Genomic DNA, 59,919 nt, shown 5'->3' with positions numbered 1-59,919 from the left:
TCAATTCAAGGGGGTGTCGTGGGATGTTGCATTGGTTCTAGTCTAGATTTGTTTTCAATCAAAACGTTTATTAATAACATGTTTAGGGTTTTAGGTCAGGAACAGAAACATTCCGTTTTTGGGTTTTTTTTGCCAGTGTATTTGTTAATTTTTAGGCCAAGTCTTTTCCCCAAGCTCCATATGTGTTCTACTTTAACTTGGAGCAAGAAAGCGGACAATGGAAAATCCTCATTTTGATTAAATATTTGCAATATGCTCATATCATGAAAATCTGGTTGTTTTCTTTTGAGGATCACAAAAACAAGGCATCCAGTAAATCTTGAAATGTTTTTTTTCTACAGAGTTATATATGTGATGAAATCCCTGCCATGGTGCTCCCTGTATGCTGTAGATAACTAGCTACTATATTGGAATGCTGCGGTCATCTAACTGAGAACAGCCAGAGTACATATGAAGCTTTTTCTTACTCATGCCACTCACTGAACTCCTCCACTCTTTTTGCATAACGTAATTGCTGTCAGGGAGTTTGCACTGCAGAGAGTTGCTCGGGCTCCACAAGCCACTGAGGGTGAGATTAGAGAATAAAAGAGCTAAGTCAGTGGTACTTAGGCACCCCCAGATCCTGCATCTGTCATTGTGCTGCAGTGGATGAGGGTTGACAGTGATGAATATTGGCCAAAAGTTAGTATTCCACATGATGATTTTCCCTAATGAGAATTGATGAATGCGGGAGGGAGGGACTCTGGATTGTGTGATGAGAGGAGGGACCACTCATTAGAAGCCAGTCATGCTAAGTTGAGCGGCTTTGAGGTGAGCAGGACTGCAGGGCTGAGCTATGCCAATTCAGCAGTTCTTCAAAAAACATCAGCTGAAATCATTGATCAATACTGCCTCACACAAAGCAGTGTCAAATGAGATATATCCATAAGAGTGGGAAAAAATCAATAACTAAACTCCTCCCTGTGCAAAAATAGCATTTAGTAATACTGTCCACATAGCAGAGCATTTATTAGTTGTATGTCAGGCGTGTTATCAAAGATCTATAGCAATCTCTGAATCCATATGCATGAAGCTGTGATAAACACCTGGTGCAGGACAGTTGCGGGCCCCTGCCCCAGTTGTAGCCACAACAGTCCTGGGAGGGGACCAGGGAACTGGTCTAGCAGATGGTGGTGCTGGTTTTGAAAGGCCATGGCGTGAAGGAGCCCCAGGCAACCCCAGAGGCCAGCACTCAGCCATAGCGCCACGTGGGGCGAGCCAGGAAGGACATTAAGTGGATAATAGTTAATAGTGAACCAGGTCATTTACTATCATGTGCGTACTTTATGGAGCAAAACCACAAGTGTGTACAGAAAGGGCTGTGGCTGAGAGAAGTTTTAACTTTTAGATGCAGATAAAAGCGCTAACGGATTACACAGGGACATTAACACACTGTCACATTCTTGGATAAACATTGTGAAATACCTCAGGTGCTTTAATATCTTGTTGTTGGTTTTACTGAGTAAGCATATTAGTGTAAATGTTATTCTTTCTGTCATATGACTGACCACAGGATATGGTCTTGCTTATTTCAACATTTTCCACCAGAGATTTTATTACCCATTCACAGGCTCCAGGACCATGTGATGTGTCATTCCACTGTGGTTAGGTATAGATGTAGAGATAGCCTCTCTAATATCCAGGAGCTCATTTCAAAGTGGTTGGCAGGTCACAGGACGATGCCAACTAAACTAGCCAGGGTACAGGAGGGAAAATAAGCTTTACAGAACCGGTGGGCAGAGAATATATTCTTATTAAGACAGTCAGTGGTGGGTACTGCAATTTTCTATGGTAAACATGGCTGAATGAAGATGTATTAAATTGCTAAAAATGTGGTTTCTGAAGTGCAAATGCAGACTATCAGGAAGTTGGCTTTGAGTTTCTCCATGTATAACTTGAGCGTGCGTCCTTAGTCACAGTGATAGACTTTGGCAGATGCAAAGCAGGAATATCCAGGGACACATAATAGGATTGCCTTGTCTACATTGTATTTTCTCTCACAAGTGAATTAGGATATCTCTTTTCATCACACAGTGAAATAATGTATCCAAACTGTGCATTCAAAACCATTTAACCAATTTGTGCTGTATTCATAATTGGATCACGAGTACTGGTTCCTTCAAACGTCTAGCCGTCACCGTCTCCAATATTGGATTTTTCAAATTCTTCCATTCATGAGGCCCTCTTCTTATTCCCTTCCTGTTGAAACGATATGGTTTTTAATCAGCCAATGCACAAAATGTCTGACTGTGCTGGAGTTATTAAACCTGCCTCTACACAGACATACACACACATCCCACTGACTGCATAGCCCATTAGAGAGATGGAAGATTATGGCCTAAATGAATCCATTAGTTACGCAAACCTAATGATCATCTTATTTGTATGTATAACTCTCATCCATTTCCCTCGATCATGTCAAATATTTCTTCCCTCAAACGATTTTGGAGGAATTGAGTAAAAACAACATCAACAACAAAAACAACATCAAGGATCCATAATGAAAGGAAGGGAGGCAAAGTCACTCAGGTGATTGCATCTATTACCCCTCTCCACTATATGGACCCCTTCATAGGGATTACCCCTGGTTCCAGCGATGTTGATTATTAAATGCTTGCAAAGGTTTCTTTTGAATCGCCCCAGTTAAACGAGAAATTGCAGCTGAGGAGAGAGGCTAATAACAGTTATTAACCCCGTGCGGGCGACGGTGTAAAAGAGCGCCACAATAACGAGGTGCACCACCAAGGTTTGAGGCGCAGTGCAGCTAGCGCACCCCCGAGGAGAAGCTAACTTATTAAAATAATGAATTAGCTGAGCAGATTACTGCAGCCTGCGGCAAAGGCAATTATCCCCCGCCAAATCCCTGGACAGGGCTCCCTAGCGCCACCATAAAACAAGTGCTCAGAAAGCAGGAGCCCTCAGCTCCACACAAATGAATAGGCTGTTAATTAGGATCTCTCCCGCTGCGGGTAGCCTTCCCACTGCCATAACAGAAACCGCTTCCGTGGCAGGGAGAGGAGGAGGGGAAACAGTAATGTGAGGATAGTCTACGAGCATGACTGCAAAAGATACGCAAAGAATGACAGTGTGTAAAAGTGAGACTGGGGTGTGTCAAATAAAGAGAATGAGAGTGACAGTCGGAAAAGCTGATGGCACCAGTTCTCTATTCAGAACTCGATGGCTTTATTGGACAAGGTAACATCCAGTGACCAGGTGTGAAGCCTGATTGTGTCTGCATTGTCATGTTTTACACAAGAGCAAGGCCAAACCTCTTATATATTGGCTGTTTCTAAGTCCCACACATTTTTAAATAAGTGTAAACCTTAAGGAGATAACCTACAGCAGCTAGAATTCCATTAAAGTGAAAGTTAAATTGTCCCTTCTGAAGTAGAGGTTATCAGTCCAGGGATGAAGAAACACGAGGACAAGGTTAGGAGTGAAGTAGGACAGTGGCCACCCTGAAAAAAAGGAGCCTGCTGCACTTCACAATTTTTTACAGCCCCTAATGGTTATAAATACTTAAGTATCACATGGTTGACATCATGAACCAAATATGGCCACCTTCTTTTATCACCTTCCAACTGCAAATCAGTAGAAATCACAAAGTTTTGAAGGCTGGACTCACCTTGTCCTACAGTAGCTGCTCACAACAGAGTCAGGAGATAGCTGTCAAAGGAGAATCTGTGCCAAAGGGATAACAGCTACACACACTGTAGTATAAATAACTTTAACTGTTGATGTTCAACTCAGCAAGTCAGTGACAAAGTTTGTGTTGAAGACAAATTAATAATAATTGATCTGCATGGAAGAAAACTTTCCTAGTAGCCCTTATTATTCCAATCCAACTTTATTTTCAAAGATAATGCATTGTGCATAAAAAAAGTGGATATATTTGGTCTCGTAAGCATATTGTTCCACTTTTAATTAGAAAAGATTGCTATATTTACATTATATTGAAGCCAGTTATATTCCCATGACCCTTTACGGCATTTGAAAAATTAATCATTACGTATTAATGGTTTGTAACGCACAATCTTTATATTGTGATTTGCTCCCAAGAGGACTATTATATAGTCACACCGACATACAGGGTTAGAAACAAGACATTATGCCAGTGTACTGTATGAATATGCCTGCAAGGCTCGACATGAATGCAATTTCATGTAATTTGAATGTCTTTCATGAGGCAAGGACTCTTTTGAACTGTCTTAAAAAGCTCATCCACCCTGGTAGCTGCCAGTGGCCGTGGGTACAGAGGAGCCATGTCGACAGGCCCAATTAATGATGGGGCGTCTGAGAGTGAATGAATGAGGAGCTTTGAGAGGATTCCTCCACCTTAAATCCCCCTGTGCTGCCGCTCCCAGACTGCCTGTGAAGAACAATCAAACGGCAGCAACCCCCTCCTATTTATCACTTTAAGACATTAGCCAGACATGGGCCTGAATATTAACCAGCTCCTTTTCCAGGAGAGTTCCACACCAAAGGCTGCGTGTGGCAACATACATTTTTAATCACAGGGGGAAACAAGACCTCTCAATCGCTCTCATCTATTACTGTGTGTTTAACCTGCCACATTTTTTCTCCAGGCCTCTCAGAAAAGAAAAGAAGCCATCATTGTTTGCTGCTACTTCTCCTGTGGTTTTTGGTTAAATTCTCTCATGGTTAAACAACATTTTATCAAAACTGTTACAATCACAATACAGTAGTATACTCAGTTTCATCCTGTGGTTTTGAATGGATCCTGGTGAGTGCTTATTGCCGACAAATTGCGTATGAAGCAGAATCTAACTCTCTGTGACTATCTTGACTATGCTGACCAAATTCATTTCCCTGAGTTGACTGCATGTCTTCCTGCATGGGACAACTGGGCCGAGGCGCTGGAGCGTGAGCCGGGTCTCCACAGCTTAATTGGAGTCATGTTCTCCAGAGCCTAGAGCTGCTGCTTTCTCTGCACCAGCCTCTCTTTTGCTGGGCCTGTGGCGGAAACAAATAGGGTTGGGCATGAATACCAGGCATGCAGGGAGATGATCTGTTCACCTTATTCTCACCCTCTGGGTCCCCCTACTGTGACACATGGCACCCTGGTGACAGGGTCACTCCACTGTTTCGCCACCACAGGGGGAGCTGGCCTTATTATCAGGAGAGAAGACATTCCTAAGAAGGAGAATCTGATCTTAAATTGCAGTTATTCACAAAAGACACTTTTTTTTTAAATTTCCAGGACCAGGAGGTTTCTTTCGAAGTTTTTCAAGGGTAGAAACTCACTTATGTCTAAGTTACCATACAGTTCAATGCGTAATACATTAGATAACATATGTACTGTATAATTATTTTTTAAAGTGAGATGTTTGGGACAAATTTGCAGTTGTCAATTTAAAAAGCTGTATTTGCAACATTTGGTGAAGAAATTAGATAAATAGGTTAAATGGGGTCCACCATGCATGAACTGGCAGTGCACTGCTGCTATCTCAATTGCTCTCATGGTAAAAGAAAATGAAAACTACCGAAAGTCATTTTGTGCCCATTTTTTGCCTTCCATCAAGAATTAGATGGAATTAAATTAAACACTGGATCAGTGCTTTCTGGCCACGCTCTCAAAATACACACACTGGAGTGCTTCTAATTTGTGATTTATTGTGTTCTGTATCTGTTGGAAGCTTTGGTTGGCTGTTGTGCAAGAGGTGGTTTGCAGAGCAGTGTGTGCAGCCATCATTCACTGCTGTGGGTCAGCCCTCACATGTGACAGCAGGTGACCAGTGTCAGACAGGAAAGGTCAAATGCAATCTGCACTCTGGTTTACAGACTTTACAAAATTCTGCAGCCAATTCTGTAGAAATGTTATCTGACATTTGGGCCATATTCACCGACTGGAGCTACAAAGTATACAAGCTCACTTAGGAGGATACCAGTCTGTCCGATGCATTCTCTTTGTCCATCTCTCCTTTCTCATTATTCTCTCAGAAACGAGACACCAGATAGCATTTCTTATAGACTTGTCTGTCTGCATGGATTGATTACAGTGAAGTCTGAAGGCAGCGTTTTTGAACATCTTTTAGCCTGACTTCTCTTTGTGGGAATCTTCTGACTTGAAGATACCTTATTTGTGTAATGTGTGATGCATATTTGGCATCACCTGTGTCTATTATGTGTGTTCACCTGGACCTTTTCTTTGTGTTCCTTAATTGGATTAAAATACATTTTCCCTCTTTCATCCCTGATTGCCTGAGGGGTGTTTTTCCTTGATTGTAATACAATCACAGTATTCATTAGTAACCAGGTTTTTTTTCTGTTTTTTTTTTTGTTTGGTTTTTTTTAAATACAGGGAATTAACAAAAACTTCTGTTCTGAATGCATGCAACAAGATTTCCCTGGGTAAAAATCATCGACATGAAGATTAGCAATGAAGTTTTACGTGGAAAACCTTTGTACTTCCCATCCATTGTGTGAAAAGGGCATTGATAGGAAAGCAGATAGAGCTGATCAATAGGTAGTGCAGTTTTCTCCCCAGGCCTTCTTTCATATCTCTCTCTTGTTTGTGTTTTGAAGGGGTCGGGGTTGGGTCTGTTAAAGTGGTGGCGTGGGCGGGCTTCTGCCCCTTTATCAATCAGGATTTTAATTACACACGTCTAGGGCGACAGCTAGATTAGAAACCAATCGACGCTATCGGCCACAAAATCTAATTACTGTTTATTGACAGATAAGGGCAGGGCCCCTTCACTTTTCCAAATAAGATAAACCTCCCCCCTCATACACAATGAAGAGCAGCACATACTGTCCATAAAAGACTCTATGATAAGCAAACCCCCACCACCAAATTCCTCCACATTTATGGAGAGACATTACCTCTATGGACCTCTCTGTTATAGATGACACAAGATCAGTGTTACAGAGCCAAATTACATCTCTCCTTTCAGCTGCATAAGCCATGTAATAGCAGGAGCCTTTTGACCGTACAGTACAATACCATGGATTTGTTTCTCCAGTCATGTTCAGGGACATTTTAGAGCTTATCTCTGCAACATTTAACCTCTTGTTTTTTAAACTCTGGTTGCTCTCTTCTTTTAGGTCACCCATGAATCACCACGTTCTTAATGATGAGTAATGAGTGACCCTTAACCCTGAAGAGCATACACAGGGTGAAACATCCTGTCTTCTGTAGACACATATCTCCCTAGAGGACAGTCCATCCTCACCCCTTTTGATGATCTCTCCACAGCCTTACCAGTATCAGCCATCCTTTTACAGCCTCTGTCGCTGCTCAAAGCACTTTGCCTTTAAAGCTGAGAATCTGCCTCAGGTAAATATGGAGTAAATGATTGGATTATTGTTCTTTCATTTGGCTGTATAGTAATGGCTGGATTATAAACATTGCAGAGTATAGATTTCCTGTCAGATCCTATGAATCAGACATCCTTATCTCATTTCCAGACTGCCGCTACAGCGTGCGATGCCATCTCCCAGCTAGGGAGTCTGCGCGAGAGCGCGGAAGCCATAGACATGTGCACATACACACACGACATAAACATAAAGAGACAAAAAGTCAAGCACACACAGTTGCACACATATGGGTGAGAGACAGACACGCACAGAGAGAGAGAGAGAGAGAGAGAGAGAGAGAGAGAATTTGATTTTTAACATCACGTTTATTCATAAAAGTCAAATTACAAAATAATCACATTGACACTAAATCCAAAGGAAATTCACGTAAAGCAAATTGTCCAATTTCTGAACAAAGAAACATCTAACCTTTAAAAATGTATCAAACTAAAAAAATCCAGATAAAATTATTTTTTTTAAAAACACTTATCCGTTCTCCACAATCATCTCTTCTACAATCATGTCTTTTACTTTTTTACTTAGGTTTTTCAATCTATAAAGGAGAGAGAGGGAGAGAGAGAGAGAGAGAGAGAGAGAGAGAGAGAGAGAGAGAGCGAGAGAGAGAGAGAGAGAGAGAGAGAGAGAGCGAGAGAGAGAGAGAGAGAGAGAGAGAGAGAGAGAGAGAGAGAGAGAGAGAGAGAGAGAGAGAAAACTGTTGTTGCACAGCACAGCACAGGCACTTGAAAGTCCATTCAAAGATTTCAAAAACCACTTAGGGCTTCTGTCCATATTTGTTAAGCAAGTAAATTTAAGGGCTACAGTGGTTTTAATTCAAAGAGAAAAAAGAGACAGTGATGCAGAGGGCATGAGGGAGAGGGGGAACGGGACAAAGATATCTCCTAAATGAAATTTAGGCGGACAGTGGCTGACATCAGGTGGATGGAGAGAAGCTTCGGACCCTCTGATTTAGTTTGAATCAAGCAAAGAAAAATGTTAGAGTTTGAATTACGCTGCCTTTTTGACCAGGACTGGAGATTGATGCCCGATTCATCTGATACTTGGACATCATATCAGTATTTGTGTCTGATATGTTGCATGTTTTTCTCTCTCTGCCAGCCTCTTTGCTGAATTTCTTTTCACTAGATTACCAACAGTGTAATTAGGTTAGAGAGCTGTGCCGACCAGAAACTGCTGCACAAGCACGCTTTTGTTGAAATCCATCAAAAATCACGGCACAACTACAGAAAGTCAACAAAACCACACACATAAAAGCTGGTATTACAAAAATGCAGAGTACATCTACGCCTTTATTTAAGAGGTGTATATGTACTCAGGGCTAAGCCATCAGCTAAAGCTAATGCTATCTAGTTGTTTACTTATTAGTTAGCAGGTGCCTCTGAATGCCATGTGCTGTTGGGACGGAGGTTGTTTCAGTTGTTCCTAATGTTTTTGCTTTTGAGAATGATGAACGTCAGCCAAAAGTATGCACTATATCTGATTTCCTTCTCAATGCTATCTGTGTAGGTAGTTTTGCAGGTGTCGCTTGCAGTCAAATCAGACCAACCTCTTGGTATTGTAAGCATTATCATGAATAGAGTAAGGCCTGTATTTGTTTCTTTTTTCACTTCCTCACATGATTTCCCCACGCAACTTTTTCTTACGGGTGGCCCAGTGGGTAGCGCTGTCGCCGCACAGCAAGGCGGTTCCGGGTGCGAGTCTAACTGTGCGGAGTTTGCATGTTCTCCCCATGTCTGCGTGGGTTCTCTCCGGGTTCTCTGGCTTCCTCCCACCTCAAAAAACATGTGCTTCACGTTTTGGATGTGGACTTCCTGTGCAGCGACAGCGCTACTCATTGCACTACTGTGCCGCCAACTGAATGAACTTTTTCTTACTTTAATTTGTTTTAATTGTTGACTTTAGTTAATTTCAACCCAAAATGTTTCCTTGGTCTTTTCCCTTGGCTATTTATCTGCCTGTGACAACTTTGCATATGGTTGGTTAATGTTTGGAGGGTTCCATTTAACTTTACATGCCTTTTTTACCTTGCAATATGGGAATAAGCAAGCACATGTTTTTATTTCTGTTAATGGTAGTGACAACGATGCACAACTGGACCCAGTGTCACTAGTAAAAATATATTTTAAATGCATTTAAAGAAATGTAAAATAGTTTTTAAATAAGTATTTTCAACATGGTCACGATTACAGGTACACAAATAAAATTGATTGTGTTTTGGAACATATCTGGTATATGTGGTCTTTTCTTAATTCAATTAGTTAATTAATTCTTTTTGGGGGGGGGGGGCACAGTGATGCTGTGAGTAGCGCTGTCGCTGCACAGCAAGGCGGCTCCCGGTTCAAGTCCTGTCCTGTGCAGAGCCTGCATGTTCTCCTGGTGTCTGCTTGGGTTCTCTCTCTGTGCTCCCCAGCTTCCTCCCCCCCAAAAAAAACATGCACTTCAAGCAAATTGGCTGGCTTCAAATTGTCCATAGGTGTGTGTGCATCCTTGTTTGTCTATATGTGGCTCTGCGGTGCACTTTCGTCGCGCCCGGAGTGTCCCCTGCCCCACGCCCCCAGTTGGCTGGCATAGAATCCAGCACCAGCAACCAGAGACAGTGGATGAAGCGGGTATCAACAATTCATTCATTCATGCATTCGTTTATTTTCCTGACCACTTCATCCGCTTGCGTGGGTCATGGGGCGCTGGAAGCTATCTCAGCTGGCATAGGGCGTGAGGCAGGGCAAACTCCGGTTCCGACGCCAGTGTACCACGGGGTATTGACAATCCATTAATCAAATTAACTTTGATATGAATGGAGATGCTAGTTTTGACCAGACTAAAACAAATTGTAGGTTCCTTCCTAAAAACAACGAGCATGTGATTCCTTACGCCTGATTCAGAACATCATTCTGCAAAGAATTCTAACTTGCAAACCTTTGTAATGCATTACTCTACAATGAGTTGATAGCATGCGAGTTTATGTCAATACTACATCAGGCAAGATGGTGTTGCTTGTCGCAGTTTAGAATATAAATAATCAGAATGATCGTGAGTTATTTGAATTTCAAGCTATAACCAGAATTTCAACTCTCAGCTGACAAGGCTCTCGCGTGCATTGGCGATTGTTTACAGCGTGATTAACATCTCAAAAAAGCCTATCTCTAGAGTCATCGTAGCATCACGACACTCCTATTGCATGACGCGTGCTCAAGAGTCAACAACCTTAAGGCCCCGTCCACACGATGACGGACTTTTTTGAAAACTCAACTTTATAAAAACGCATCAAAAACGATTCGTGTCCACATGACAGCGTTTTCAAAAAAATCTCCGTCCACACGTAAACGCACTAGTGCGTCTTCGAAGACGGCTATAAGCATGCCAAACCATGTGGTGGCAGTATTGAGTCAAATTTTATCCAATAGGAATCCTCCGTGTTTTGTTGTCACAACACACGGGCCCATAAATATGACGTCACAGAGGTTTTCGTCGCAGGCAAGACGTCAGTGTTTTAAAAAAAATCCACCTAGGCCAGCGTTTTCAAAATGTTGCGTTTTCATTCCGGATATCTGCGTTGTCGTGTGGATGGAAGGCGTAAACGCAACAAAAAAGTTGCGTGGACAGGGCCCAAGATGGTTTCAAGAAAGGAAAACAATTGCTCAGTCCACTGTGAATTTAAATGTGAATTTAAATAACTACATAAACATGAAGAACTGAGTGGGACAACTCAGCACTGAATCTGTTTCAGAAACATCTGATGCGTGTATATTAATAATAATAGAGATAAATTTAGTAAAGCTACAGCATCATCAGACCCTTTCTGAAGTTTCCACATGGAGTGTTTATTTGTATGCCTGTAAAGATTCCTCAAACATGACTGGTCAATACTATTCAAACTACAAATGCGAACACAAAAGTGTACCTACATATTACGTCACATTCAAAAATCTGTTTAAGCAGATTAAGGAGCGAGCCACAAAGAGTGATGGCTTAATTTCAGTGGAGTGGAAGGAAAAGGTTAGCAGTTAAGCCGTCAGTTTTGCAGTAAAATATAAGACGCGTCTCATGCAATTGTTCCTCAAACTAATTGATTATGCTACCTTTCCTCCATCCAAAACTATCGATCAGCCAACAGTTTGCAATTGACCCGACCAATTGATGTGTTTCATTTAAGTGCCTTTATTCTGAAAAGCAACCTCTGCCTCTTACACCTGAGCAACTTTTCACTGCAGCAATCTAATACTATTTTGTCTAATCTGTGGTTTGCTTATAGAGTTTTTTCTTTGCACTGCAATTTCAACAAGATACTTTTATAGCTCATTGTGATGACACATTGTCAGTTCATCAAATAAAAACAATCATTCGAAGACAAAACACATTCAGAAGTAGTTCTCAGCTATTTGAAAGTTCACATGGGTACACATAGTCATGTCCTGATTGGCTGGTGGTTATGGTGGTGACCCACTGGAATCACAATAATAACTTTCTTTTACTGTAATCAATCACAAGTTTGCCATTCCCTAAAGTATTCTCACCTGCTTCTTTACTGTTTATTTTACTATAAATAGGACCATCATTTATGAAATGAACCGCATGCTTTAATAAGAGTTGAAACTAACAATGGTGACCATAATCATAAATGCAAATTGTTTATTGGTGTAATAAAGCAAGTGACTAGTCAGATAATCTTGTCATTAAAATTTACTTAACAAGCTTTTTTTGGTCAATAACATGTTATCACAGTAATGAAAAAACTTTTTTCTTGAATTCGAAAGTGATGTCTTTAAAGTTCTTGTTTGTAGTGCAGAACTGAAAGATAGATTTGTATTTATGATATCACACTAAATAATAAAGGCCCCACTTTTGACATTTTATATTTTTATATTACCAGATTAATTTTATTATACAATTGATGAATTAATCCAATTGTTTAATGTAATCGTTTCAAGCTCTAGTTCTAAAAAAAGATTCTACAACTCCATAATTTACTTCTTTATCTTATTTACAATGGATATTGCACCAAATCTCATTACTCTTACTTTTAAGATAGAATTGTTTTTGTTTCTATGAACAATCACATGATTTTGTAAATGAACTGACATTCTCAGTGTGGACAGCATTTGTGTGGGTTGTTGAGAGCCACTCAGTGGTAGTTAATACACCTAACAGAGGAACCTGAACAGGACCGCTGTTGTCACTCCTTAGCGCTGAAGCGCTATGCCATTACATTTATAGATTTTCTCTTTGATGGGATAATTTGGTCTTTATATCTCTCACAAATGAAGTGATCCTCAGTGCTCCTTGTGCAGCTCAATGTGCAAGCCTCATTTTCAAATACAGTTAATTGCATTTGAAAGAAATCAATGATACTTTCACGGTGACAATATCATTCTTTTAATGTCACTTAATTTCCTCAGTGAAATGATTACATCAATAGCCTGGAACCCATTTCTATCTTTCAGCATGAATTAATCTGTTAAGAACAATAATGACACATTTGTAATGGATAGATTTTTGTACTCAGAGGTAAACACAGTCAAGTCTCCACTGCACATGCCTGTTTTGGTTTTTTTTTGTTTTTTTTGTTTTAGCTCCGTACTGGCTGTCATTCATTGAGTTTATGAATTACAGATCACCCATGGAAGATAAATAAATAAATAAATAATGGAAACTGTGCTTCAGATCCTTGGTGGCGTTGTTGTGAGATAGCCCACCCTCTAGTGGAGATGATGGAGTTGGTTCTGCTGTCAGCTGGCATTATGTACTGGTCTACAGAGGAGGCAGTCAGTGATGGAAAATGTCAAATCTGTGTTTCCCCTAGACAGGATAAAACAGAAATATAAATAAATAATTTGAAACCATATTTATTGAATGAAAATGGCTCCAGGAGTTGCAGGGTTATATGTGCTAAGGGGGTTTACCTTTTTTGTTGTTGTTGTTGTTGTTATTGCTTTTTTTTCTGCTGCTATTTGTGATATTTTATGGATAGTTGATCCCAAATAGGACCCCGGGACCACCAGTGAACATGCTAGTGGTCACTTTATGTATAAGATAATTTCATTCTTGCCTTTCATGCTGGCTTTTCACCTGCACATCAAACTCTGTAACAGATTATAAAGTTCTTTAATTGTTTAGGTGCGCTCACCTCATCTGAAGGTAAAATATTTCAAACAGAATTAAACATAATGATGTAACTTCATGATATACAGGCTAAAGAGCGAGTGTTCTTACTGGAGGGTGCCGATAGAAATTTTACAATCAGTGCAGTAAAATAACACACTAAATAATTTTAAAAAAAATGAAATTAAAAGTCGTCATCTTAATTTACAAAACAAAAGAAAATGAGCTTTAACATTTGTAACACACTCATGGCTTTGGAACACATTTGACCTCCGGTCCTGCTGTCGCTGGAGGTGTTGGTTTAGCTCCACGGCGCGCGCCGGAGGAGGAGTTGCTGTTGATTCGTTCCGGTTAAACGGCACGAGCCAACCACCCGTACAAACCTGGAGGGACCGTCCAGTGTGCGCTGTGCTCAGCCGGGGATCAGACATGACTGACACCAGTAAGGTACACCACACCTTGCCTATCAATATTCCTGTGACACATTCGAGACACTCTGCGACTTATTAACAAGTTTTGGATACTTTAATTTTTTTTATATACACTTTTAAAAAAAAAGAAAAGAACGTATGCTCCTTTAAAGTTAGCTTCGACGCACTTGTAGCTGCTGTGCTGTAAATTGCATCCGTACGCTTTGCTCTAATTTAGGCGACTCCAGGACGGCTGCGCTACCTTACCTCACGGAATGTATGACGTTATCGGTGTAACCATGTAACCATTTTCATGCAGGAATTAAAATTCCTGCATGATATCCGAGAGAAATTGTAGTGTTAATTGTGTAAAATTAGCCATTCAGTTTTATTTATACTTTTTTTTTTTTTGCCAAAGTTTAACAGATGCTTTTTTTTAAAAATTGAAGCGCTGTTAAGCTCTAACCAGAATTAAATGGTATTTTGTATAAAATTAGACAGTTAATTAAAGCAGCATTTTCAGCTTCATGTTGCTGTGACTGGAAAACATGAGCAGGTGTTTGCTTAAATGATGTTTGAAAAACAACATTTTAGAAAAGTGTTATTTTATTATCAAACTTCCAACAGTATTCAGTTCATCTTAGATGACAAATATATGTGACGTTACTTCATAAAAATGACTTGAGAATGTTCTGCTAAGTCATTCATTCAAGTCTTTTTTGATTAGTATTTTGTTTTTCCAACAAATTCACACACTTTAGAATTTCTTTTACTTCAACACCAGATATAGAATGCATGTAAACACTCACACAAACTCTCACTCACTCGCTCCAGTGAGCAGCACAGGGTGAATACAAGTACATCTGGTGCCTGAAGAACAAATTTCTTAATAATTTAAACAACAATAAACTTTGACGATAACACAGTCCAGTCTTCATGCATTACTAACTTTACTATGCCACATGTGATCAAGTGTTTGTCTAGTGCGGCCCTATTCTTTGCTTGTATCAGATCCTCTCCTGTCAAATCAGCTGTGGCGTGACATGATTTGTCTCATAACTGAGCTGATAAGAAGCAATGATGGCAGCAGGACTTTCATAGCTCACCTGCAAAACAAAAGTCTTTGTGTTGGCAGAAACCTTGAATGACGCACAAATATCTTTTCTTTTGGCTCTCTGTCAAATAGTTATAAATTCCCCTGAATTCATCCGTGCTTGATAAACTATTTGCAATGTGTTATGGATCAGGCAGTGATTTTTTTTGACAGTTTGTTTCTTTAACTAAGATATTATTCTTGTTGTTCTTATAGATTGGCGTGTCTTAAACTTAAATAATGGTGACGTAAAGTGTAATTACTCAGTAATAAAGTGCAATATACAGCATACAATGTGCCTTGCTATTGCTTTGTGATGTACTATGTATTTGATTTTTATGTTAAATATTTTGCAGGACATAGATTTTTTTTCCTCTTTAAGGAAACAAACTGGCAGGTGTTTGACTTGGCATCAGTCTTAATTGGATTTTCATTTATTTAGTCATTTGTTTTTGTCACAAATGAAGACCAGATGCTGTGTGATTTGTGCAACTGTGATGGTGCTATTGCTGCACATCAATAGGCCTGGGATGATCAATAGGGATTGCGTGATGTTTTGCATTGATTATAGAAACGTGAGCCAATGAATGGAACAGGATTCCTCTCAAAGGGTTATGCATTTTCTGCTCAGCAGAGAACACTGGCGATCAGCAGGGCAGCAGATCCTGCGGGTAGATCTGGACTCCTTGTCACTCCCTCTCATATTTTTTTCTGAAGTAGCTGGAGACTGTTTTCAGGCATCTTCAGAGTTTCAAAGAAGTGGACAAGCTGATGTTTCTTGCTGCTTGACTCAGCCAAGTGCCAGCTATTGTCAGACTGCTCATTTCTCCTCTAAGATGCCATGGTAAGCTCTGTTCTTATAATGTGGGGATACAGTAACACGGAGACCTCACCGACTGTGAAATGGTATCTGCATTCTCGGCATTCTTACTGGGCTTGACAGTGAAACACAGGCAGATCTAAAGCTGGGGTTAGAGAAGACAGAGCTGGATTTTCCACCGCTTTAGAAGCTGATGAGCTTCCAGAATATGAGTTATGGCTTGAGATCATTTCTCACAGGTGGTGAAAGGTTTCACAATAGTACCTCACAAGCAACACTGGCAAATGGAGCTAGCGACACAGCTCAATAAATACATTTAAGGTCCTTAGTGGTTTGAAAGCTATTGCTTTTTGAAAGTGAAGTGCTGCTGGAGTTTCTGTAATGTGACTTAGGCTGGTGTCAGATTTTTCTTTATGGCTTGTGTAACTGTAATTTTAGATATCTTGAAATTCATATAGCAGATAATGCATGTATTTTTGTTGTGATTGTCAACCTCTGATATGTAAAGTGCTTGGTTATAATCCCTGTTGTGTTTATGGATCGGATTTTGCTTTGTTGTTGTTTTTTTACATCATTATTACTAATGTTGCAAAAAAAATATACATTGAAATGTGCTTTTTGCTACGAATTCCTGAAAATGTAAATCACAATTTGTCAGTTAAATATTTAATTCACTGATGAGTATTATAAATATTACATTTTCTACTAGTCTATAGTGAAAAAAGACCTTTAAAGCTTTCTTAAAAAATATTCCAAAAAAAAAAAAAAAAGATGCATGCATGGAAGCTCTGTTAAACTTGGATTTATGTTTGGAGTGTCCAGAATTGAGGTGAAACTTTCCCTGTGGACTCTGTTGCATCTCTTTTGATAATTTGTTGTTTTGTCCATCTGTGTGTGAGCCATGTGTAGCGTGTTGTGTGCTGTGCTGAGTGGACTGAGTGAGCGTTTGGATCCCTCCTCGGCGCTCCGCTGGCCCCTCTATCGCTTTAAGTCCTGCCCCTCGGAGCCAGCCAACAGCAGCTGTTCCATATTCATCAAGCCCTTGAGTCTTAAAGAGCCCTATCCCGACCATGGAAAGAGTCATTCCTCTCGCCGGCGCTCTCGTGCTCTCTCCATCCTAGCGCTCACCCTGCTGCTGCCTGCACCTCTCTCTCTCTCACCCCCCTTTACCTCTCTGATCTATCTGTCCCACCCCCATTCTCTGTCTCCCCCCTCTCTCTGTCTTACACACACTCATTCACTTACATACACTGAAACTCTCTCTCTCTCTCCCTCTCTCTCTCTTCCCCTCTCTCCCTGTCCCTCTCTCCCAGGCATATATACATAAACACACATACACAACACACATGCTCTTTCACACACGTGCCCACTCAATCCATCAGAGTCCAACATACCTGTGCAGGCTGGGGGGAGCGGTGCTGGAGGGGTTTTTCGGCAGCGTTATCTCTGAGGGTGCTTTGCTGTCATTTGGGGAGAAGAAGCGAGTCTCACTTGTTTTCTCTTTCCTCTTCCTCTCATTCCTGGAATGCTAAAACTGGACTGATGGACATTTCAGAACTTTGTCTTCCAGACCCTCTCAGCTATCATAACCAGTAGGTGCACTGCTTTTCTTTATTTCCTTAACTTTTCCTTTTAATCTCTATTTATTCAATGTCATTTCTTTGCCGTCATTCTTCCCTTAAATTACTCTTCATCTTAAATTAATCTTCTAATATTGGCTTTATTTTTTTTAACTCCATCTAGAAATGGAACTTTTTTTTGTTTTAGCAATGACACATTATACTCACGCTTTCTTCTTTTCCTACTCATACTCTCAAACATGCATGGTCTTCATCGTCTAAAGAGCTCTTAAATCTTGTACGACTTCACAGTATGGAGCAACAGGGCAGGAGCAACTTTGTACGTGCATGTAGATTTATTATTCTATGTGCGTCAGTCTTAATAAATTTAATTCAAAGCATAGCTGATTGACGTAGCTCACCCACTGCAAACTGTGTATTTTTTCTTCCTGGAGAATTTGGGATACCTGTCCAGTTGGGTTAGGAGCTTATTTGCTGATGGCTTTGTTCCTAGATTGAGCCGTCTAGGGATAGCCAGAATAATATTTTAAAGACACGAAATTAACGTGAATCTGTGGAATTGAAGGGGGTAAATTACACACTATAACATCTGTAGCCAAAGAGAAACGAATGAAAAGACCCAGTAACCCCAGAAAGCTGGCAGGTCTGTCCCAGCCGGTGACACGCGAGGCAAACTGCTGCAATCTCGACAGCTCCTGGCTGCTGGGACAGTCTGAGCTCGTTGCACCGACCACACTCTAACTTAATAAATTAATCCCTAAGTCACATTTGATTCTAAACAACTTAAACTTGAAGAAATTATTTGACGCTTTTATTTTTTGTAAATAGATTTATCATAGAACATAGAAACTTCATATATTCCTCTTGCACATGAAAAACACAAACAGAGAGTTGGCATGTTTTAAGGTATTGAAACAAACATATCTCCTATTTTATTGTCTTATCGATTTGGATTTATCATGTTTTTATCATAGACTTTTTTTTTCAGTACATATTATTGACAAAGAATGCAAGAAGGGTTTCCTGAAGATCAGTCAGATGTCTAAATACATTTTAATTCTCACAAACATTTTACTCATTAATTGGTGTATTTACTATTTATTTTATTTTAATTCTTTAAATTGACTGTAAAGTTTAAATTTTACACTCTCGTTGTTTGGTAAAATAATTTTTAAGTTAACTTTTCCATTTCTGAACATTATTTAGTGACAGCATAATTGAATTTAGCCTCTAAAGGATTAATTAGATTTTAAGGCTATGGATGCACTGGAAATATTAAAAAAGGAATAATATTGCAAAGTTACTTCTTTTCACTCTGTTAGATTGTTTTATAACTTATCTGTTTGCCTATACTTAATACTTCATTTGGATTTCAATCTCTGTAACTCCAAGACTTTCCTGAAAATATAATAATATCTGATATACATGAACAATTGCAATTAAAATTGATTTTAAATTTCACTTATCTCAGATGCACATAAGTACACAGTGACACAAACAGTTGTATCAAAGTGAATTTTCCTGTTACACAGCAGGTAATCGTATTTCCATTATTTATTGTACAGTAGTTTTCCCTGAAAGTAGAATTAAATTGTAACCCTAAAGTCGAAGACAAACTACCATAATTGATATTTAGATTTTAAGGAAATTGTTATCCCACATTTTGCATATGTATATTTAAAAAAGATTAATGTACGATTATCCTTTAGTCTGAGGAAAGATTTTTATTTCTCAAAATGGATTCACAACAAAGGCATTTTCCAACACATTTTGATTACGCGTTCATTGGAACGACTAATAAATTTTAAAAAGTTAGGCACTTTTAAATTATGTTGGATTTATTTAAAATTGCTGACTTAATTTGATTTTTCCTTCTTTCAAGTAATTTGCCAAAATCAAAACAGCGTATTTAAAATGTGACTTTTACACCAAATTACAATCATCCATTTGACAAATGCGTAATGAGTTTCCAAAAATGTACTTGAAGATTATTCTGTATTAATATTTTAAAAATAATGTTTGTTTATTTGAGCTGTGTTGTTATAAATTCTGATTGAGATTCTTTGATGTGTGCACTGATGTGAAATCTGTGCATGATTAAAGAAAACAATTTAAATATTTAATCACATTATACACAATAAAATATCTGCATTTTTTTGTCTTGTGTTCATGTCTGATTCATGTAACACTGCAAAAGACATTTACTCCTTCAAAGTTGAGTTGTATTTGATAAGTAAATAAGCTTATTGACTACAGATTTGTTGTGCTATATATTATTTTTGTGAATGTAATTGAATTACTAACACTTGAGCTGAATTTTAGTCACAACAGTATTAGTTGTTGTCCTGTCCTTTAAGTTTGGTTTAGCTAATTTTGTCTTCTGCTGATTGACCAGCAGTATCTAGAGTCCCTCACTGTGGGCTGGATGTGGCCGCAATGCTTGGGTGAGAGGATTAGTGGGACATATGTGCTCCATGTAATTAGCATAGTACGGCTGTGGAATCACTGTAGTAACACACTCTATAGATTGTCCTGAGGGTATCTCTACTGCTTGAGAAAAAGATGAAAACAGTGTTTATCCTTCTGAATCAAGACCTTTCTCCTCTTTGCACACTGGAGATATTTACAGATGTGGACTATATCACCAAGTCTTATAACACAATTTGTACTCAAAGTTTTGTCCTCTATAATAAGATGTTGCCCAAAATTGCCAATCACATGAATCCCATTACACTGCCCGTTCCTTACTTTGGTTTGACTTGTTTGAGTCGAAGCAACTTATGGTTCATATGGTGAGACAAGCTTTTTACTGCATGACAGTGACAGGCTTACTGTTGAACTTGCATTGCTGAAGCAATTTGCAGCATTTAAAAGGCATGCAATACTGAGAATTGTCATTTTGAGTCGCTCTGTGTTTGCTAGAGTAGACACTCGGTCTGAGCGGCAGCGAACTGAGATGTGACTTCTTACTGCTTCTAAATGTTCCATCAACACCCTCGCTTTGCTTAAGCCCCGACAAAGCCACTGCTATAAACTAACCAGGCTATTCAATATCCTTTCGTGTGACGAGAGCTTTTTAGCGTATTGTTTAGAGAAATTGAAAGTTAACACACAGTGATGAATTAGATTTTAATTTATTTGACTTCATTCCCAGCTTGCTACATTAGAGCCTGCAAACACCCGTCTCTTCAAGTCCATCTGCTTGATTCTTATTGGGTTTCAGAAAACAAGGCAATGGAATTGCATTAGTGTATCTTAAGTTAAAAGCTCTTTGACCAAGTGTTTCATTGTTATTGGGATAATCAGATTTTTGCTGTCTTCATCGAGATGCTATCACAGGCTAGAGGCAGTAGTGGGTAACCAAAGCAGTCGCACACAGACACTATCCAGATGGGATCAGCTTACGGTAATTTGGTTTCAGAATACATTACCAGAAGAGGCTCTTGGCCAGGAAAGGCCACCCTGCTATGAGCCAGGAGCTGGTAGCCTCTGTGGCTGCAGCGTCCAGCCAGCCCACCTGTCCCACTCCCACCATCTTCATCTCCCAAGCTTTTAGCAAGTCTTGGGAATTTACCTTTTAAAGGAAGCCTAATGTTTAAAATTCAGTTTGTCACCCAATGCTGAATACTTCTTCTTGTATCAACAGGGCTTTGTTGTCCAATTCATTAGAGAGATTCCTGAGTCCACTGGCCACGCTGGAGCCCTCTCACTTCTGGTATCTAGTATCATTATTTTCACTGTAAATATGTCGCTCAGCTCAGGCTGAGGGGGAGGAGGGTGGAGCATGTTGTCCCTCTCCGGGCCAAATGGGGATGCAGAGTATATTGACACTCTGTCGATGTTCACTGTTCTGTGGTTTCAAAGCTATTCATACTTGTGATAGATTCTAAGGAGCCCCGTTATAAAACTCAATGAAACATATTTAGCTGTCTTTTATTCCCCAAGAAATTAACAGAGAATTAAGAGTATGAGAAGCAATTAACATCTACAATCGTTTGTTCTGAAACTGACTTTGTCGTCCTGATATATATTAATCTGGATTCAAATGGAGTCTGCTCAATAATGCGCACTGAATCCAGCTTAAAAAAGGTCATATTGCAGATTAACTACCAACATATCAACTAACAATGGTTGCGTAAAATATTCCATTTTATTTTTCAATATTATTGTTCAAATTTCATTGGATAATTTCTTATTATTACTCCTGCAGTCTCTTGAGACGTCATCTGTTGTTTGGCCTTTTCACCTCTCACTGATTAGCTACCAAAGCTCTTTGACAGTTTCTCAACATCCACACAGAAACCACCGACCGCCATCGCTCAAGTCTCTCCTGATTTCTCATCCATGGTAACCTTCACAGCAGTGTGAGAATCTGTTTAAAAATAACCGTATCCATTAGTCTAGAGGGATAATGCTAGCTTATGTGGGCACTCATGCCCTTGTGGCAGCAGAGTGCTATCACTGACACAGTGCGTCAGCACATCCTCCTGTTGCTCCTCCTCATTTGCCATCCCACACACCACGAAGAACATGGAGAATGAGAAATGTAACTGAGTCACAATTTTTTTTTATAAAAAAAGCAAGCTGGAACAAAAATAAAATTAACTATAAGTTATTTAAGATTTATTTATTACTATGTTACTACTGTGTGACAAATGCTCCTGTAAATGTTAATGCTCATAAAAGTGTTCCTGTTTTTTAGCCACGCTAAATGTTGAGGAGGGAAAATTCTTGCAACACAAATTCACACTTAGTAAGAAGATGTGATGGCTAGGGGTGTTTATCAGTGAAAGCTATTGATATTGAACATCCACATGTTTGAAGGTTATGTTTCACATCGGTAATTGAAATGCAAAATAACATTAGGATCGATGCTTTGCTTTGTTTATTTATTAAATCAATATTTAAACTGTCCGTCACAGTAGCGGCCCTGAACTCCACTGACAGCCTCACCAATTCTTCTCTACATGGCCGGGTGAGCCAGGAAACCATTAGAGCTTTTAGATCCAGCACTTTTTTCTCATCACTCATCACAACGACATAATTAAATGTTTCAGACATTTATATTAAAAGTACATAGTCTTTAGTTTAATAACCTGCACTACATGTCATCATCTACTGCTAGAAACTGTTAAATGAAAGTTTGATGTCATTTGCATACTGTGAGTGTATCTTGGGGAGATTTCCCCAAGGGCATTGCATGCAACCAATAACAGCCATTACAATGACAGTGTGCATAAAATCAACAACTGTAGATGTAGTTTGTTTGTTCTGAGCTAGAATTCCTACTGATATGTTATAAATTGCTCATACGGCTAAAAACTTAAATTGTGAAGGAAGACGTTTGAAGAATTCTGTTACTTGCAAACAAAACAATGTGGATGTTTAAATATAAGAAATGTTTTACGAAGGCCTTTGACTTTCCTTTCTACCTCACCCAGAAATGGACTGACACTCAGTAGAGCTCACACCTCAAACCAAGACCTGACAGTCCCTGATAATGCAAAGAAACCTTATCCAAAATCAGATTCCTACCCCCGTAACCATCACTTAGGGTTGATGGATATTCATTAGCCAAACGTTTAAATCTAATGGATCTGGATTAGTATTTGGACCATAGAAACCAACCACCTAATTTTTCGTTATTATTTCACCAAGACGTATGTACTGTTCTCAAATAAATAGAAATATTATGTAATGTGAAAGAATGTGAAAGAAACAAGAAACAATTGGCCACAGATGGAAAAACTAATTTCTTTGTGGAGGCAATTAGTAGTTCATGATATTAATCTATACGCAGTCTTTAGCTCCTCATTTTTAATGCTCTCTACAGAGTGGACAATTTGTTGAAGTTTTAACAGGGGCCATGAAAATGTGCATCTCACAATATACTGTATTTGTATATTTTTAGGCTTTTTTGGACTCAGTTTCCCACATTTACCTTTAATAAATATTAATAGTTCTTCTAGTAGCATGGGCGTCTGTGTCCACATATATTTTTCTAGTCCTACTGCACTTTACTAAAAAGTTGTCATAACACTGGATTAAATCGTCTCTCTATTTAAATCAAAACCACTGTTTTCCTATCACCTAACTTGGTTTCAGACTCTGTCTGGTGAAGTGAAGTGAAGTTCTGTAACTCCATTACACTTTGTACAGTAATAATCATTTCTTGTGACAACCTTGTTTATTACTATAAAAAGTGTGTGTGTGATTGTGAGTGTGTATGTGTGTTTGCCCCTCATCTGCCCTCAGATGTACAGTACAGTATAATTGAGTACTTGTATGTATTTGCTTGTTGGTCACAAAACACGGTCCCATTAAAATGCCTCCTTATGAGGCCACCCCCCAGCACTAAGTGCAATCTGATGGTCACGTTGAGTGTCTGGTTGTTGAACCTGCCATTTGGAAAGTCGCTCCCTGCAAGTCAGTGCGGTGACACCAGACGTGATGAGCGCTGAAATGTATGTTTAGATTGCCCCCTGAAGGAGACACATTAATTCATGAAATATCCCCAAAGTTTAATTATTCCTGAATGGTGTGGTGGTAGACGCTATCATATAAATCAGTTAGGCCCACCCGCCTTTTTATTACCAGCACTATTTATGGGGAATGTGTGGCAGCTGGTAGAGATGAGCTTGTAAAAAAGCTAGAGGCGAGGATTGTGACTACGTCTGCCACACCAGACAGTCAGAGCAAATGTTTTAAGGAGCATCGGTTCCGTTTGGAACAGTCTGATGTATGTGATGGAAACAACAACAAAAAGTAAATAAAACTTGTGGCTTATCTCATGAATATGTCAAACTTTATTCAAATCAACCTGATCGTTTTGTCCTGTTAATTTTTCCTTGCATATATGTTATGTATATTTCTTTCTGTGCGGTGCTTCTTTTTATGAAGTGGACAGTTTAGAATGGAGGTGGCATCAGTTCTTTGTTTTAAGCAGACAGAGTTCCCTTCTAAACAGGGACGACCCATCAGAAGAAGATTAATGAAGTAATTTCATGCATGGCTCTATGCCCCCGTCTTGCTGTACGCACAGTCACTGTGTCTAAACCTGTGATTTACACTGGACTCTATTAAATAGCCTAAACCCTTTCTAATAATATTTTTTCTTTTTTTGTGATGCACACACACACACACGCACGCACACACGCACACACACACACACACACACACACACAAGCTCACACAAAATACATTTTGATTTCATGATTAAATTAACAATTTCTTTTTTTTTTACTTTGTCTGATTATGTAGACAGTGAAAAACAATACATAACACATTTTTTTCTGCTCATATTTAATAATTGCTCCTTTTTATTCCCTATTAGATGATGAGAGTAATGAGACGTGTGTTGTTTTCTGTATGTGCTGATTTTCCATGTGCCTTATGGCAATTAAATTAAAGCATAACATATGGCATAAAACTTTTTTTTTTTAAAATAATCTACTCCTACAGTGACAGCTTAGACTGGTCAGGTATTTGGAGTCATATTAGTAAGACTTTTTTTTGTCCCTGCCAGAGGAGGCAGATAGAGTTACCCTCGTCCGTCCATCTGTACGTAAGAGGTTTGATAAGTAATACACTCTATCCACAAATACCACCTAATGGAAGGAAATAAAACATTTTTAGTGGTGTACATAAACACATTTTCTGTTTTTTTTTATTCCTTAAATTCATACTGAATATTTAAATCTTTACCTCTGACGCTGATAGCTTCATGATTCAAGACATGTTCTATAAACAACATCCTGCAAAACATTATTGATGCATCAACATATTAATGTAATTGGTTGAAACCAGACTTCCCACAATTATGTATGGACATTTTAACAAAAACTATCCAAAACTGACATTCAGACCTATTGTCTGTCTATGTTTATGATTTAGAATTTTGTTGCCAACAAAATACCATTTGCATAAAAATTTGTCTGTTTTAGTCTGTATTAACATAGTCCATCAATTAAATGTCACACAGCTTAACAGTTGTAAAGCAGAACAGTATATATAGAGTTAAAGTGTGTGTTGTATACTGAGGATCCCGCTGTGCCTCAACCTATCCTCTGGCGACTGTGTTGTGTGTGTTGGTATCAGCGTACCAGTAATGTATCACAAAACACCAGGTGAGGTCTGAAGTCATCATCCATCACAGGCCTTATGTGGCAAGTTAGTGAGGAAATGTTTAATTTAAAAAATGCTGATAATCAAAGAATGTTTTAAAATAGTGTACTATAATTACTTTTTGTAGTTATCATGAGCCATTTTAAACTTATTTTGTTAAATTATTCCATGACCATGCTACATAATGGATGTAATGGAAGCTAATCTGCTAAGGAAAAGGCAGAATTAGAAATTTGATCCCAAACGTGCTGCACAGCAGGCTGCACATGTCATTGAACTTCTTTTTTACACATTGTGTGATGAGCTGTCGATTCAGCAGGGATCTTCCCCACTGGGTCCACATACAGGATTAACTCTTTGCTCTCCATAGTGGCAAGTTTCAAAGGAGGCATAAAAGAAATTATTTTGCGATTATTTTTGACAGATTTTACCATCAAAATTTTTTTTTCAATTTATTTTCACTGAACAAGAAAATAAAAATATAATGTCGTTCGTGCTTGGGTGTGTAGCAAATAAGGATTGTCCCCATATGAAAGCAATTTGTAGGCTGAGGTATCTCTAGAGTACTGTACCACAATGCTTCACTTATAATGGTATGTTGTGACACATTTTACCTTTATCAAAAAATTGCAGCAACTGCAATTTGCATAGTGTAGTGATTTTTAGATATACTACCGTACTATGATTTTAATAATGTCTCTATTCATTGCTTAGCTCATCTACGACTCTCTCTCAGTCCTCACTGACAGTAGCTCTATCATTAGCTTCTCTCAACATCTTGAACTTATGTGGTGTCAAGTAGACCTGGTGGGCCAAACAGGTTTTCACCAGACAAACAGCAGCACCCGGACCACAAGATGCCCTTGCTTTGCTGCCAGCAGCATCTCTGAAACAGGAAGGCGCAAGAATGGGATCAATAGATGTGATCTGCTTCTTGGCTAGTGAGGTTGTGTGGTGCCGCTGGAGCATAGGGCTCATGTTGTCATGGAAGAGTGAGCTCATGGCTTTGTAAAGACGACAGTGACATCGCTGTGGAGCAGCTAAATATAATCCTCTGGCGGAGACTGAAAAACTTAATTGCCCAGCCCACTGAGTACTGTGGTCCCCCCAGCGGTATCCCTACGCGAGCCCATTGCCTAAGAACAATTGATCCTGGTCCTCACCCTCCATCTGCCGATAAACGGTCTTTCTCTTCTCCAACTTCCCCTCATGTATCTGCAGTGTCTTTTCCTGTTTTTCCCTGTCCTCTTCTTCCTTTTGTTTGCCTCACATGTCTGCCATCATAAATCTCTGTCAGTTTTGTCTGAGAGTCTGGCATATCTGTTATTAAAGAGACTCCTCCCTTCCCTTCAGGCCCACCCCCTCATTTCCCACCTCCCTCTGCCAGAGCGGGACTAATAAATGAGAAACTCCAAAATTAGGGGCCTCTCCCTCATAGATTAGAATGTGTCCCTGTGGAGCGCTGGGCTTGCCTCCAACCAAACTACACTCTCCATATTTCCATCGTTCATATTCTGTCTACAGAACAAACGCTGTCTTGACCAATGGGAACACAAGCACAGATACAGAAGCACATTGCCCCAAGAGTCTTTTGCTCCCCTACTCCCCTGATGGTCATTAACCTGGAGCGAGTTAGACACAAAGGCATTCTCCATATTTCAACTAAGTGTGTTTTGGAATCTCCATTCCCTCTCTTTCTCCCTAAGGGCATCCCCAATGCCTCCCAGAGCCCCAGTCCTTTTTAATTTTCATACACTCCAGCTAGAACACACACCCTTGGTTGCATACATACTATGTATTTTTGTGAGTTTGAGCTATGCTGAATTTGTGCTGTTGGATCCGACAAATGAACCCCTGTCTGTGTGTCGGAGCGGTAAGGGGTGGCAGCGGCTCCTGGAGGAGAGGTCAGCGCGGCAGCTGCCAGGGAGTGTGTGCTGTGATGGTGGGGGGGCTGAGCCGGGCTGAGAGGAGGTCTGTCAGGAGCTAATTGAGTTCGTCCTACCAGCGCTGACTCTGGGGCCAGTGGCTTATCAGGCCACATCGCTTGGGGCCCTCCAGACAGATCTGCCCCTACTGGGGCATCTGATATCCCCATCACCCCTCCTCCAGATGTCAACCCCCCCAGCTCCACCACCCACCCCTTACCCTCCACTTTCCCATTCTGATCTGGTAGCAAGGATGTGACATTCCCTTATGAGGTTAGCAAATATTATAAAATGTGTTTTTGACACCTGCTGGCCTTGAAAATGTAAAGGACATCAAGAATTTAGTCTACCTCAGGTTGAGCCTCCAGCACGGTTTATGTCTGTGATGTACATGTGAAAAAGCACGAGAGCTGTAGTCACCTAGAGAATAGCAGAGGATCTCGATATCATCTTGAAGTGAGCAGGAAGCTCTCCGCAGGAATACTTACAAATTGGCTCAATTAGACTCTGAATGTTCTGCGTTCTGACGACACTGTCATCCAATATTCAGTTTCGCTTGCAGGCGAGGGAAGTGATGAGACAAAAGAATTCCTTGGTTCTTCTCTCGGAAGTGAGGGAACAGTGAGTGTGAGACGAGCTGCCAGATCATTTGGCCGGCTAATCCTGGTCATAGCTGCACCGGTGGAATGATATTAGGGATCTGAAATGCTGTTAAGGGGGCCAGGTGGAATCAGATTAAAACCAAACTGCGCAGTGTGCGTTTGCGGGCCCATAACCCACTACTCAGCATGAATTTTGATCGGTACAAAGGGAACAAAAGGAGGAGGAACAGGGAAAGAAAAGAAGAGAGGAAGAGATACTGTATCTTAGACGAGCCCTGCTCCTTTGGGCAGCCAGGCAGCAGAATTTGAAATGCTCTTACCCCGAGGAAGTAAGTAAGACAGAACTATAGATTTTATACCATCAAGTCTCAGTTTAGCAGACCGTTTCCTGTCTGCTCTGTCTGTTTAGCACACAAACTAATTAACACCTGCCCCACATACTGAATAATTTATTACAACTATTGCTGCTGTCAAACAATTTAATGTTCATAATTCATTTTCCATACAATTGTATTTATAGATTTAAATTAGACCTGTCCCATTAGGGATTACTAATATTAATAGAAATATTTTTGACTGTTTGATTAATACGCCAGGTTCAACTGGTTAGTATTTCCTCAGTATCATTAATCAATATATGCAGGCTTGTTAAAAACATAAGCATAGCAGTGGTATAATGTGTCATAGCAGAATGAGTTAAGGGGATTCTAGCCAGAGCATTTATTATAAATGACCACATTGAGCTGAAGGGGAAACAGTTAAGACACTTATGCAATTATGCTAAGTGTCACCCTGAGGATGGCCTTTGAACCAGGGTTAAGCTTACTCTGAATTTGTGAAATAAAAGCTAAATGGAACCATCTTTTGCCTGTGCGTTTTAATATATAGCCTTTAATAAGCCAAGTGCAGGTGCCCTATCGTGCAGGTGCACATATCCATCTGAAACAGAGAACATAAAGCAGATGAACACGGTGTCGTGCATTAATTTATGGGGATGCAATCTGCATTCATTATCAAGAGCGGTAAGTTCTATTTTAGAAAGGCATGAAATGGATTCACTTTTTCAATTTCTGCCTTGCAAGGACATTTAAGACTACAAGTGGATCGTTTTGAAACAATGCGCAGTATCAGTGCGCGAAATGGTAATTTCTTTTTTTACTTTTTTTTTTTTATTGTTTGGACATTTTCTCTCGCAGTTGTGCATCATTTTTATATAGTGAAGGCTCAATACTTATAGCAAGAATACCAGGAGCGCTAAGCCAAAAGGCTTATTCCACAAGGTCAATGGTTTTAACAGGGGGCATTTTTTATTATTTTTTTTAGCAGTTAACCTTTTTGTGAATTTCCAGAAGTGGAAGGCACCTGGAGCTCCAATGAATATACATGACAGTAGGGAGGGAAACCTGGGAATGAGATTTAATTTGACATGCTGACCCCCATCTCCATGGGCCCAGGAAGCCAGGGTGAGAAAATAAGGTTGACCCACTGACCTCAAGCCTGAACCCCTCTGTCACCCACCCTCACAATTAAATCAGCCTCGGAGAGCAAGAGGCAGTTTGGCCGTCTGATAGGGGACACAGTGGAGGCCTTTCCTGCTTCCTCTGATGAGACAGATGGCCATCTTCCAATCAGGGAGATAGAGCCCAGTAGGGAACATCACCCTCTTCTTGCTGATGGTAAACTGACATGTCAAGTATGTAAACATTACCATTAGTTGGCAATATGCTAATGGAACTAATGTGTAAAGGCCCAACTTGCCTAACTGCCAGTCACTATCAGTCCCTGTGTCTAAATTTACATAAGCCATGCAAGGCTCAATTTTGTTAATGCAGACAAGTGCAGTTGACCTTTCACACCTTGTGCCTAATGCAGAGCGCTGTGTGTGTTTGTGTATGTGTGTGTGTGTGTGTGTGTTTGTGTGTCTGTGTGTGTGTGTGTGTGTGTGTGTGTGTGTGTGTGTGTGTGTGAGAGAGAGAGAGAGAGAGAGAGAGAGAGAGAGACCTTGCCTTGACCCTAAGAGGTCACTATGGCTACACTGCATCCTCGATACATTGAGTTATCCATCTTCCCTACCGGTCCACCTAGTTCACTCTACTTTGCGGCCCAATACAATGAGCCGAGCATCTGTTTTCCCTCGTTGTTCCCTCAGTGCAATTTCAAGTTAAAGGTTATAGAGTGAGACTGAAATAGATTTATATCAGCCAGGAAGGCTTCAGAGTGCATTTTGTGGCCACAGTCAAAAGGCTGCACTTTAGTCTGTGCACGTTACAGCATCACATTGCATGTACTCCAAAATACAGTTATTAGGTTGACAGTGAAAAAGTCAATATCTTGCCATCATGTTTCCTTTTGGTTGACTGCTGACTCAAGGAGACAAGCCAAGGTCCACTCCGCTCTCTAAACCATGGAGATGGTCCAGACTTGATGTGCTGTTTGTGTGTGTGCACTTGTGTGTTAAGTTATTTGAGTGCTGTCTTCCACTCTCTCCCTCTATTCGTCCCCCTCTGTCTCCGGCTTTCATTTTCCTTTCTTTCATTCAGGGTTGCGTTTGTATTGTGGAGGGTTGTGTACACCTGAGTAAAGACGTGCATGTTGTGTGTTTCTTAATGCACGGAAATACTTTTGCAGCTGACTTGATATCTAGCTAATGTAGATTAAACAGTAAAGAGTCCGCGCATATAAAACACATTCCATTGTGCTTTTACTAATAAATTTTTACAATTTGACTACTTCAATTGTCATAATTCCTGCTGATTTTTCCTTCCTATTCTATTTGTAAAAAATAGAGCTTCATATTCAGCTACACATCTCCTTTGTTTAGGTGTTTAACATCTCCAGGTCTGTTTAGTCTAACATATGTCCAGAAAGACTCAGCTTACAGTGTGCACTCACACTAGATTAATTCAAAATAATGTCAAATGAAATGAGAACTAGTATTTTCATGTGTTACCACTGATTCATTTTTTTTGCAAAAGTGCCAATTGAGTATTTTTCTGAACATATTTTCTCCACTGATTCATGATATAACTCTCTGAAGACTCCTGCTAATCTTCTTCCTGTTACTTTCCTTTCTTTCCCATCAACCCCCTACCCATGTCTCTCACCAGGCTGCTAAATAGAATGGCTGTTGATGACCGGCACTTGCCCTCCAGTTGCGGGTCCTACATCAAGACGGAGCCATCCAGTCCCTCCTCGGTCATCGACACGGTCAGCCACCACAGCCCCAGCGGCAACTCAGACGCCAGCGGCGGCTATGTCAGTGCCATGAACAGCCACTCTAACGGCCTGGACTCTCCACCTATGTTTACCCCCAGCGGGCTCGGGGCAGGCTCGTGCCGCAAACGCTATGACGACTGCTCCAGCACCATCATGGAGGACTCGTCCATAAAGTGCGAATACATGTTGAACTCCCTTCCCAAGAGGCTGTGCCTGGTTTGTGGAGATATAGCCTCGGGATATCACTATGGGGTGGCCTCTTGTGAGGCCTGCAAAGCCTTTTTTAAAAGGACAATACAAGGTATTTTTCTGTGCTCACCTCCCCCTGACAAACACTCAACACAAGTTATTTCATCCCACGACACCACGTCACCAGACAAAAAGCACCCCTCAAACAAGACACTTTTGACCTCACAACAACACTGAAACATACTCAGTGCAAGCGATTTACTCTATAAAGAAATCACCGGAGTGTGAGCAATGTTTTCGTTGCCTCCTGAGAGCAGTAACCTCCATAAAAAATCCTTTTTTTTAATATATTATTAAAATTTACATTGCCTTCATATGATACAACTAAATGAAAAATTAAATCAAACCAAAAAGTTTAATGTATTATTAAAAAAACTTCAGTGTAGTTCAGACTTTACAGAACGCCAGAAAAACTACAAACCAAAAGCAGAAAAAAACATGTCACCAGAACATCTGTCATGGTTGGGTGTGTGTGACATCATCAGGCAGAGGTCAGAGGTTAACTTTGGTGTGATGTGCCTTGTTGCCCATTTGAATTTGGGGGGCTCAGATAATCTACTTTATTATAATTCCTTTTGGTCCTATTTGTGTGTGCCTGTGTTTATTTTAGTGTGTAAAACTTTTTATTTTATTTATTTTTTCCAGGAGGGCCAAAGTGTGATTGGCTATCTGCAAGACATGATCTTTCACAGTTTCTCATTATAGACGTAATGCAAGGCCCCCCACTGTGCAGCTGCCCCATATTAATCAGGAAAAACACCCAGGGTTACTTCTGTTGGTGTAGTACTGCAAACTGAATGAAGAAGAAAAACAAAAAGTAGTAAAATCAGACTGATGGCAAAATCAAAAATAGGTATGAGCCGGAGATCTTTTATCAGTTGCGTTCAGTAAATTTTCATCAAAGTAATGATTGTCGGCATTAAATCAAGAGCAGACTGTCGCCCAGAGGATAGGTGTTGATTTTGGACCTTACAGCCCTATCAGCTTTAGACAGTCTATGTACCTTTTGCAGGCAAACAAAAGCATTAGGCCAAATCCTCTTGTTTACCCATGCTGCCATCAGCAACTCTGTCTATTGACAAAAGATGAACATTTTCTCTCAAGTAACATTACTGGGCTTTTGTCCCCTCGCCAAAAGTCCAATGACAACAGCACAACCGCACAGAATAGAGGTATCAGGGAAGAAATAGATGTCTTAAATGGGGCAATAGCCTAAACAATTATGAGAGAGGTACACGGAAAAAAAATGAAAGCCCCTCCGTTTTCCCCCTCACTTTGCATTGTCGATTTGAAATCCCTCTCTTTCTCTTCTTGGAGGGCTGCCTGTAATGGAGCTAATCTGCCGTCGTTTGTCCGAGCCACAGGAGTTTTGTCAATAACAATCAGCGTTTGGAAAGTGTAATTAAGGCCGAGGCTTTTCATTATGAGGAAGGGAGGGGGCTGTCTCCAGGGACGGGCATGCCAATTAGAAACTCAGGCACGCGTCGCCGGGTAATTTCAGGGAAAGGAGGGGAAAAAAACCCAGGACTTCTTTAGATTGGAGAGGGACCCTGCTGCTCTTTCAGAGGAGAGGAGGAGAGGCTTAATGGCATAATAATCAGAGAGGGGTCCTGGGCATAGAAGCAGGAGGACGCGGGGACTTTTTCGGGGAGGTGAAATCCTTCTAAAAAGATAAAAGTAAACATGCAGGATTGCTGGAGGAAAATGGAAGCAGTAAATGGCGGGATGTTGAGCCCTTGAAAGAATGGGAGTGCCATTGATGAGAACTGATTAATTAAAGGAATAATGAGGCAGTCAAGGGTGGAGTGTGAGACGGTCCTCTCTAATGAGTGGAAAACAAAGGAGCTGTCTTTTACAGCCCTTATCACATTTTTCAGTAGCACTAAGGGCAAACAACATGCAAAGTTAATGTTAACCATATACATGAATTTCTACATCACCATCTACTCAGCTGCTGTGACTGTTATGATACAGCAGCTTGAAGAATGTTCTGTTCTTTTAAAAGATATTAATATATAAATGTTATTATATTTGGCACCTTTTAATTTTGTGTACCTACTGTAGTTCTGTCTGTTGGATCGCTCCGTCTCCCACCGATGCCTCTACCTTTTTCAACAAAAGTAGATAAAAAATCCATCTTCTGTCACCTATTCATCCGGTGAAGCCCCTTTGAACTCCTTCATGTTACATTAGTCAAGGCCAAACCCAAATTACTGTCAACCTGGATCTCCATCCATCCTAGACACACCCTTTTCCTTACCGCTTCCTAATCATCTCCCATTCCTGCACCTCACATGCCCCACCAATCAAAAACATAAATCTCTTATTGAGCCGTGTTTTCTTCCCATTTTGAACTCAAGTGTAAAATTGCTTGAAAACCAACTGAACTCAGTGGCCCTCTTTTATATGAAGTAATAGACCTTGACAGTAAGCCTGTAAAAGTCAGTTTAGATTTTGATGAGAAATACCTGCCATTTTACTGTAATTTACTTACAAGACCTGACTTTCCCCTCTGTGCCCTGGCATGGGTCCTGAAAAGCCATAAAATAGATTGAGACAGATACTTATCAAGAGGAGAAGGAGGGAAATCTTTTTCTTCTCCCTTCACTCTATGATGTTATTGGTAACCATACCATAACCTCTCTGAAGACAGATAAACCTGATCATGGCCTTTGGGTTAAAGAGATTCCCGCAAGTATGCTTCATTTTTGAAAGTGAAACTAGTTATACGATGTTCTTATGTTTTGATGAAAGATTTTGCCTGTAACTTTGTTGAATTTTTTTTCTGTGTGAGCTACGAGGTGATGTCATGTTTTAACGTTGGTCTTACTGTATACATAATACTGAAAGTCTCCCCTTCCCATATATAAACTAAATTTGGAGATGAACAATGAGTTAATCCTCATCTCATCTCATCTCTCTGCATTGAGTTATGGGGAGCTGTCTAACAGAGTCAGACGTACAGAGGATGTTAGCAGATGGCTGAAACAGTCCTGTGTGATTATGTTTGTTTCCGTTTCTGTGTGTGACATCAGAGATGTAACTCTATTTGTTAGCAGGTGTGATTGACGGCAACCCTGAGATAAAGGAGGGAAGGGTGCGCTTTATGTCACGTTATACCAAGCAAACATGCAACATATTATACATATGGGTAATTTGCTATTTTGGATGAAATAAGGAAGCAAGTAAAGTTAGCGGATTTGATCAAATTTCCAGTCAAAACACATTTTCGATGTGTTTAGTCCTTAATGCCCAGGCAGATTGCTGATTGCTTTGTGTGTAATGGGAAGGCAAATCAGAAATACCTCCATGAATTGATTCCATTGTGGGGTGGCACTGATTGTCTCCTCCCAGCATATGGGAAATGGATAGGATTATTATGGGCTGGCTCTGCTATGACAGCAGAGAAAACAGGCAGAGGAAAGACAATCAGAGCTAATCAGCCAATTCCTTCACACCTTTATTTACCCCAATCCCAAAGAGATGAGGAGAATTAGCATAATGATTTCTAACCCAGATATAAGGAGAAATTTCTAATTATTTATAACATCTTGGGACCCTCCACTTGATCTGTCCAATAATGTTAACATAATTGCATAAGTTGTCAAATGATGTTGGTGAGCTAGTGGAGAACACTACTGGAATATTACACAGCTTTCTGTTTGTACAGCAATATGAATCACATCTGGGGATTCACTGCTCGATGCTGAGATTCACATCTAATGTGTTTGTGTGGCTTTTTGTTTTTTTCATAGGTTCAACTGTTAAAGTGAAAACTGTACGGGTTTGGAACATTTTAAACAGAAAACATATTGTTGTGTTTTAGTGGACGAGGCAAAAAAGTTTAACATTTAATTTGCAGTTTATTTAGAGATAAACACATAAGCCCTCGGTTAAATGAAAAGTATAGTAAAACACCAGTGTCAAAGCTTTAAAGCTGAAATCCTTTGCAAGATTGAGGAAGACAGAAGTGGAGGAATTGTCTCACGTGTCCTCCCCTTTCTCTCACTAATGGTAGAGTAGAGCAGAACTGGTTCTTTCATTGTTGAGCTACGAAACTCTTTTTGATTGCTCTATCCTGGACTCAGTTGCAGCAATTGAATAATGCATGTGTCCTCTTGCCTGTACACTATGTAAATAGGCAACTATTGCACTAGTGGTAACAACAGGTTTGAGTCGCAGAAGTATTTTGTAAAGTGGTCAGGGGCAGTATTTCTGGATCTCTAGCCTGCTATTGAGGTGGAGACAGGTCCCTCTGAGCACAGGGGGAAGGGACACGCTCAGAATGAATGAGGCCGGTTTAGTGTTGGACCAGTGTGGCATCCACCGACTGTTGTAGTTTTACTTCCACCCAATTCCCCCACCCTTTACCTTTTAGACCAGTTTCTGCCTTGGAGCTCAGCGGTTGAACATTCTCACCGGAGAACCCCTGAACCCACTGTACACTACAGAAATTGATTCCTGGGAATCCATATGATTACCACCCACGTCAGGTTGGCAAAGGATGATTTATTAGAGACCATGTGCTAGCAGATAGTGCACATCAGTAGCAACACCCAGCTCACTATTAGGTTTACAAAAGTATTCTCTGCATTTTAATATTTCCAAAAACATTGTGATTTAGATAATGTTGTATTTAGTCTTATCAAACACTAAATTTATTTTTGAGGCCTTTGTCTTGTTCCCCTTCTCCTCAGGTAACATAGAATACAGCTGTCCTGCCACGAATGAATGTGAGATCACAAAGCGGAGACGCAAGTCATGTCAGGCTTGTCGCTTCATGAAATGCCTCAAAGTGGGGATGCTCAAAGAAGGTAAGAGAAGTAAGAACATTTTTCTTATTCTCACACCAACAGAAGTGGATATTGCTGATTTTGCTTTAGAGTCTCCATGAAGCCTTCATAAGTTAAGGAAAGCATGATCAATGAAGGCTGAGCAACTGATCCAATTTTATTCTCAGTTCTAATTTATTTTTGATAATTGATTAAAAAAAGTATGGACCTGTCCTTTTTTTTTACATACAATTATTGTGTGATTCCTCCAAAATAAAAGTAATTGTTGAAATAATTACCATCTTAATTTTGCCGAAAATAGTCTGAAATAATGAGCAGCCCTACCATTGATCTTTTAGTTCTCAGGGTAGCTTTTTTCTCCTACAGTAGCAACGGGCCCCCTCAGTATTCCTCTTCTCCTGGCTCAAAGTGAGAGATACGTACCATACAGCTGGTTGGCCTCGACACCCATTCCCAGCCCCCATGTCCTCCTCTTTGCTTTATAGCAGTAAATATTGTGCAGTGGAGCTGGGGACAGAAATATGCTGAATAGGTTGATCCTGATGTCTGAGTAATAAAAATGTAACAGTATTCCACTTAGAAAAACTCAGGCTGAGTCCCAGAGCATACACTCACACAGTCCCAGCTCTCCCCAGCATATTGATCCACTAAATGTTTTCCGAACATCTCAGCTCGCTTGCTGTGGATATTTTTTTAAAGTCACGCCAGCAGGGAATTCAGTGACAATTAAACATACTTCTGCTGCATTTGTCTTGCTGCCCCCCCCCCCCCCCCATATTGTTGTGTGTGAATCCTGAGCCCTCTGAGACCCGAGGAGGGACACCTATTCAGCATTGCATTAGCAGAAGCATTCTCACCTGTTTCTGTCTCACTTGTTGTTTTCTACTGGAAGGACAGATGAATAATGAAAGATAGTGTACAAACTGCTCTCTCTCTTTCTCTCTCTCTGTCACTCTAGATAGACAGATAGAAATTATAAATATAAATATAAATAAATAAGTATATATATATATATATATATATATATATATATATAAACATTGTATATAGTGTGCATTATACATATATACTTGCATACAATTTTATATACACACACACACACACACACACACACACACACACACACACACACACACACACACACACAGGTTTTTCCTCCCATTGAAATCCTGTATGGATTTCTATACAGTAACAGAATCCCCTTGGAATGCATGCAGCTAGATAAAGCCTCAGTGCCAGAAAGACAGAGTAATCACATTACTATCTGATGAAAATTTTATGCCAGTATATCATCTTGGAGAATAAGAGACTACAAAATATGGAGCTGTGGCTAATAATGAATGACCAGTGTCAGACCAAAAAAAGAAGACAGTAAAAGTCAAATATGCAGACTCCAGCTAAGCTCAAGGTTCTAATGCCCACTTCTGTACACTCAGCACATTCCCTGGATGAGAATGATCCACCTCTTTACTTAGTGGCCATCATGACATCAACTATTTTCACTGACTTACCAAAGTTCACAGGTGTTGCCGTTAGTCCACTCAGATAATTTACTTCTATAACTATTAAGATTATGAAACATACTTGCCACAATTAACAGGGAAATGTGATGTGAATTTGTTCGCAAGTTCAAAGGCCCAACTGTTTAAAGTGGTTCCCACATCAAAAGGGAAGAAACACCGTCTTTGAGAACTGTTCTACAGCTCTATGAAGCTGTCAGCTAAAGCGATGCTCAGACTTAGGGTTTGGAGGTGGTCACCGCTCACATAACAGAAGCTTTCTTCTTTCATTGCTGGAGAAAGATCATAATGTGTCTCAGTGGAAAATCACCTAATTATACCTTTACAGCTCCATGTCATAGTACTTTATTTCAATGAATTGGGAAAATAAATCCTTTACTGTCTTAGAAAAGCATAACAACATTCAACATCTTTTGAGAAAATTAAAGTTACATATTTATGTTTCAGTAATACGATTCATAGGATATCAGTTGTGACTGAGCAAAAGCAGCTGCTACATTAGAACACTCCTATTTAAAAGTGTGTAAAGCAGCCTTAGGAAGATCAGCAGTGTGATTATGAGAGACCGGGCTAAACCCTGAGTTGAGTCGCTGTACTTTCTCTTGACTGTATAAAGCAGGAAGTGATCAATAGAAGAATCAAATGTCAGGGGCAACAGGTTTTTTCCTCTGATCAATGGAAACGGATCAGAGCTTAGAGCAGGAGAGAGGACAAGATACTATTGAGAGATTACATTGACATCGTTCAGTGGAAGTTACTCTTTGCTCTATTATCCCTCGCTCACTGAAGCATATTCTTGTGCCACGCATCACCTGGGCAGAAGGAAGCTTTTATTCTGTGAAGTTGCATGTGTGTGTTTACCTACACATCAGATGTGTTGAAAATAGCTTTTTCTTCACAATAGTCCACTGGATGAGGACTGAAGCCTTCATGTGGTATTTTTACAGTACAGTGTGATGAACATCTGCTGAGCAAATGAGTGTATTGTTGTCTGACTGTTATGAACACAAAAAAAAGTGCTACAACTGCCCAACAGTAGTCATATACAGATCAGAAACAACACATTTCACTTTTGTCTAGTGCTACATGAATATACTGTATGTTGTAATACAAATACTCTAACAAGAGTTACATAAATTCAAATCAACTTTAGCTGAGGCTCACCTCAATGAATATTTATAAAAATAAATACAGCCATTTAGAGCCAACTTTTGTTTTGTGTAATTCCGATCTGGTCTTTTCAATTAGCGACACAAGCAAGGATCTCAGCTTACAATGGATTGTGTAGCTAACCTGTAAATGGACTGTGTGACAAGACTGTCACTATTTCAGCTCCTGGGGTCAGCAGATGGGGTGGGAGGGCAGTGTGTGACAATTTTTCCGTTACACTGGCTCATCACCACTTGTGATGAAAAACTCTGCAACACACTTACAAGTATGCAAAGCTGGCAAAATGGCCATTTGAAATAGTGCTGATGGCAGTTTAGCAGTGCGGCTTCCTTGAAAGGCAAGGTTCACCATGCCTTGCCATGTGGCCTTCTGAGTTTTCCCAGCCAAAATAGGGACTGCCTAAGCTCCCCTTGGCATTGCCAACCATCCCAGACATCCTGACACTTTCCCCAGGGAGAGACACCCCGAACAGGTGAGGGACTCAAAATAAGGGCCCCTAACATGGTCGGCCACACAAAGTGAGTGAAGACAGGCCCTTTTGTAGGAGTGTGCTCTGAAGGGGATTATTATTGTTTTTGGAGAGAAAGAAGAGCCCTAGGTCAGCTGGCCCCAACCCCCACTCCGAGGCCTGTGCTAATCCGTGCACAAATGCCAACCGCCTTGGCCAAAAGCCCTTTCCCCTTGCACCCTGCTTTGAAGCGCTGACACCCGAGCTCACCCATTACCCTCGCTGCTCTGTGTAGTGGGCCATAAAACGATGAGATGACTTTGGATGAGGTGCTACTCAACTCTCTTCACACATTTATAACACACCTACTATTTACTTTGGACTGAGCGCAACAAACCAATCAGAGTCAGTCCACCTAAAGCTCCAGGTGCCGCCAAAGGGATATATGAACCTCACAAAGGACCCTATTAAGGCCTGGCCATAGTGCCCGAGGGCATGAGTGAATGAATCTGTGTAGCTGCTCTTAATCACTCTCTCTTCCTCTATGCCTATATTTGGCCCTGTTGGGCACTAAAATGAGACAGGTTAGTGCCATGCTTTAATTCCTGTCAGCATCTGTTAATTATTAGCAGGACTGTTCTAATTAAAAGAGGCACCCATCTACCTTCACCACTGGCTTTACACAGTCATACAACTCTCCGGCAAAAGGGATCAAGAAGAGCAGCAATGCAGCTGCCTGGCGGCATCAGAGCTCATCAGGAGAGTCGGAAGAAATTGTAGAAAGGGGTGACGTCATGTTTGACAATGAGAAGAATTTTCCATCCCTACAGTATCAATGGTAACATCTCAGGTGCATTAGGAAGAAGTTTTCAAGCATTTAAGTAGCAAGTCGATGGAAAAGTCTTTAAATCTTTCTCTGTATGTTACACATAAAAATTGTGTGTGTGTGTGTGTGTGTGTGTGTGTGTGTGCGTGCGTGCGTGCGTGCGTGCGTGTGTGTGCGTGTGTAGTAGTAGTACAGGTAGTTGCCATCAGATCATTCCCTGGTGCTTTCTGGGAAGGATAGGCCTCTGTTGGGAATAGAGGGTAATTAGGTTAGTAGGTTGTCAGTGTCAGGAAATTGAAAGACAGTCCTAATCAGATTTGTGTTTCTTGGGAATCAAATAATTTATATAAGTAGTAGAAATCTCTGTCCCACAGTCACACAATGGTAAAGTTTACTGCTTCCATCTTACACCATATGATTTTGCTTCCCTCACTGTTTACTGACCTCCAATCTCCATGCATGGGATATATCCAAACTCATCCCCTTCAAGAGCACCTGCTGACAGGCAAATTGTATTAGGCTCATTTGCAGTGGCTACGCAATGTCCAGGTTTGACACTGTCCTCCCTGTTATAAAGTGATGAAATCATCAAGGAAGTGCTCTGGCTGTGGGTGTTATTCGCCCAGAGGACACAAGCAGCTGACAAATTAACTCCTCCTCCACCGCAAGCATTTCATTGAGCCTTTTCTCTTCAGCCTTTTAGTGTTAAATTTGTTTTGTGGGTTACATTAGGCATACAAGGTAAATTGAAGGGATTCTACCTCTTGAAAGGATTAAGATATCAGGGATATTGAGGCTGTGCTGCTGCAGCAAAGCCCTGAGCCGGATAAAAATGCAGGGTATAAATGCTTGCATACAATTGCATTAAACTACCAAATACATGCCTGAAGGTATCAAATAAATAGAAGTGCAAACATGACACATTATAACTATGTTGAAATTAATACAATAGAAAAGACATCCGAATGGAGACATTCTTATCAAATAATGAGATAATAAATAACTTATGTTACGATGAGGCCAGCTTGACATTTACAGTATCAGTGTGCAACCTGGCCCCCTAGTTGTGGCTGGGGGTGATAAGACCTCAGTTACTCCAGTGAAAGAGGGGAGAAATAAGGGTCTTTTATGGGAAAGCAATACCCAGTTATCTATCTGCAGTATGACACTGGATGTTTTGTGCAGTGTGTGTGGGACTGTGTCTTTGCTTGTATGCTGCTCAAGTTTATTTTTTGCGATACCAGAGAGCACACACCTGAGCTTGCACACAAGCAGAGAGGCATGTAGTCAGCAGCTAATCAGTATGCAGTCTGCCTCACCCCAAAAGCTAAATAATTAGAGGCCAGTCTGTGAGATCATTGACCCTGCGTTAAATATTCATATGTTTAGACCTGCTCTGGGCTCAGCTGTGTCACAGTAGACCAGCCGGCATGGACCACATATGGGAAGGCAGCCTTCCTCTGACACACAGGAATGCACACATGCAGACACACAATCATCCCACTCTGCAGCCTTTTAACATGCTTAAATATGAGAAAGAACCAGTACTCCTTTCACTCGCAATCTGTTATAGGGTGTAATTTAGGTCCTTGTCCCACATTTTTGCTCCAGTCTGACAGGTGGAGGATTTATTTTATGTTATTTTAGTAATATTATTGGTTTGTTTGACACGCTTTTGGAAGGAGTCATCCCCCCCATGTCATGTCCCTCCTGTCGTTTCTAACCCAGGGGTTCGTCTGGACCGTGTGCGTGGGGGCAGACAGAAGTACAAGCGGAGGTTGGACTCAGAAAACAACCCTTACCTGGGCTTGACGCTGCCCCCTCCCACTAAAAAGCCTCGTGAGTACTGCCCCGTCATTAATCCATTGTCTCCCTCCACCACCGCCCTTCCTCTGGCAGGCCAACACACAGGTAGAACTAGTAGAACTGGTGACACTGTCTCCTCAATGTTAGGACAGTTGAGAGTTCATTGTTCATAAATATAGTGTTAGTGTTTTTCCAGTCAGAGTGGGAATGTAACAAGTCTATGAGCAGGAAACAGCACAAATTCAGTCCCATTTTCACTTTTAGATTTGTTCCACTTGCATGCGTCTGGATAAAAGCTTTCACTGCCTTCATTTTGCCCATACATCCATTATCTGCATAATGACAAAGAGGAATCTGACTGTGAAAGCCAGACCATCAGTCTACCTTTTGACACTATTTCAACAATCTTTATCGGTGCTATGCATCTTTGTGACTCTGAGTTTTGTAGTGAAATGACCTTTGACCTTTGCTTTGCTTTGACACACCTCGCTTCCATCCTCAGTCACAAAGATAGTGTCTCATCTTCTGGTGGCGGAGCCAGAGAAGATCTATGCCATGCCTGACCCCACCATGCCAGAGAGCGATATCAAGGCTCTGACCACGCTGTGCGACCTGGCTGACCGCGAGCTGGTCGTCATCATTGGTTGGGCCAAGCACATCCCAGGTATAAAACCAATTATTTTTACTATCTTTTAGTTGTTGAACCTGTTTGCTCTGTCATTTTAAGTCCAATATTTTTGTCACACACAAAGTCTCTAAGAATACAAGTGATTCAACTACTCCCCCCAGATTAAATATCTGAAGTCCCTACCAGCTGTTCAGAACTGAAGGAGCTGCTTGGATGAGAAGCGAAACAAGTTCATTTGACTTTTTTCAGAGGAGAGTTCTAAAACTTAACAATAATACATATAAAAATAGATATTTTTCACACCTCAGACTCCTCAATGAGTGTAGAGGATGCAAGGGTGCAAGGTGGCATCTAAAAACCCTGCATTAAAATAGAGAGAGAGGCAGAAACCTAGTGCAAATGTACTTTATTTTTTAACCACCAAGATTTGTAACAAAGTTAAGGCACTGCCCAAAGCCATCATTTTACACATAAACACACACATGTATGCACTCAGCAAGCACAAGCACACATGCATTGAATTATTTATGGGCATAATCATGTTTCTTCCTTGCCCCACAGGCATTTTGATAGACGAGGTGTTAGGTTATAAGATGCTGTTGAATTAAGGATACAGCATCTCACGTCAGCAGAGATTTTGCTTCCTTCAAGAGTTTTCCTCTGATTTTGACAGAGAACACATTCTTTAGCTGCTTTTTTTGCAACCGAGGCAGATTCTTTTTGATCTTGACCTTGACCTCTCATAACTAAACATTACAGTGCTGAAGGCACAGAGGGCCAGACAAACTAAATGGTCGTGTCCCTTCAGCGGCACCTCTGTAACCTCTTATTCTCATCAGCATAACTTTGACAGGCACAGAGATGTCAGCATGCAGCAAATGCGCAGCATCATTATAGTACTGATACATACACACATAAATCTATATGACCATATGCATTTGCATCATATAATTTAATTCAGAAGATATCCTTCCTAACGCATGTTTGCAAAAGGTGTATTCATTTTCAGTAGTGCTAGGTGCACTCCACCTGACCTAGGCAGGTGCATATTGTACTGAATTAAGTATTAGAGCTCTTCTCAGAAGGCGAGGTATTAATCAGGTACAGATCTGATAGTAATGAGATTAGAGATAGATATACTTTCAGCCCAGGCCTTAAACTGTTTGGATCACTCCACGCAAGCACTGCATGGTCAGCAAACTGATAGTTTAACAAGGAGCTTAGTCAGGACTACATCACAACTGACCTGAAAACACACACTCATCGTTGTGACACAAAAATTAGAGCACTGTTACAGGCATGCAACACAAAAATTAAATACCTTCTCCTGGCAGATGAGTATAGACTACCAATGTAGAATCATTGAGATTCACATGCATGCAGGAAATGGAGTGTCTGTCACCCTCTTTTGTCTTGTATTAAAAAATACTATTACTAAATAATATTTCACAGGTTATCTGAAGCACCTGAGTAACCGGAAGTAAATAGTTATGGTACTGAATTATTCTTATCATTCAACTTTCAATATGCAGTCATTTTAAAGGCTTTATATCCTTGAGTCATTTCAATGTTCGTACACTCCTAATCAGATTTTGTGTGTCATATTGTCGAAGCCCTAATAATCAGATTACATTAACGCACATTGTACCGCACATAGTTTCATAATGTTAATGGGATTTGCACCTCTGATTGCTACAGAGGATTCATCATTCCAAATATGTCTATAATGATCAACTAACCCAAAACCTGCGGCAGTAAGCTCGCCAGCCTTAGAGCCAGTACCTGGAACTGAACTGATGCACTCAACAATATGCTGCACCTGTAAAATGATTCTAAGCAGATTATCATGATATACTTCTGCAGACTGCTTTGGTTTACGTTTGGCCTTTTATTTAACTGGTATTCTAAATATCATATTAATTGCTTTTCGATTAAAAGGACAATTTGGATAAAGACTTCTGCTTAAGATGAGTGGTCGGTTTGTGTCTGTCCCTATGGTGGTGTCTGTATTAGGACAGTAGATGTCCTCTGGCCATGAAATGGCTGCATAATTGAGTTGTACACGGCTGAACTTGATCAGAGACAGTTCACTGGTTGAGCGAGACTCCATGCAACAACTACCCCAGGGTGGCCTACTGTGCTCAGTTCCTACAATATTTCTCCATTCTTCCATAAGATGAAAAAAACTGCTGATTGTATCCTGATAGATTTTTGCAGCCTTAGGCACTGGAATTAAAAAGATTAACAGTTCATTATGAAGTAGACTACATTGATTAGGCCATTGACAGATGGGCTAATAAGTAAAGTCCAAATTTAACAATTTAAATGTCATGCAAATTGGCACTTACTTTCTCTCAATTGATTTTTAATTTCCACTGTTCTCAGCGAACATTTGGATATGCATTTCAAGAGCGGCATAATGTGGAGAGGAGCGGCCCTATCGAGTTGTAATATGGAGCACGCCTGGATGATATCAGAGCTCTATTACTAGCATAGGTGGGGTCTTTGCCTGTCAGGGCCCAATGTCTACTTTGGCATTATGCACACTATGTAAGGTCAATTTACATACAGGAAGTGGGGTCCGGTTTTGCCACAATTTTGCACGTTACCATGATTTAATTGGATAAACATTGAAAGTTTACATCACATTAGATCAAAAACCTTTTTACAGTTCTGCTGTTACCAAAATGTAGCCTTTCTCTCATTATGATTTTCATTTAATTCATTGATAGCTGAGAATCTTTTGGACGCTTGTGTCACTACTCCAAATAGCACTATGAAGCCGAGTCTAACAGGGTTGTTGCCTGAGGTTGTTAGGGTCATTAGGAGTAGAGTTCAGGGCACGCTGACAGATGGCTTGTTGCTCCTAAGGTGCTAACAGCCTTTGACACACATAGCGGTCCACTGTCTACCCCTCTGGCCTCTTTTCATTCCATAAAGCTACATTTTACTCTGTTCTTTATGGAAGAACTTTGTACACTGACAGCTTCAGAACACTCCAAACCTGTTTACCACTTTGACATTGCTGCTTTCTGCAGGAGCAACAGGAAGCCAGTTCAACCCCTGTGGCCTCATGCCACCCTGATCCTTTCCCACCTGCAGTGGGAATGTCATTTATCCATATGTAAAAAGCCATACATGCTGCTTATACAAGAGGTGGTGGTGTTTGTCTGCTTCCATCTCAGCTACTAGAATCTTTTCAGTTGGGAATTCTCCCGAGGGTAAGGGGCCAAGCAAACATTGACTCTCTGCTGCTGCTGCTGCTGCTCTGCACACAATAAAACATATTTTTGCTCTGGCATGTCACCACTAGAATATAAAATATGTAAGCAGCATGCAGAACATGTGTCTTAAATTGATTCCAGTTTTTTTTACTTTAAAAAAACAAATGCCCTTCTTGCGCGTAATTACATTTTTCAGTATTAGATTCAGACCAGATTAATCTGACGAAATCGTCTTGTTTGCATTGTTCTAGTCATTACTGGTGTTTTGGGAATATTCATCATCTGTGCTTTATTGGATTCCAGCTCATCAGCTCTGCATTTGACAGACAACCGCCTGGCGTGTTAGTTGTTAACATGGAGGCAGCGATGTTAAAAGAGATCACGCCTCTTGTATGTTGTCGTGTTTGTGTCAGCTCAACCCTCCAGCATAATCACCCTCCCTACTACACGTCAGCCCACCCTCCTCCAGCCCCCTCTGGGCTCCTGTTTTCTCTTTGCCATTAAATTGTGAAATCTACTTACTGTGTTGCCAGCCTGATCCCACTCAAGCTGCGTAATCTCCTTGTAATAGAGTGTGAATACTGCCCGGCAATAAATCAGCACCTCATCAGTGCACTTTATTAAATATACACACCAATAGACAGCTCTTAGTATATTCAATTTACCTTCTGACGTAGGCTTCAACACGGGAGATAAAGATAGATTGAGCAATCAGGTGGATGCTGAGGCCTGAAACTGGTCAGGGGAGTGGGAAGAAGCTGCATGGTGATTGAGATGGGGGTGTATTTTGGTGGCAGTCAAGCAGTCAGGAGGATGCAAGGACAGAAAAGGTACATCTCCCAGACATGGTGGGGAGGGCTTTTGTTGCATTACTGTCACACTTGAGCAGGTACGTCCAGCATCGTAATTATGCATGCGCAATTATCGCTAAACTGAATATGTATAAGATCAAGTGTCTGATGTAGTAGTATCAGTGTGAGATTTTGCATTCTATTTAACGGAGCATGTTCTGCAGGAATTCTTAAATGCTGATGTGCCTTTAAGTGATCGTCAGCAAAGCGCCATCCCTCATTAAGCAATGTTGCTTGATGGCAGCAGAGATAAATTATGTGTAATTACGGCAATGATTAAAGCCTGATTCGTCCTGGTCTTTTGGGCTATACTGATATATGCAACATAAGTATTTGACAGTGGGACCCAGAGGAGATCTAAAGACTCCTACGTTAGGGTCATGAGGTCATGGGGTGCAGATTAAAACAAGGGGATTACTGTATTTAACGTTCTCCAACCTCATAACGTTCACAGGCTGTGGGTCAAATCACCCATTACCCAGCTACTTACCAGGGATAATGGAGCGGTTATCATGTCGAAAGGAGGAGATAGCTGGCTCTCCTGAAAGTCAGTGCCCAGAGTTGGGAGGGAAAAAAAACAATATTAATTTTCAGTTGCTAACCTCTTTTTCACTGTCGGGCTACTTTGTGTTGACAGGATATAGTCCAATACAAAAACAGTCATTGTGTCATCGAGTCAGTGTCTGGGGAAAGCTTGCAGAAAACTGAGCTGTTTATGTTGTGCATGTCGCTGGACTTCAGGCCAGTTATTTATGTCAAGCACAGCAATTTATTATCAAGCTGCTATTGATTGGGTCATCCTGATGCTGTCATGTAAATTCAGGAAGAATCATCGTCGGCAGCTGCGCGCACACGGGTGCACACACACACACGCACACACACACACACACACACACACACACACACACACACACACACACACACACACACACACACACACACACACTATTGGGAAGCTGTCCCGTGTTGGTCATTCATCTCATATCTTAGGGTGTTGCTGTTAGCTCAAAAGATTCTATGCAAATCAGAGGCACCAAAATGTTCTTCTTGTCCTTTTTTTTAAACTGCCATCTAATATAAAAAAAAAGCTTTGATAGAGAATGAGCTTAAAGGAGACTGATCATTCATGTCAGATTTAGGTAAAAATAAAAAAAAAACAAAAAGAAAGGAAAGAAGTACTTAACCCCTGGGGCCCTGTTAGGGGCAGTTTTACTCCAACTGGAGCCCGGAGAGTACTTGACTTGACTGAGGTGAGTTTGCCGCTGGGCAGAAGTCTTCAGGGTCTGCTTGTCCTTCTGATATCTAGCCATGATAGATCAGCCCCTGTCCAGCCAGAATTACTCGCTTTCCTCTTTCCATCTCCCTCCTCCTCTTCTCCTCATGCTCTGCTCCCTTTTCGCTCACTGCCTCTGCTCCCTTTCTGTCCTCCTTATCACTCCTCGCTTCCCTATATCTTATCCTCTTTTTTATCCTCCATTTCTCTCCCTCTGTCTTGCTGCCCGCCCCCCCCTCCCTCTGTCGGCTGTGTTGTCTGATTGAGGGTGAGTTACGAGGGGGCTGCAGCTGGAGGGGTCCGCTGTGCCTCGTAATTACATCTCTTTTTATTACCCGCGCTAATGGCCCTCAGGGAGAGGGAAACAATAATAAATTAATAGAATATGAACTCCAGCTCAACAAAAATCTTCAGCATTTCATTTTGGGCTGTCCTGTGCTTCAGCTGATGAAACGGTGGTCTGATTAATCCCTGCAATCGGTTTGAAGCAGCCGTCTGTGGGTTCGGGCTGCCCCCTCCTGCCCACAGCCGAGGGCTTTTGGGCAGATAACATGAGAGATGATGGTTTTGGTTTTTGATGTTGGTGTTTAGATGGTTTTGTTTTCACCCTTTGAGCTATGAATGATGGGAGACTGATGAATTCAACGGCCACTGAGCTGCTTTATTTCCTCGTCACCAATACTTTTATGCCTCCATCTATACAGAACGGATTTTACATTGAAGTTAAGTTATATGTTGTAACTTTTTTATGCCCCCAGGATAATCAAGAGATTATCTCAGCAGTCAGGTTTTTACCAGGAGCTGAGCCATTGCACAAGAATTTTTTTTTTTTCAAAAAATTAAAAACAAAATTTAAATGAAAGCTGAAAATCCCGTAAGATTTATTTTTTTCAGAGTGCTTAACTCAAAGCAACCAAAGCAAAAACTGCATTGTTATTATGTCAGTGTTTCTGGCACTAAGACCTTCACACAGAAATTTTCGTCGGTGCACCATCAGTAGAAAAGCTCTTCAAGCATGTAGACAATGCTCTCTGATTTGGTCAATATTGTGTCATGTTTGGTCAAACCCCGCCAAGGCAGTGGGCTGGAAATGAAGATGTAAATATTGATATTTCATTAGAGGAAATCACCCACTCCGACGGCTCTTAACCGGGCCACCTTCAGAGTGCGGTGGCCAGAGCGCTGCGTGACCTGCGGAGTCGGGAAGTCACTTCATTACTCGATTAAATTGAGTGGAAAAGACGAGGCAACGACACAAGATCCCATTTGGAGTGATAATTTAGGCCCTGAAGAGAAGGGATGGAGCAGGGGGAAAACATCACCTCTCCATCTCACAGCACTGGATTAAATTCAAGGACTTTTAGCGTCAAAGGTAATTGTAGGCTGCTGGGTTGCATGTGTGCTTATGGCTGAGAGGCGTCTGTTGTATCAAAACTCTAAAACCTCTCCAACAAGCCTGGAAAAAGGCCTTCACACAAGCTGTCACATTGGGAGCAGCGCTTTATTTCCGCTTCAGTCCTTCTTGGCATTAAAAGGCTAGACAAAGCCTTTCCTGTGATTGTGATGCCAACCTGATGTGGCAATCAAGAGTGCGTCCACGGTCTGTCCAACATAATGGCCACGTATGCAGACAAGGAAATAACACAAGAAAGATTTTAAGATGCACTCTGGATATGTGTAATGGCACAAGCCTTTACAAAATATGGCTTATTGCCTCCACTGATAATAGTCAAGTGTTTGGAGTGCTTTTGGCAGTTTGCTTTGTTGGGTCTAATTTGAGCTCTTCAGACCTCTGACCGGTCCAGCCGGGCACCAGCACCTTTCTGTTAGCACTCTATTCTACTGGCTATTGATTCCCCTTCAAAATGTGAAGGCCCTCACATTCTGATCACAATCTGTTAATTAATGTATTCTCCAGTTCTTCCCCTGCAGTGGTCATCACCACGATAAGGGAAATTGAACACTCAGGTACTACTCTCTCTTTTTCCCTCTGCCTCTCTCCCTCCATCCTGTTTCTTTTTCACTTTCTCTCACAGCTCCTCGTGATGTCTCTTGTTCCTCATACTTGTGTGTGTTGGTGTGTATGTGCGTAAACGTGTGTGTGTGTGCGTGTGTTCATAGTGTTCCAGTAGGAGGAGATAAACATCAGGTTGGTGGCTGCTGCACCCCAATGATAGCATTTACATTTAAGAGAAAATGTTAGGCATAGGTGTGGCCCCAATCAATACTGTAATCTGTTGCCTTTTAATCACACAGTAGCAACAGCAAACTTTTAAGGGCGGAGCTGAAGAGCCTAATATGATGTCAGGATGGCTGCCAGCAGACGCAGTGTGCGGCAGGAGGAGGAAGAGGAGGGTGGGAGATGAAGGAGAAATGAGCGTGTTTGTCTGTGAGGGGGTGCTGGAGAGGAGATGGGTGTCTGCTCTTCACTCTCCTCCGTTCACTTTTTTTTTTTGCCTTTGCAGTCTTTAGTGTGTTTGAGTTTCTCACAGCTCATCTTTTCGGGGATCTATCGGTTTGTTTTATTTAATGTTCTGTGCAGAGCATATGTAGACGCGCCGAGGGGAGAGGTGGCAGCAACGTGACGTTCCAGAGCTCATCAGCTCATCCAGCTGCTGGAGTTAAAGCGGGTCGTCAGGCTAGACTTGAACCACGTGACCCCCGTCCTGTTTGTGTGTGTGCTCATTTTTGTGCACACATTTAGGTGTCGCAAGTTCATGAATGTCTGCTTTTGTTTTCCTGGTTCATGGTTGACAGTGTTGTCTATCTGCGCTTGGTCATGTGCTTGTCTTCAACACCTCCTCCAGCAGCATTGTGCATGTCACGTCCTCAACCCCTCCAATGAGAATGTGTCTCAGTGCTAATCCCCCTCACCCCAATAGAAGTATGACAGGATACATGAGGTAACCACACAGCTTTGTGTATCCTGGACCTTTGCACCTATTTACTGTCCTCACTTACAGTAAAGCCCACTTCAAAGAAGACCTTCCACTGTGCATTTAAAATTAAACTCCACTTGTTGACATGTGCCATGACATGCACTCTGGACTACCAGGGCTCGATCATGTTTAGTTCACTGCTGTCTGTTCTTTTACATCTAAATACTTGAATTTTCTCAAATTAAAGAAGACTTGTGGAGAATCATGTAAAAGGCTAAGATTTAAAACAAATGAAAATAAGTAAATGTGAATAGAAATACAAAAAGACATATAAATGTTTTATTTCCCCACTATCCTCATATAGTCTTCCTCTCTTTCCTTCCAGGCTTCTCTTCCCTTTCTCTGGGAGATCAGATGAGTTTACTGCAGAGCGCATGGATGGAGATCCTTATCCTCAGCATTGTTTTCCGCTCGCTGCCGTACGAGGACGAGCTAGTGTACGCCGAGGACTACATCATGGATGAGGAACACTCGCGACTGACCGGCCTGCTCGACCTTTACGTCTCCATCCTGCAGTTGGTCCGCAAATGCAAGAAGCTGAAAGTAGAGAAGGAGGAGTTTGTCACCCTCAAGGCCATCGCTCTCGCCAACTCAGGTGAGCTGTGCTCAGCGTGTTAGTGTTTCAGGTGTTGTGATTTGTAATTTTTTTTAAAAAATTGTCCATGCACTTAAATGAAAACTGTTTTATGTATGAGACTTAATTAGAGAAAAATAGAAATGAGTTCATCATTTAAAGTAATATAAGTTCCACCATTTAAAAAATTGCCCACATATTAAATAATTGGTTATGTAAATGTCAATTTTATAATTGTTTTGGAAAACCTTTTAACCAAAATTCTCGTTTCATTTTACATATATTTTAAAATACTATTTTTTCTACTCTGTTTTTAAAATTAATCATTTTTTGTATTCAATGAAATAAAACTATAACTCCTAAATAAATAATGTACAATTAAAGTTAAGAAAAGGTAATAATAAGTAAATCCCTATGGTTTTAAAAATGTCTTTATTTCTTTTACTACAGAAGCAACAAATTGGTTTTTAATAATCACGCACCTAATTTAAGAAAATCAAGACTTTAGATTAAATTTTCGACATTCTTGGTGTGTATTATTCCCTCCAGCCTGACCAGGGGCATCAGAGCAGGCAGTATAATATGGAAGACGTCCAGCTTTCAATTCTGGTTTCAGAATTGAAATTTCAGGGCGAGTTTGAGGAGTTTTTCAGTGTAACCTTTAGTTTGGAGTATGAGATGGAGAGATGGAGAGACGATAAGGCCAGTGTGAGAGATAGAGATATGGAGGAATGAGCTTTTTTAATTGAAGCCTTTCCATGTTGTGGTATTTCTTCAGTCCTCTCTCCCCCCCTCCCTTTCTCTATCTCCATAACAGTAGCTCCAGGCCACAGCAGCCACGAGAGATAAATTTAGCATTTCATTAGGAGCACAGGGGCTGTCAATAAAATGTGTTAAGTCGAATGGAATGAGTATCAGGGAGTGATAGACCTCGTTTGTTCCAATGCCGAGATGGCACGCCGCTATTGACAGGCTCCTTTTGAGAAGGCAGGGCCAGTCCCGCTCTGATCAATGCACGCCTGGGTCACCGGGGCTGCTTTCCTTGTTTTGTGTGAGGCTGAAAAATGAAAATGCTGATGCTGGACCTTTGCTTTTAGACAGCAGTGCTTTAGTCGGGAGGCAGGGTGTGGGTGAGAGGAGAGATGAGGGTCGAGCAGCTAAGAGGGGGAGGTGGTGGAGGAGGGTGTCCTGAATGTTAGAACAAAGTCTCTGGGAGATCGCTCTCCTGGGAGCCCCTCTGTCTGACAGCTGTGAAAATTCATAGCGATTGATTTTGTAATTAGCAGTTTATCAATCGGATCGACGTGGGCTCACTGATGGATTGCGAGGAAATTGTTTCTTCAAAGTTGTTTTTTTAAGTCTACCCCTCCTCTAAGGATTACACGCTGTGCTCTCCTGTCCTCTTTTCCTGCCCATCTGTAGAGATGTCTTTATCCCTCTTTCTTCCCTTCTTTCCCCCCATGCCACAAAAACATTAAATCCTTCAGTTCAAACCAGGTTTTCTGCTCTAATGTGCACGTGTTTATGGGTGTGAAAAATACAACAAAAATCTGGTTTGATTTGTAAAAATGCAGCTTGTTAGATTGTGAACCCATCCACCGTGAAATGAACAAGAGCTAATTATGTCAAACCACATACTCATCTGAGTTTTTTTTAATCTTTTGTTCTTCCGACCATCTCCTCTCACCTCCCTCTCTTCCTCATTCACTTGACAAAATGACCTACTTCATTTTACCACTGTGGATTTGAAAAACCGTCAGGGTGAGAAATGTCTCAAGGTCTTGGGAATACAGTTGTTCCAGTCAATGAATTTGGGGCGAAGTCTGAAATCTGTTTTGCCTTTTATTGTCCCGAGTGGTAAAATATGCACCGCCAAGGTGAGACGAGTCAGCCAGCCAATGACACGCTGCCTCCAGAGTGTCAGACACCAGTTAACCAGTGAGAGAAACCGCGAACCCTGACCGTCCCTGAGAGAGGCTGGAAGATAGAGACGGCGATAGAGGCGAGAATGAGAGGGGACCGCTGTAACATGATGTACAGTAGGATCAGTTAAAAATGGTGGCAGTGTAGCGAAACCTTATAGGAGGAAACACCGGAGAGGAGGCAGAATGAAACAGTACACTTCTCAAAAAGGGTCGGGAGGCCGGAGAAATTTGGCTGAGAAAGAGAGAGAGATGCATAGTTCTCTTTTTTTATTTCTGGACATACAAGCAAGACCTTTTAAAATATGGGTAAATGACATAAAACATTTACAGGAGAATTGCCCATTAAGATAACTGGTTTGTTGTTACACCTGGCAGTAAAACGGAGCCCTTGAAGGGAGTAGGAGGCAAATTAATTGAAAGGAAGTGTTGTATTCATTTCAGGCTTGTTATGGTGTCCAATTCTCTAATGGAGCCCCTTTTTTCTTTTGTTCTTTAAAAACAATCTGTCCTATGGAACACTGAGGTGTTTAATGTGCACCCACTCAGTAAAGAGAGGCTGCTGGTCAGGCTATTGTTACTGGAGGATAACATTGATTTTCAATCTCGTTGGTCAAGGGCTACATCAATGCTCAGTGAAGAATGCGTTTATAAATAAGCAGATAAATAAAATAAAGCAGATGGGTTTTTTTATGATATACTCTTTATCATACAAGGGTTTTGAGTTATACTGAAAATGTTTTACTCATTTTACTGCTACTGACAACAGTGAAGATCAATCATGAGATTAGATTTTAGAAGAATCCATTTCACGTCGCTCCTTTTGTATTTCCAGTCTCTCAATGTGCGCACTACAAAAGTTCCTTTTCTTCTTTTAATGTTTATAATGCCAAAAGCGTTCACGCTCCTTCCTCTGCTTCTCTTCCCATCAGACTCCATGCATATAGAGGACATGGAGGCGGTCCAGAAGCTTCAGGACGCTCTTCACGAGGCCCTGCAGGACTACGAGAGCAGCCAGCACCAGGAGGACCCACGACGGGCGGGCAAGCTGCTCATGACCTTGCCTCTGCTGCGGCAGACGGCCACCAAGGCAGTGCAGCACTTTTACAGCATTAAGGTGCAGGGAAAAGTGCCCATGCACAAACTGTTCCTGGAGATGCTGGAGGCAAAGGTCTGATTGGAGGGTGACTGATTGGCCATGTCAACGGCGGAGGGCTGTATTAGCAGAAGAGGAAGTGACTTGAACCAATGCTGAGGGTCCTCAGGAGAAGAAGGCCCCCACCTGACTGTGCTAGGCAGAACAGGGACTGACCTCACAATCCTCCACCTGGAACCCAGGACATGAAATTAAAAAAGAAAGAACACATTCAAAACTTGGTTATTAGTATAAATATAAAAATGATGGAGATTAATTTAAAATATATAAGAAATACTATGTACAGTAATAATTTTTTGGTTTCTGTTAATTGTCAATAGTCCTGCTGTATATAAAGAGGGACTCTTCTGCCCTTCAGCATCTTCAAAATAAGTAGTTGCCAGATCTTGATGACAAGCTAAAGCGGTTTCTTTTTTTTTCATATACTTCATGTTCTTTGAATTTGTTCTGAAGACAACCGGGGTGTCAACAAGCATAAAAACACACTTCTTTCACAGTTTTTTCTTTTTTTTTGCCTTGGACTCGACCACACATGTATATATTTATTATTGGAAGACTGAGTGTACAGTTCAAAGTCTAGTGACCTTGGTGGCTATTTGCTCTTGTTCTCCTGGGGGAAAAAAAAGAACTAAAATTGTTACTTAAATGTGAACTCTTATAATTTTAAATGTACATGGATATACCTCTTCAGAGCAGTACGCCATGTTCTCTGTGGATCTGTCTCAAACTGGAAGACCTACTGGTCCCATTTTTAACCATTCTAGCATAGACAGGTACAAGTAGTCGTCTTATTCCGTAGCAACTCAGCAATAAAGGGAGCAGTGGGGAAGCCAGACTTAGTCTCTTATCTTTCATGTGCTTTTTAAATGCTGCTCTTGATAGGAAGGCCTTTGTGTCTCAGTCCCACCAGTTGAACACACCACTGCATCGCTGTTGCTCACTAGTACTCCTCCCCTGCACTAGTGTGTGTTGAAGCTTTTATTACAACCCATTGAACTCCAAATTTGGTCATCACTTAAGCCGGTGGAAATTGCCTCTTGGCTTGCAAATAGATGACCTGATTGAGGATAGGTGAAAGATGATCAGCGTGTTTGGTGTGACAGTATCAAAGGATTTATGCCAAGTGGCAGGAGTCCAGGAGATTCCATGTTCAAACAATCATAGGCCCGTATTTCAACCAATCTATTTTGGGTCCCTTTAAGCCTGTGGCAGTCATCCACACAAAGAGAGCAAGGTGCCCAGCATCTGCTATCACCATTTTAGACACCTCCTGTCTTTTAATAGCTATGTCCGCATTAATAGAACTTCAACCACACAGAGGTAAATGGCAGGTGCAGAGTAGGAATGGTGGCGCTTCACACTGGGTTTATTTTTAACCCAGCAGGAGGTTGTTGTCTGCGGCCTCCGTCCAGGAGTACATTAGACACGTGGAACGCTCCTTCTTGACCTCCTGATGACACAGCAGCTGGTGCAAAGTAACACACTGGCCAGGAGGAGATTCTGGGATGTCAAAGTATTCACATGTGAACAGCTATGCAAGAAACAAAAGAGTCAGCATGCTCCAAAGGGTAACAACAACCCAACAGTGTGCCAGTACAAGGTGTGATCTCTGGTGGGAGAGCGATCTCACCCTCCCTCCTCGCTGCGTTTAGCTACATGTCCATTACACTGGGTATGAGTAATACTGTAGTCCGGTCCAGCAGAGCTGCGCCACTCGTCTCCACATGAGAGAAAACATGTTGGAGGTGAACACTTACACTGCTGAAGGATTTTATGTGATATAATAAATTGTGGGGCTGTCACAACAATATGATACTGTGATCAAAGCAATCCCTGACATTGCAGTAGGGTAGAGTTGTTGCCATGCTTGCAGTATCATTGATAGCACTGATCCAGCAGCCGGCATGCCTTTTTTTTTTTCTTCTTTTTTTTTTTACAGCAGCCTGATTGGCTGCGTAATGGAGTATACCCACCCACTCCAGCACGCAATCATCCCGACATGTACTAACTGCTGTCCAGTTAACCAGCTGTGCTGTAGAGGGTGACGATATAACTTGAGTTATTTTACTGTTGTGCAATACAACAGGGACCAGTTCTGACTGAAACCATGCTAAAAGCATGCTTTTACTTAGATTTGGGAGAATTTGTATGCTACTAAGTGACATATTCGAAATGATATATTCTTTATATCACAAAAACAACATTTGATTAGATCTGCTGTTAAGATAATTTTGCGCTTGTTTCAATAAAAGTGCAGAATAAATGAAAACTTTTGCAGGAAATCTTTACAATTAAGATTTTTGTAGCAGCCCACAGCTGTAAGACTCACACTAATAGTAATCCTCTCATCTCCCTATCTTTCTTTTTACCCTACAATATGGCACTCTGTTAAGTAAAAGAGAACATGTCTTACATTACATGTGTGTCTAAGTATGTAAATATAGCGTCAATACAGTAGGTTGCAGATATACCATTGAAAATAAAGTATGCAGCGCCCTGCTGACTACTACCTCATCATCATATTGTCAATCTCTCTGTGATTCACATCATCCTCGCTGTCTGTGATATACCTGAGCCATTTGATCAAAAACTGTCCTCCTTCAGTGCTCCTGCCAAATATTTGTAATTCTCCTCTTCCCAGTCATTCTTCCTGAATCTGTTTGTAAAGATAAAGCATGCTTCACATTGGCCGTGACTTGGCCATCAGTGGGTGTGACCTTTGTTTTGGTCACAAAGCAGGTATATGTGTTTATGAGCATCAATGTGTCAGAATTGGTCCCTTGATGATAATTTGCAGTCAGAAGCAGGTTACTGATCTCCTGCTTCTGAGCAATGAGTATTTATGGTGTGAAATATATCATTTGGCAATGGTGTACATTGATATCTCTGATCGTTAAGTCACCAATATCTGTGTAACTTTTACGTTTTGATTTTCAAAAAGGTAAAGGATCAATGAATTAAATACTCCCTGAACTCTGTGATTCTTTTGTTGTCTGACTACAAATATTTTATTGAAACTTACTTTGTTTTTATGCATCACATTCATCAGTTCAGGTTAAGAACTTCAAGCCAGATGCTAGCTGCTAACGGCGGCTAATGGCTACACATAACACACTATTGAACCTAATAGGCTCCATCTTTAGCAGGTGTAATTTATTAGGTTTAAAATGTATTTTTCACATTTAAGCAATCAATAATTATAGCTAACATTAATACAGTCCGATGGAAATTTTGAATTTGGATTGATCTTTAACATTAAATAACTAAAATGTTATGTTTTATAATTGACCTAAGACCTTTTCCCCTGCCCTTTTAAAGCAAAATTTAGGGTTTCTTTAGCGCTTTTAATATAAAGGAAATCTTTAATTCAGAATATGTTTCAGTGAAGTAACAAATGGATAGTTATGAGATCCTGTTGCTAGAATGGGTACAAAGTTTAAAAAACACTACACTTCTAAAGACTTATCAGGATTTAACCTTTAATGAAGTAATTACAGTACTACACAAATTTGTACTTTATCATGTTCACAGAAATTCAACATTGTTTTCAGAGCTGCGCTGAAATTAATCTCGGGACGTACAGTATATTGTCATTTTAATAATTACTGTAATTTCCTTAATTGTTCTCCCCTCCCCCTGAAATAAAATATTTTATTTTTTCTCTCTGTTCTGTTTAAGTTCAGTCTGAATTGGCAGCAGTAAAAACAGACTTTAACACAGCCCCTTTTTTAAAATTTCATATTTAACCCAGGAGAAATGTCGGTTTTGGCCACATCAACACAATGGTCAATCAGAATAACTTTTTTAATTAAAGTGGCTTCTCTTCCATTGTCATGCTTCCAAATATTAGAATTAAGTTATATAAATATACAAGGAGTCAGAGAGCAGACAGATGGGGAGGAGAATGCTGCTGCTTTACCTTCATTTACTGCATATACTACGCTAATGAATCATTACTGAAGATGTGTTTTAATAAATGTTCAAATATATACAATTCCTGCATTGAATCCTATCAACTGTACCAAAGCTGCATAAAACAAAAATCCAAAGAGATTTTATATCCAAAGCAAAATGGACAACTGTGCTGTTTTGTGATCAGCTACTTTTCCTGTCCCAGCCCTCTGTGCAGGTTGGTAAAAAAAAAAAAAAGTATCTGGTATCTTGCAGTCATGAGAGAGGAGCCTCCATAGTGTCTGATCCCAGAGTCGCCCCTGCTTTACAGATAATTCAGTATGTCTGCTTAGCCAGTGACCCGATGGAGCAGCCCTTCCTCTCACCCTGCCCTCTGCTCAGTGCATTCACCCATTCACAACGTTCACTCATTCTGATGGAAAGTTCAGCAAAGGGATACAACAGACAGCGGATTGACGCTCCCAGCGGACTGGGAATGGGTGGCGTTAAGCAAACCAACCACAGATCCACACAGGCCACCCAACCACCCAACCAACCAACCAACATGACATCGAGCGCAGCCGCTGCATGACCGGGAACTGTTGAAAATGGATCCGTCACAGGAAACAGGCAGACAGACACGCCAACACTGGTGGAACTGGGGGGTGGTGGTGGTGGTGGTGAGGGGCTGCAGCACCATTATTTCAGGAAGCTGATATTCCAGGGAGTTGAAGTATTCCCTTCTCTATATAATTATAAGGGCCAATTTCCCCTTTTGAAATAATGTCTTCCTAACCAATTAATTGTTATAATCCTGCTCGTGGAAACAATGGCATCACAAGACAGCATGACTGGAGGATGTGAGGGAAAAATGAGATCTGCGAGCCCACACAAATAAAATGTGGAGCACGATCGCCGAGCGCTGTATTTTTAAAAGCAACGTGCTCCTCATTTCTCATGCAAATCGCCCGGTTGGATCAGATATTGCCGTCAATAAGTTTCCCACAGATACAGTAGCAAGGCAATCATTTACCTCCATTGACAGGTCAAAACACCTTTCATTAGAGTTACGAGGCATCTCATCAAGATGCGGCCACGCTCGCAGCTGTATGACTGCTGTGTATTGCTTAAGTGTGTTTCATTATTCCCAAAGCAGCGTTGATGACGGTGAAGGAAAGGATTACACGTCAGGGTGAGTGATTGGGTTTGAACAGAGCTGCTGCATACACTTTGTATCAACCCAGGGCTCAAATTACACTTAGGTTGAAAACGGAGCACGCAAATGCCCAAGAGAGCTTGTGGCACAGAAATGAAGAGTGGGCCACCATCTCTCTCTCTCTCTCTCTCTCTCACACACACACACACACACACACACACACGCACACACACACACACACTACACATAC

At 40.9% G+C, this 59,919-nt stretch overlaps 1 protein-coding gene across 6 annotated transcripts; it reads left to right on the top strand.

Annotated features, from left to right (window-relative positions):
- The first annotated feature begins 13,874 nt into the window (after window positions 1-13,874).
- On the top strand, window positions 13,875-58,078 carry esrrb (estrogen-related receptor beta). Of its 6 annotated transcripts, none has more exons than XM_068339541.1 (9): window positions 13,876-13,920; window positions 17,352-17,388; window positions 31,135-31,234; window positions 31,342-31,544; window positions 36,190-36,315; window positions 41,978-42,088; window positions 42,558-42,719; window positions 51,296-51,565; window positions 54,399-58,078. In XM_068339541.1, the coding sequence occupies exons 3-9, from the start codon at window positions 31,158-31,160 to the stop codon at window positions 54,641-54,643; spliced, it is 1,194 nt and encodes a 397-aa protein (XP_068195642.1). In that variant the 5' UTR covers window positions 13,876-13,920; window positions 17,352-17,388; window positions 31,135-31,157; the 3' UTR covers window positions 54,644-58,078. The 6 variants fall into 6 exon arrangements, with proteins under 6 accessions (XP_068195640.1, XP_068195642.1, XP_068195641.1 ...); XM_068339540.1 differs by lacking the exon at window positions 13,876-13,920 and adding an exon at window positions 21,023-21,091 and having other exon boundaries at window positions 17,087-17,388; XM_068339539.1 differs by having other exon boundaries at window positions 13,875-13,920; window positions 31,135-31,544.
- The last annotated feature ends 1,841 nt before the right edge of the window (window positions 58,079-59,919 follow it).

The sequence above is a fragment of the Antennarius striatus genome, chromosome 17 (assembly GCF_040054535.1).
Source record: "Antennarius striatus isolate MH-2024 chromosome 17, ASM4005453v1, whole genome shotgun sequence".
In the NCBI taxonomy this organism is placed as follows: Eukaryota; Metazoa; Chordata; class Actinopteri; order Lophiiformes; family Antennariidae; genus Antennarius; species Antennarius striatus.
This window is presented reverse-complemented; position numbering and strand designations above follow the sequence as displayed.

What these genes read in the sequence shown, in the direction of transcription:
- esrrb (XM_068339536.1), top strand. Translation starts at nt 17,339, where the DNA reads ATGGACATTTCAGAACTTTGTCTTCCAGACCCTCTCAGCTATCATAAC. An exon ending in TTTTAAAAGGACAATACAAG is followed by an intron (nt 31,545 to 36,189) that starts GTATTTTTCTGT and finishes CCTTCTCCTCAG; the next exon opens with GTAACATAGAATACAGCTGT. An exon ending in GCTCAAAGAAGGTAAGAGAA is followed by an intron (nt 36,316 to 41,977) that starts GTAAGAACATTT and finishes TTTCTAACCCAG; the next exon opens with GGGTTCGTCTGGACCGTGTG.